The sequence below is a fragment of the Pelophylax lessonae genome, assembly GCF_965119305.1.
Source record: "Pelophylax lessonae genome assembly, chromosome: 10".
NCBI classification, from domain to species: Eukaryota; Metazoa; Chordata; class Amphibia; order Anura; family Ranidae; genus Pelophylax; species Pelophylax lessonae.
This window is the reverse complement of record NC_138777.1, coordinates 81,323,592-81,395,680: the sequence shown is the minus strand read 5'-3', so window position 1 is coordinate 81,395,680 and position 72,089 is coordinate 81,323,592.

The window sequence follows — 72,089 nt, the reverse complement described above, 5'->3', positions numbered from 1 at the left end:
AAGAGACTTTAGTAAGAGACATTAATTTGTTTCCCAACTCCTGACTGGACACTTTCACCTCAGATAAAAGACTGCGCCCAGAATTGAACAACTTTCTCCACACCTGTGATGTATACAATGTTTGGAGATGTCAACATGACAATGAAAGGGACTACTCCTTTTTTTTCTTCTAGACATTTGTCATATTCTAGAATTTATTTTTTTCTAGTAGATAAATGGACCTTACAGCAGACTTACTCCTGCTTAATATCTGATATTGCATGGTCAGACCATGCTGCCATATCCATTGTTATTGAGGAAAAGAAGAATCCTGCCCTAGAGTATCTGTATGACTTTGTAACAATTCGATCATCCAGAACCCCAGTTAACCAACAACATCTCTCTAAACATTTGGAAGAATTCTTCCATCTCAATGCCTCTTCTGTTTCAAACATTTTCTCACTATGAAATGCCCATAAGGCTTATATACAGGAGCTTATTATTCAATCATAAGCTCAAGCTAAAAAAAAAAAATCAAAGCTGATTTAGCTGAACTACTTGACTCCATTCACGTACTCGAGTCCCAAAACAAACTTTCTCCCTCTGACCGCGTTTCGGCCAACCTGATAAACCTACGATATAAACACAGTTTCCTACGATGCACCCAACATGACCAATACATGAGATGTCTTAAACTTCATTACTATGCCCCGATAATAAAGCTGGCAAACTATTAGCTAATAGACTTAAATTTAACAGCACCAAAACTAGAGTATCGTTTATCTTCCATCCTTTCACTAAGTAAAAGATCACCAACCCACAGGAAATAGCCAATGCCTTCTCTGATTATCTCATTACTGAACTCTGATGTAAAAATACATGCTAAACTACTTACTACACATCTTCACGATATTCTCCCGTCCTTGATCCGGCCAGACCAACACGGGTTTATCAAGGGCAGACAAGCATCTGATGCCACCGGGTGTACTTTAAATATTGTCCAGTTCGCAGAAAAATCACCAACGCCTTCTCTGTTCCTATTTATTGATGTAGAGAAGGCATTTGACCGAGTTCATTGGGGTTACATGAACCAAGTTCAGTTAAAATTTGGATTCTTTTGCCCAATACTATCGGCTTTTTTTTTTTTTTTGCTCTTTATTCAACCCCCTCAGGGAGAGTATTCTCTTCCAGCCTCCTTTCCAAGCCATTCACAATACCTAATTGGACAAGACAGGGATGCCCACTCTCCCCTTCCATATTTAACTTAGCCATCGAGCCCCTAGCTGAGGCAATTAAATCCCACCCATATATATCTGGCTTCTGCTTTCACTCTCGTCTACCTGATGTCATTCTAATTATATCAAATCCATCTACGTCCTTACTACATGCCCACCAAGTATTATCCTCGTTTAGTGATATCTCTTATTGCAAAGTAACCGTATATAAATTATTGATACTAGATCTAGGGCTTCCTATGAACACCAAACAAAAACTATCTAACAATTTCCCCTACTCCTGGTCAGATAAAGGTCTCTCTTACCTCTATAATTGTGCAACGCTCAATGAAGCCAATTACAAACTTTTCCTCAATAAACTGACCAGAGAGATCCAAAAATTTTCTTGATGCGAAACCTCATGGATGGGCAGAATAGCTGTTTTCAAAATTTTGCTTTTACCACAGTTTTTCAGTACTCTACGCACCCCTGTACATTCACAATATCTTAGTTCTTCAACATCCAAAATTAAGCAATTAATCCAGCAAAACAAATGAGCCCTCTGTCCGTACACCCCCCTTATTAAACACCAAAAGGTAGGAGGGGTTGACTTTGTGGACATCCAAGACTTCTGGACAGCCACACAGCTCACCCAATTAAAGCAGTGGTTCACCCTTTTGCCTGATAACCTTTGGGCTGATATTGACTCTTTCCTCCTAAACACCATAGACCTTAGAGCCACACAATTAGCTGATAACTGGATGCAGATTGACATTTCCCTCCTCCCTGATACATTTAAAGCAACATTCATAGTGTGGAGATCTCTAGTTCACTCAGTAGTTTTAACTCCCCTTTCCTCCCTGGAATCTCTCATTCCCCATCTTTCAGTGAAGCACTGGCAAGCTACAGGCATTAAATGGATAGAGGATTTGTATGTCCACTCTCAATCTAAACCATTGCAAGATTTACAGATCTCCTATGGAATACCTCCAAATGATTTTTTCACTTACAAGTGTATAGCGACATTTCTGAAACACCATCCAAAACCCTCTGTGCATTTCCATCCCACGGCTTGGCAGTATCTTACAAACTCCAAACCCACCCCCAAGGGTATCTCAGTATTTTATTCTGTCCTCCGTAACAAAAAATCTTTGACTGATGTTCATTGACGGACACAGCTCCTGATCTTCTTAACCATTGGGTTATGCTGCCCCCTACAGGAGTAGGACACTAGGCAGAAAAAAAGTCTGCCTACGCCTATGGGCAGTCCCAGGGGGTATATTCCCTCTCTCTGCTATAGGTACTCAGTTTTGTTACAAGCTGTGTCAGAAGAATTACAACTCCACAGAGGGGTGGGTGCTGTGTCCATTAATAAACATCAGAGAAATGGATTTTACGGTAAGTCAAAAATACAATTTTTCCCTTTGGTTTATTAATGGACACAGCTCCTGATCTTCTTAACAATTGGGATGTCCCAAAGCAGTATTAAACATGAGGGGTGGGAACAGCGAAAAATAAATTCCCAAGTCTAACTATAGCCAACAAGGTAAACAGGAGCTCAACCAAAACAACTGGTTCTAACCTAAAAAAAACAATACATCCTCAAAGAGGACCAGGTCCTCTAAATAGCAGCCTGCAAAACCTTGCGGCCAAAGAAAGCATCCGCATATGCCAACACATCCACTTTAGAGAACTTTGTGAAAGTGTGCACCCATGGCCAGATGGCCGCCTTGCAAACCTGAGTCACTGACGCCTGATGACGGAAGGCCCAGGAGGCACTGAGCGCCTGAGTAGAGTGCACCTTGACAGGGAAAGGAGAACCCAGACCCTTGATGGATTGTGGCTGAATCACCGTCTGTCTGATCCATCTGGAAATTGTCACAGAGGAAGGGGACAACCCTTTCCGAGGCCCAATCATAAGCACAAATAGTGAGTCTGATTTCCTAAAAGACTCCATAGCTGCCAGGTACACCCTAATTGCCCGGACCACATCCAAGGCATGCAAAGCAATTTCCTTTGGATGTTTTGGCCTGGGACACAGGGAAGGCAACACAATGTCTTCATTTAAATAAAAATGAGAGATAACCTGAGAAAGGAACGACAGACAGGGTGAAGAACCACCTTATCACTGTGAACCACCAAGTAAGGTGAACGACAGGGTAACGCCACCAATTCTGACACCCTGCAAGCAGAGGTGATAGCCCCCAAAATTGCCACCTTCTGGGACAATGTAAGCGGAGGAATCTCCTGAATATTCTCAAAAGGAGCCTTCTGAAGGACTGAGAGCATCAAATTGAGGTCCCAAAGTGGCAACAGAGACCGCACTGGAGGGGTTTAGGTGCCTCACTCCCTGAAGAAAATTACGCACCAAGGAGTTTGTGGCCAAGGGCCATTGAAATAAGGCCGCTAAGGCCGACACCTGACCCTTGATAGTACTCAAGACCAGTTTCTGCTCAACCCTCACATTGGAGGGAGGTCAGGATCTAAGCTACCGAAAATAGAGCAAGGATGAACCCCAAGAGACTCACACCACGCAATGTACCTCTTACACGTACGATGGTAGAGCTTCCTAGAAGTAAATTTCCTAGCTTTTAACAGTGTTGGAATCACTGACTCAGACAAACCTCTAGCCATCTGCTCCTGGCGTTCAACAGCCAAGCCGTCAAAGCCAGCGACTGTAAAGCAGGATGGAAGATTGGTAATTGAGACAGCAGATTCTCCCTGAGAGGACGCTTCCAAGGAACGTCGGCAACCAGCTGCACCAGATCGGTGTACCAAGCCCGGCGAGGCCAGTCCGGGGTCACTTCTGCCTCGATACTGCGTAGAAGTTTTGGCAGAAACTTGAGAGGAGGGAAGGCGTAAAGCAGATGATACTGACCCCGCGTGGCCACCAGCGCATCCGTGGCATCCGCCAGAGGATCCCGTGACCGAGCCACAAACCTCTGCACCTTTCTGTTGAGCCTGGATGCCAACAGATCCACCTTGGGGATGCCCCAGCAGAGACACAACTGATGAAACACCTTCGGATGAAGTGTTGGTCCAACACTTTCCAACTGAGGTAATCCGCCAGCCAGTTTTCCACCCCGGGAAAGTGTACGGTGGAGATGGCTGTAACGAACCATTCTGCCCACTTTAGAATGCTGGCTGCCTCCAGAGCGGCCAGGACACTTTTTGTGCCCCCCTGGTGATTGACATAAGCCACGGCTGTGGCATTGTCTGACTGAATGCGCACTGGACATCCCTGAAGATGATCTGTCCAATGTTCCAGGCACAGTCTGATCGCTCGAAGTTCCAAGACATTGACCAGTAGTCTGGACACTTCCAGGGTCCAGATCCCCTGAGCGGAATTTTTGCTGAGGACGCCTCCCCAGCCGGACCGGCTGGCATCCATGGTGACCACTATCCAATACAGGGGGAGGAAGGGACTCTTTAACCGGAATCATGGTTGCCTTATTTAATCTGGAAACCAGAGGGTCTACCACCGGTGGAACAGTCCACTCCTTAAGAAGGAACTTCTCATAGGGGTATCACCTAGCAAAATCCCTTAGGGACCCCAAGGGGACGCTTTGGTCGTCCCCACTATTTAGTGACAATTCTGCTAAAATAGGAGGGGATAGGGAACACTTTTACCACTCTGGATCGCTTGTGAATGCCAAAGGAAACCTGCGCCTCTGCCACAGCTTCAGCTGCGTCCTCCATCTTTAAGGTCTCACGCACAGCTACAAACAGTGTGTCCACCAGTGCCTTTTCATACACGGTTGCAGAAGTGCTGGAATCCTCCTTACTATCTGTGGATTCAGGGAGTGTGGTCACAGACCCAGCAGGGTGACCCACGTCCGCTGGGGCCAAATCAGATTCAGGATCTGATAAAACAGATGAGGCAGGGGAAGGAGAGGGGTGCTTTTTGCCAGCCCATTGCCCAAAAGCCACCTCCAAGGACTCCAGGACCACCATCAGTGCATCAATAGATAGATGGGACCCGGAGGGTCCTGCAGCCTCAGAGAGGGGTTTAGGTGTAGAGATGTGCTCCAAAGACTCCATGAGTCACCAGGGGGACCCCACAAAAAAGTGTAAAACACTGCTAAGGGACAACCCCCACCGCTCTGGCAGCCCACAGGTTGCCAGCCACAAAGCACCAATCGATTCTCAGTAGAGAGGGAGAGGACCCCACCAGACTCACCACCCCGCAGAAACCAGGCACCGCAGCTACCAGGAGAATCTGCACTGCACAAATGGCAATCAGGAAATGAAAAGATCCAGGAGTCAGCACCAGGATATGAGGAGAGGATCCCACTGCTGAAATCGCTGCCCAGTGGGCTTGACTATCATGGCTGCTGCTATTTTTAACTGCAAAAATGGCCGCCAGACTACACAAACATGGCCACCATGCTTTAAACACACAGGCTACAAGAAAATGGAGGCACCATGAGGCTCCCAGGGACCCAGGAAGGAAACCCTATGCCTCAGAAAATGGCACAAGCAGGAAGGGGGGCCCTGGCAGAAACCCCCCAGCACCCCCCGCCCCTATTGCCAGCACAGCACCTTGCCCCCACCCTAGGCAGTGGACCAAGCCACCCCACAGCCCCAGTGTCAGTGGAGGGGGGCGGATGGGGGGGCGAGATGGCCCACAGGGACCACCAAACTGATGAGGGGGTGCCTAACAGGAAGGAGGGGAACCCAGGGGTCCAAAGGTACCATGGAGGGGTCCACGTCCACTCCAAAACCCTCCAGGGGGAGAGGGGGGACAGTTACTTACCATACCAGGAACCAGGCGGGCACCGCTCCAGACACAACCTCCTCTCCATCAAAATGGGGGGCTGTCGTCCTCGCGGGTCGTTTAACTCACAGGCCAGCCCCCATCCAGTGGGGCTATGTCGTGGTCAACCTAGCGTGGATCCCAGCAAGGAACTAGGTCCTTACACCTGAATAGGCAGAAAAAAACTGAGTACCTATAGCAGAGAGAGGGAGTATACCCCCTGGGACTGCCCATAGGCATAGCCAGACTTTTTTCCTGCCTAGTGTCCTACTCCTGTAAAGGGCAGTATAACCCAATGGTAAAGATCGGGAGCTGTGTTCGTCAATGAACGAAAGAGAAAATACCTTTTCTAAAACTACTCCTATGTTGGAATGGGAATCAGATCTGCAAAAAAACTATTCTGATGCCCAATGGCAAACAGCCATAAAACTCTCCTATAAGGTCACACATTGTTTTAACCACTGGGAACTCATCCAAAAAGTAACTTCTCGCTAGTACTTAACTCCAACCCACCTAGCCAAATTCTCACCTACCTACTCTTCTATATGTTGGAGAGAATGTTGTAACACTAGATCCCTCCTTCATATACTATGGTTGTGTAAGAGCTTAACGAGTTGTTGGAACAAAGTCTCAACTCATATCACAACTTTCTGGAATTCTCTCATGACATGATACAGTATGTAACATAATCTAACTTCCTAAAGTTTGTTTGACTGTCTATTCTGTACCTATGATGATGTGCACATCCCTTTATGATTGTTTACCAACTATTATACCTTTGTCCCATATGGTCTTATTAATACTGTTCGTTTTGTATAATTTCAAAACCAATAAAGAACTAATGTATAATTTAGCAGTGTATTGGGGGTTAGTGCAGGTAGTACTTTCCTTCTTTTTTGCATCAAAAGAAGGACCTCTGTACCCACAAATTTTGGAGCTTTGGTGGTATCTAGGGTTCTTGTATTGTGCGGGCACCCATTAAATCCCAACCTAATGTAGGTTTTGCCACGGCCATAAACTCTTACAAACCCCAAGATTCAATAGGTTTGTTGCCTATCCTTGTAAATCCCATGATGAGGGACACAACCTTATCAAAAGCATTCCACCTTCATGTCTTGTCTATTGGAAGGAGTCTTTGAAACAAATAGAGGGTGCATGGATTGTGCATTATATTATTTGCATGTTTGAGTGTTCTAAGCATTGCTGGTGATGACAATACATTGCTATCCTCAGTCACCTACTGATCCCATCTTATGTACAATTGTAAGCACTGATTTATTTGACCTGTTTTTTTTCAGACTAAAGCTGTATGTAGTTCATTGTTCACTTCTTAAAATGGTTTTGCTCTCTAGTTTCTGTTTGCTTACTCACTTGGTCAAATATATCTTTAATGTGTAAATTGCTACCTTCATTGTTGCTTTGTTTCTATTTTTTTCTCTTATCCACAGTCAACAAAATACTTATTTTGCACCAGTGTTACCAAAGATAAATATATTAAGTAGACTCTATTGTGGACTTTAAAACGTAAACCTGGACTTTGCTTGCCAATGTGTTTTTTCAAACTAGCTTGGTGATGTTTCATGGTAAATGTTAGTTATGTTAGTGTGTATACTGATACAGAAGCAACTAAATAAATATCAACATGCTTTATTGAAACATTGACACCTACCATATGTACCATAATGATACTTTGTGGGCTACAGGAGTAAATACTTTTAGAAATGCTTTTTTTGTGCACAGTTTGCAAAGCTGTTGATTAGCCACAACTAATACTTTCTTTTCTATATGTAGAAGATTAAAAGGCAACAATTGTTATGGTTACCACTTCACTACCTCTGCACATTTAAAACGGCAGTGTAATAGACGTATACAATAAAAATCAGAGCTGCACTAACATATATTGAATGCATCCATGAACCATGCATTAAATGAAAAAAAAAGTATTCTAAAAATAAAATCCATCCAGGTGAATTACACCAGTGCAAAAATAGTGAAAATGAACAAAAAAGTTTTTGGATAAGTTCAAATGTGATAAATCAGGCTGCCAGCCAGTGCTTTGATCCATCCACCAAATGATAGGCAAATCCCACCAAGCACGGGAAGCACTAATGTAGAATCGGCAAGAAGCATACAATCACAGATGCAGACCTCCTCTGAACTCAAACTCAGCTCAGGATGTCCCACTCATTTTCGTTCCTGTGTAAGTTAAGTGATAATTCCCCTGCATTTTGTAAAAAGGCTGTGTGATCCTGTATGAACAGATCCTTCCCCTCCTGCACGTTCACATTTGACAAGTCCAGATAAGCAACAGTAAGTGCAGTTCAGCTGCACATACTCAGAGTAGTAGACGTGTACTTCTGGAGTGCCATTTATAAACAGTACACACATGGGAGGTCATCATATGGCTCAGATCACAGATATAATGTACAGGGCCATTTTGATTGGCACAATAGCATGTAACTATTTACAGCAATCCCAAATGTATAGTAAATGCTCTAGACATTTCAATATTTAGGACATTTCTGCAAAACGTTTTCTTAGTTTTTACCAAGCACTGTTTTTGAAATGAATATGTGTGTTATAAAATAACATCAACTTTAAAAATGGCAAATGTAGAAATTGCCCCAAATTTGGGAAAAAGTTACATACTTTAATGTTGCACATAAATATGAAATGTACATTATGAAAGTACTGTTTTCTATATATATATATATATATATATATATATATATATATATATATATATATAAACTAAACTGAGCTGCAGCATGGTGGCACCCTGTGGTGGGTGGCTGGCTGGCTGGCACCCTGTGGTGGGTGGCTGGCTGGCACCCTGTGGTGGGTGGGTGGCTGGCACAGGGGCTGTAGGTGGCTGGCTGGTACAGTGCCTGTGGTTGGCTGGTACAGGGCCTATGGGTCGCTGGCTGTCTGGCACCCTGTCTGTGGGTAACTGGCTGTCTGGCACCCTGTGGTGGGTGGCTAGCTGGCTGGCACCCTGTGGTGGGTGGCTGGCTGGCACCCTGTGGTGGGTGGGTGGCTGGCTGGCACAGGGGGTGTGGGTGGCTGCCTGGTACAGGGCCCGTGGGTGGCTTGTTTGCTAGGACAGTGCCTCTTTGGCTGGTAAAGTGCCTGTAGCTGGCAGGTACAGGGCCTGTGGGTAGCTGGCTGGCTGGTACAGGGCCTGTGGGTGGGTGGCTGGCTCGCTGGTACAGTGCCTGTGGCTGGCTGACTGGTAAAGGGCCTGTGGATGTGGGTGGCTGGCTGGCATCGGGCTGCTGTGGGTGGGTGTATGGCTGTGATACACTCCCGCGAGACTATTCCCAACTCCAGACGAGGCTGTCAAAGGCGAGGGAGGCGGCCTAAGAAGGCAGAATGATGTCACAAAAATATCGGCAATATAATAATCACAACTCCTGATGTAGGAATAGAGGAAGCAACCAATCAGTCATCAAAATCTAAAAAAGTAAGTTTTTTTTTTTTCTCTTTTCTTTTTCCTATGTGGGGATGGGGATGGAAGGGTGTGGCCTTGTCTCCTGAATAGATTATTTTGAAGATAAGCTTGTTTATATTATTAGATGTGTAAAGGATCATCTGGAAGAGATTTAGGCTACATTCACACCTGAGCGTAGTGTTTTTGAGCGTTTTTTACCGCGATTTTACAGCGATTTGCAGGCGTTTTTTGTGCAGGCGTTTTTTGATTGAATAGATACCAATGGAAAACGCCTGTAATCTGCCCAAAAAGAAGCTCATGTACTTTTTTGAGCATTGGGCGTTTTGCTTACAGCGTCAAAACGCTCAGATGTGAACAGGGGCCATTGAAATGAATAGGATTTGTCTTGTTGGGCGTTTTGAGAGCTGATCCTAGAGCAGAAAAACTCCCCAAAAACGCCCCAAAACGCCTAGATGTGAACAGAGCCTTATGTTTGTCTATGTATGACATGTAATGTTGTTAAAAATAATAAAAATATTTTAATTAAAAAAAAAAAAAAGTAAGTTTAATGTAAAATGTGAGAGTGACATGAAAAAACGTTTAGAAAGAAAAAAATACCCTTAAGCCCCCGTTCACACTAAGGCGACCTGGTCGTCTCACAGGTCGCCTTCCATAGGGAAGCTGCGGACCCGTTCTAATAGGAGCGACACAAGTCGCTCCGACTTAGAAAAAGGGTCCGGAGCTTCTTTGGGGCGACCCGGAGGCGACCGCCATAGACTTCAATGTTATGAAGTCTGTGGCGGCCGCTCCGAGGTTGCGGCGCGCTGCTCGCACCGCGACCTCGGAGGTCGCCACCCGAAGTCGGATCGCCCCTATGTGAATGGGGCCTTAGGCATTCACCTAAAGGCACGATTGCCTTTTAAGATTGTAGCAGAAGAAATCTGTTCCAAAATGAAATCACGATAAATAAAGTAAAAGTAAGCATTTATATATTTTTACAATTGGCATAGTTTATGCATACAAGTAACTTACAGTTTCTGTACAGGAAGGTGGAGGATTATCAATGTCCACGTTGTGATCACAGACTTCTCCTGGAGCTCCTGCTGTGTTTGCCTCAAGATAGTCAAGTAGGCTTTGTGGGTCTCCTGTTACATAGATCATTACAGGTTTATGAACATTGTAACATTTCAGCTTTGTATTGCTAGAACACAATACCCCTATCAAGTAGTATAGCATGCACTTAGAATACTGTAAGTTTAAATATATGCTTATAACCTTATCGAGGTTTCCTAGCTTAAAGTGGAATTTCACTCTCTCAATCAACATTGACTTTTTTTTGACTTTTTTTTAACCCTTATGCTGCGAGCATTAGTAAATAAATAGGAAAGTATATCATATTTACCTGTTTTAACCACTTTAGCCCCAGCCCTATTTCGGACACTTTTTGTTCACAAGTTAAAACCAGTATTTTTTCCTAGAAAACTACTTAGAACCCCCAAACATTATATATATTTTTTTAGCAAAGACTCTGGAGAATAAAATGTCGGTCATTGCAAAATTTTTTGTCACGCGGTATTTGCGCAGCGGTCTTTAAAACGCCATTTTTTTGGAAAAAATTTGAAAAATCACATTTCACTGCATTTAAAAAATACTAAACAGTAAATTTAGCCCATTTTTTTTGTATATTGTGAAAGATGATGTCACGCCGAGTAAATAGATACCAAACATGTTACGGTTTAAAATTGCGCCCCCCCGTGGGATGGCGACAAACTACGGTCAATAGAGATCTCAATCTGCGACGCTTTAAATTTATTTAACGGTTACCAGTTTAGAGTTAGAGTGTAGCTCTTTTTTTTTAATTATTGCCCACGCTCTGGCGATCGCGGCGATACCTCACATGTGTGGTTTGAACAGCGATTTCATTTGCGGCTCGACTTGCGTATACGTTTTTTTTTGTGCGCGAGCTAACGGTGACGGGGACGGCTAAATTTTTTTTTTTTTTTTTTTCCTATTTATTTTTTCTTTTTTTTTAAACTTTATTACAGGTTTTTAAAAAAAAAAAAATCTGATCACTTTTATTGCTGTCACAAGCAATGTAAACATCCCTGGTGACAGCAATATGTCGTGACAGGTACTCTTTATGGAGGGATCGAGGGTCTAAAAGACCCTAGACCCCTCCACTACACTTCCCTGTATGCAAAACGCCGAAAACGGCATTTTTGCATACAGCCGTTTTTCAAATCTGCCGCCTTTTGCAGCACAGTAACCCGGACGTGACGTCATGGACGCCGCCTCCGGGTTACGTCATCGGAGACCCGATCGATGCCGTTTCCGGCATTCATCGGGACTCCATCCAGCCGGCGGACATGCCGGCTGGGTGCTCGGGGCTCCCGGTGGGACGGTAGCCCCGAGCAAAGCCGCGGAAGGCGGCGGGAGGGGGGGGACGTCCCCTCCCGCCCCCCCGGGTAACGATCGAGCGGCTCCCGAGCCGCATCGATCGTTACCGACGGAAAGCCGACCGTCGGCTTCAAACAACGGTACTGGGATGATGCCTCTAGCTAGAGGCATCATCCCGGTATAACCCCGCAAAGTCTGATGACGTAGAGGTTACGTGACTGGTAGTAAAGTGGTTAAACTTTTTTTTTTTCTTCGGTTACTTCCTGGTTTCCATGCCTAGGCAAATGATATCATACATGCTAGAAGTTTTCAGGCGAGGATGTGGGGAGGAGGGATTTTCTCAGCTAAGCACATCATCTTGCCTGTATGCCTGAGCCAAGGGCAGAGGGATTCCAGGAAGTAAATGCTACATGAATCATCTGTCCTTACTCAAGATGGCCACAGCCAGAAATGCCAGGGGTGTTTTTTAAAGTGATTTCTCAGCAAAATAAAGCATAAAGACTTAGGTGTATGAGGAAGTTTGCTTTGAATATTAAAAATGAATTAAACTGCATTTGTTGGTGCTCAGATGCAGTGTAGTTCCACTTTAAAGGGGTTATGCTTGTCCAAATTCATTTTATTTTACCTAGAAAAGGGTGTGAGCCAATAAAACAAGAGAACCAAACTAGTCCAAAATTGAAGTTCCTGCCAATAGCAACAAAATAGAATTTTTGCTTAACCACTTTAGCTCTGGAAGGTTTTACCCCCTTCCTGACCAGGCCATTTTTTTGCGATATGGCACTGCGTTGCTTTAACTGACAATTGTGCGGTCATGCAACACTGTACCCAAATAAAATTGATGTATTTGTTCCCCACAAATAGAGCTTTCTTTTGGTGGTATTTGATCACCTCTGCGGTTTTTATTTTTGTGCTATAAACACACAAATAATCCCAATTTTGAAAAAAAAAAAACAATTTTTTTACTTTCTGCTATAAAACATACCCAATAAAATGTTTTTAAAAATCTGATTTCTTCATCAATTTAGGCCAATATGTATTCTGCTACATATTTTTGGTAAAAAAAAACCCTAATACATGTATATTGAATGGTTTTCGCAAAAGTTATCCCGTCTAGACTTATTGACTTTTTATTTTTTATTGTTTTTACTAATGGCGATTAGCGATTTTTAGTAGTATTGCAACATTGCTGCAGACAAATCTGACACTAAAGCCCCGTACACACGCACCGATTGTCGGCCGAAAATGTTCGGTCGCCGAACGATCGACCGATTTTCGGCTTGTTAGTATGATGCTTCCGACAGCCGACAGCGCACTTTCGTCCGAAAAGAATCTGTCATGCAAGCATTAAAATTTTTGTTGGCCAACACCAGAACGGCCGATTGTTCGCCAGTCAGTACAGAATTCGGCCGACAGACAGCAGATTTGCAAGACTGGGCATGTTCAGAAAAGAAAAAACACACGGAAAGTTAACCATCACATGACATCACTTCTGCAGTTGGCTGTTGTTGGCCGACAAAATTCGTGTGCAGTCTTTTGCAGTTTTCAACAGACAAGACAGCCCTGGACAAAAGACGGCCGATCGTTCGGCCGACGATCGGTACGTGTGTACGGGGCTTAAGGGGTTGATTTACTAAAGCTGGAGAGTGCAAAGTCTGGTGCAACTATGCATAGAAACCAATCAGCTTCCAGGGTTTATTGTCAAAGCTTAATTGAACAAGCTCAAGTTAGAAGCTGATTGGCTACTATGCACAGCTGCACCAGATTTTGCACTATCCAGTTTTAGTAAATCACTCCCTAAGTGTCACTTTTTGGGGACAAGTGACCGCATTGTCATACCTCCCAACCGTCCCGGATTGGGCGGGACTGTCCCGCATTCAGACCTGTGTCCCGCTGTACAGGCTGTTGTCCCGCATTAATCCTGATTCTTGTTGATTATAACTTTTACCTCAGGCTCATAGGACCTGCAGGCAGCACTGTAAACGGTCAGCATAGGGTGGGATTGACAGACAAGCCAGCGAGGTGTGCCCTGTGCAGCCAGATAACAGACTTCAGCTGTCAAAACTAAGCTGTGATGTTGGGTATGGGCTGGACTGCTACCCAGACCCGCCCCCTTTTTCAGGCATGCAGTGTACAAGAAGAGAGCGCTGGGACAAAGCTGCAAAAGGTCAGAATCAGTTCTCTATTTCCCTCCTCAGTGTTTTTTTCAGCTCAGTTAGCTTTGCACTTCACTAGCAGAAAGTGAAAGTAAAATCTCTGTCACGGCTCTTTCATCGTCTTCCCTGCTCTGCACTAGTCGGGACAAGTGCTGGACTCAGGGGCGTAACTACAGGGGTTGCAGGGGTTGCGATTGCTACCGGGCCCCATGCTCCAGGGGGCCCAGTAGCAAACCAGTGGGTGAACTTCCAGGATTGCAAAAGTCACACTTGCGACCGGGCCCTGGCATTGCACCACCGTGGGGAGGCCCCAAGATTGCAGGAAGGGAGCCCACTGCAGAACTTGTGAAAGGATCCTGCTGCGGGACCGTAATAAAAGGCCATGCAACGAGAATAAAGAGCCCCAGGATTAGTGGGAAGAGCCCTGGGCTTGAAGGGAAGGGCCCCGGCCAGGGATCTGGGGGGGCCCTTCATGGTTTCTTGCATCGGGGCCCTGAAGGCTCTAGTTACGCCTCTGGCTGGACTGGTTGACTGCAGCATGTTCAAGGGGAGGAGGGGGGGTGAGCTGCAGCCTAATCCTTATCTCCTACCTGCTGGAGGAATTCAGGAGCCAAAAATTAGTGTGTACTTAGTGCACTGAAAGGATAAAGGAAGCTGTGACTGCAGTGGATACAAGAGTCAGTTTCAGAAAAGTGATGAGGGCAGAGGAGAGAGAGGTGTGTGTGTGTGTGTGTGTCACGCTGTGGTCAGTCTGCATTGAAGGGGGCACGCTCAGCGCTGTGGTCAGTCTGCATTGAAGGGGGCACGCTGTTGTCAGTCTGCATTGAAAGGGGGCACGCTGTGGTTAGTCTGCATTGAAAGGGGGCACACTGTGGTCGCTCTACATTGAAAGGGGGCACGCTGTGGTTGCTCTGCATTGAAAGGGGGCACGATGTGGTCGCTCTGCATTGAAAGGGGGCACGATGTGGTCGCTCTGCATTGAAAGGGGGCACGATGTGGTCGCTCTGCATTGAAAGGGGGCACACTGTGGTCAGTCTGCATTGAAAGGGGGCACAATGTGGTCGCTCTACATTGAAAGGGGGCACGCTGTGGTCGCTCTGCATTGAAAGGGGGCACACTGTGGTCAGTCTGCATTGAAGGGGGCACACTCAGCGCTGTGGTCAGTCTGCATTGAAAGGGGGTACGCTGTGGTCAGTCTGCATTGAAGGGGGCACGCTCAGCGCTGTGGTCAGTCTGCATTGAAAGGGGGCACGCTGTGGTCAGTCTGCATTGAAGGGGGCACGCTGTGGTCAGTCTGCATTGAAAGGAAGCATGCTGTGGTCAGTCTGCATTGAAAGGGGGGAAGGTTTGGGTCGCTCTGCATTGAAAGGGGGCACGCTGTGGTTAGTCTGCATTGAAAGGGGGCACACTGTGGTCGCTCTTCATTGAAAGGGGGCACGCTGTGGTCGCTCTGCATTGAAAGGGGGCACGATGTGGTCGCTCTGCATTGAAAGGGGGCACGCTGTGGTTAGTCTGCATTGAAAGGGGACACGCTGTGGTCAGTCTGCATTGAAAGGGGGCACGATGTGGTCGCTCTACATTGAAAGGGGGCACGCTGTGATCGCTCTGCATTGAAAGGGGGCACACTGTGGTCAGTCTGCATTGAAGGGGGCACGCTCAGCGCTGTGGTCAGTCTGCATTGAAAGGGGGTACGCTGTGGTCAATCTGCATTGAAGGGGGCACGCTCAGCGCTGTGGTCAGTCTGCATTGAAAGGGGGCACGCTGTGGTCAGTCTGCATTGAAGGGGGCACGCTGTGGTCAGTCTGCATTGAAAGGGGGCACGCTGTGGTCAGTCTGCATTGAAAGGGGGCACGCTATGGTTAGTCTGCATTGAAAGGGGGCACGCTGTGGTCGCTCTTCATTGAAAGGGGGCACACTGTGGTCGCTCTTCATTGAAAGGGGGCACGCTGTGGTCGCTCTGCATTGAAAGGGGGACCGATGTGGTCGCTCTGCATTGAAAGGGGGCACGCTGTGGTCGCTCTGCATTGAAAGGGGGCACGCTGTGATCAGTCTGCATTGAAAGGGGGCACGATGTGGTCGCTCTACATTGAAAGGGGGCACGCTGTGGTCGCTCTGCATTGAAAGGGGGCACACTGTGGTCAGTCTGCATTGAAGGGGGCACGCTCAGCGCTGTGGTCAGTCTGCATTGAAAGGGGGTACGCTGTGGTCACTCTGCATTGAAGGGGGCACGCTCAGCCCTATGGTCAGTCTGCATTGAAAGGGGGCACGCTGTGGTCGCTCTGCATTGAAAGGGGGCACGCTGTGGTCAGTCTGCATTGAAAGGGGGCACGCTGTGGTCAGTCTGCATTGAAAGGGGTCACGCTGTGGTCATTCTGCATTGAAAGGGGTCATGCTGTGGTCAGTCTGCATTGAAAGGGGGCACGATGTGGTCACTCTGCATTGAAAGGGGGCACGCTGTGGTCGCTCTGCATTGAAAGGGGGCACGCTGTGGTCGCTCTGCATTGAAAGGGGGCACGCTGTGGTCGCTCTGCATTGAAAGGGGGCACGATGTGGTCGCTCTGCATTGAAAGGGGGCACTCTGTGGTCTCTCTGCATTGAAAGGGGACACGCTGTGGTTAGTCTGCATTGAAAGGGGGCACGCTGTGGTTAGTCTGCATTGAAAGGGGGCACGCTGTGGTTAGTCTGCATTGAAAGGGGCACGCTGGTCTGTCTGCATTGAAGGGGGCACGCTGGTCTCTCTACATTGAAAGGGGGCACGCTGGTCTCTCTGCATTGAAAAGGGGCACACTGGTCTCTCTGCATCGAAAGGGGGCACGCTGGTCTCTCTGTATTGAAAGGGGGCACGCTGGTCACTCTGCATTGAAGGGGGCACACTCTACTTTGATTACTGAAAACCCCTTTCACACTTTTTGACCTCAAAGTCACGCAATTTTTTACAGCGTTTTTTGCCGCAAAGCAATGCCTATTAGATTTTTCTGCTTGCGCCCCCCAAAAGGGGGCATTTGAGCGGCTCTGTTCTTTCCTATTATTCCTTTATCTCTATTAGTGCAATTAAGTAGGAGAGTGACTGCTATACTGTTACTGTAACTTCTATCTCTAATTGTGTATACTTATGATATGAAGTACTTACCCTGAATGATATGTTCATTGAAATAGGAGAATCCATTTGAGTCACCACAAAGGCCACATGTATTATTTTTATACTTGTTAGGTATCTTCACCTAGATTTAAGAAAAAAATCAAATACATTGAATAGAAATGTAAACTGGCAAATTTTTCTATATAACTTGGAAAAGGCACAGTTTTTTTTAGATGCAAACAGTGTGCCTGAATTTGACTATTATCCTGTTGCAGCCCCCGTACAGTAGAGCTCAGATTGCAGATAGGAGGAGAGAGCAGTACAAAAGAAAGGCTTACAACTTTCCAGATAGTTGTTTTCTCTGAAGACCTGTGCCCTAAATGAAGTTTGGTGTTTGGAAAGCTCCTGGAGTATTGTATCTATGATTCTCTTTATTATTTTCAGAGTAAGTTTTGTGTAGAGGATGCACAAAGTATAATAAAGAGAGCTCCTGTGACAAAAAAAAAACTGTGTTGGGTTGCCCACATAGAGTAGGTGGAGCAAAATTGGCAATAGACCTTCCTGTTCACTTACAAAACCTTAGTGTCCGAAGTTCTCATCAATGTGTGTATGGGACCTGCAAGCAACGAGTAACTATCTGAAGTAAGACCTTGGAGGTTGCTGCACAGATGACCTGCTGTACAGAGAAATTATGTGTTTTTGGTTATCCTATTCCCTAATCCTCTCTCTTGTATGTGCTCAGCGATAAAACGAGAAAAATTTACTAAAATTACCACTGACATTCTGTTTTATCCCACAGGAGGCCAAGGATCCAGCCTTGCTAAGTGAATGTGCTTGGGAGCCCAGAAAGGAACCCTTCTTTTGTTTTCAATCCCCACTTAGCTGTTATGCAACATTGTCCTCAATGTATAGAACTGCCCATCGGATTCAGCATCACCCTGCTGCAGTCTGGTCATCAGATGCAGAAGCCCAGGTCCTGCGTCACTATCTTGGTCTTCCCTAGTCATCGGAAGCTGACTGCCTCTTCTGTGCTACCTTCAATGATGCATGCCAGCTCCAGCCATCAGCCACTGTAAGTCTCCACTCCAACAACCTCCTGGGATATGTGATGTGGTATCCCACAAGGTTAAGGGAGCAGGGATACATCACTTTCACCCAGACAAAAATAGAATGGGGTTTGGCGCCAGGCAAAAAAAAAAAAAGAGACATCAACCATATTTCTCTTATGAATATCTGATTCATGGTTTATTTTTTAACACAATCTTGATGCATCTCCACAACTTTATTTCAGGCTTCAATAACTCTTTGGTCTTCATTATGCTGCTATTTGGATGTACTTTATCTACACAACTTCTGGGGGAATCTAGTAGTCCTAAAGTTTATTTTTGGAAATCACAGCAAATGGGGGTAAATACATACAAAATTTAGATGTTTCAGCATTTTCTTTATAAATAATCAGGACAACTATATAGATGTTTCTACTTTGTGTAGATCAGTGGCAAACATTTTTAGTTACACTGATTTCATTTTAGTTACAAGGGAATAAGGCCCCGTTCACATAGCAGCGACGCTACTTCCAGGGGCGACCTCTGAGGTCGCGGCGCGCTGCTCGCCCCGCGACCTCGGAGCGGCCGGCACGGACTTCATAACATTGAAGTCTATGACGGTCGCCTCCAGGTCGCCCCAAAGAAGCTCCGGACCCTTTTTCTAAGTCGGAGCGACTTGTGTCGCTCCTATTAGAACAGGTCCGCAGCTTCCCTATGGAAGGCGACCTACGGCGACCTGTGAGGCGACCAGGTCGCCTCACAGGTCGCCCCAGTGTGAACGGGGACTAACTATATGATTTTTAAAGAATAATTTGGAATATTATGTTCCAGTGGATTAAATTGAAAGGAAAGCCTAACACTAGGGATGGGCAAACAGTTTGGGCTGAGCATGAGTTTGGACCAAACATTTGGCTGTTCGGCCCTTCACTTTGCCCAATCAGGGTGCATTATAAGCTGGCTGTAAGGAGAGGAGCCGGGAAGCCGGATGCAGCATTCTTAACAATAGATTAGTCGTAAGCTGTCAATGGGTTTACCCGCTGACAGCTGAACAAAAAACAAAAAAGTGCTGGTTAAAAACAGCACAGCAAAAATGACATTTATAAAAAAAAAAAAATTGGAGTCAAATCACATTTAAAACGACTCGATATGGAAAAAAACAACAACTCGCGTTTAAAAAATTTAGGAAAAGAAGGATGCCAAAATAAAAAAAACCCATGTGGTGTCCCCCCAAAATCCATACCAGACCCTTATCCGGGCATGCAACCTGGCTGGTCAGAAAAGGGGAGGGGAGGGGACGAGCGAGCGCCCCCCTCCTGAATCATACAAGGCCATATGCCCTCAACATAGGGGGGTGTTCTGCCCCAGAGCACCTTATCTCCATGTTGATGGGGACATGGGCCTCTTCCCGACAACCCTGGGCTGTGGTTGTTAGGGTTTGTGGGCAGGGGGCTTATCAGACTCTGGAAGCCTCCTTTAACATGGGGGCCCACAGATCCCACCCCTCCTCCCCTGTGAATGGGTATCGGGTACATCGTACCCCTACCTATTCAACAAAAAAGTGTACAAAAAAAAACACACAGTTTTTGACAAGTCCCCTTATTCAAAAATAAAAATAAAAAATAGTGCCCCCTGATGTAAATACGTCGTCAATCATGCCGCCCGCCACACCGGCCAACCCAAAAAAAAGAAAAAAATTGATTTGCTCTCGTTGAGTGCTTCCCATGGTCTACTTAATCGCGGTATGACAGTTCTTTTTTAGGAAATGGGTGGGGCCACACCGGTGACCAGCATGCACCAGATGTGACTACACAAGAGGCGAGGGATCACCCAGTGACATCACCAGTGTGGCCTCGCCCATTCCCTATATAAGCACTGTCCAACCGCGAACAGATGCGCCACTTTACAGGCACATTAAGAGGACCCCCAGGCACTATACCTAAAGGAATTTTTCATTTTTATTGTTGCACTTTAGGTATAATTAAAATCAGTGCTCCTGAAAAAACATTTTTACAATTTTTTTATGTGTTTATTGATCTATGTCCCCCAGGGCAGTACCCAGACCCCCGTACCTCTTTTATGGCCAATTACTTGCATATAAGCCTTCAAAATGGGAACTTTTGATTTTTCCTGTTCGGCTCCTATAGACTTCAATGGGGTTTGCCGTTTTCGGCACTCCCTCCGCTCATTGACAGAGGGGAGCCAGATTGGGAGGATCACATGACCACACCGAAGCAGATGGAAAATAGGTAAGTACACAGATCTTTTTTAGACAGGGTATCCATGATAGATAGGAGGAGAGAACATTTTAAAGAATTGTTAAGACTTTCTTTCACTTTAATCTTATTGCCTTTGTCAGGTTAAGAAGGTTTTATTTTCCTACTCAATTTCAGAGTTGGCAAGAGCTGTAAATATAATAAATACACAGGTAAAATACATATAAGGGGGCTATTTAAAACGCCAAAGGAGTTTAAAGCGGAGCTCCAGCATTCTGTGTTTTACAAAAAGTGCTGCCTTTTAATAAACACACACTCACCTGTCCCACGATCCAGCGATCCAGCGATCCAGCGATGCGGCCGCCCGAAGCCTCGGTACTCTCCCTCGGCTCCCCCGGCACCGGTATCACTAGTGTGGGCACCCAGCTGTGACAGTTTTCGGCTTCACAGCCGGGTGCACACTGCGCATGCAGGAGTCGCGCTGTGCATGCTGCACAACCTAATGGCTGGTCAATCTTCTGGGACCTGTGATGTGTCCCAGAAGATTTCTGGGAGGGACGGGGAGAGGCGAACCTCCACTTGAGCGGCCTAGGTGGCCCGAGCAGAAGTGGGAGCGATTACCTGTCAAAACTAGGTACCCGCTGCTCCCCCAAAATAATGACATGCCAAATGTGGCATGTCAGGGGGTCAGGAGTCCTTGAAGCTGAAGTTCTACTTTTGGGTGGAATTCCACTTTAAGTGCTAGAAATATTCAGTAGGATGTTTTTTCCTAGTGCTTAGCCTGTCTAGTCAGTCTACCAGCTTCGGGGGCACACAATTTGTTCTTGCATAGAAACATACTTTTTCCCTTGCAGTGTTGCAATTCACTGCATTTCTGTTCTTTTTCTGTCTTTTAGCAAAAAGTAATAAAGGAACAATGGGACAAAAAAGATTTCTAAGCACAAGTTTAAAAGAACACGTGATTGTTAGTTACCTGTACACGGTCAGCTCCATTCCATGTTATCCTTATTCCACTGATTGAGAACACTAAATCTATGCCTTCATAGTCAATATGCAGGTTTGAACTTTTATACGGGATGCTGGTTCTGTTGGAAATGGACAAAGAAGCAAAAAAAAAAAAAAATGTAAAAAAAATAAAATCCAGTGGCTATATAAGGATTTTTAATTACGCTTCCACTGACCCTGCCGAGCAATCAACAAAATTACAATTTATTTACTTAATTATGCAATTTCTGTTTGGGGAGGGGGCTTCCCCTTTTGGTCCCCTTGTCCTAGTTAAGGCACTTCTGTCTGTCTCATTATTGTCACCATTCTATGATGAAGAAGCTAGTGTTCAGGCTCTGTGATGTTGCTTTTATATGACAAACAAAAGGCTGTGATTGAGCATACAACATGCTGGTTATATCTACAAATTATTGTGATTGAATGCTTTCATGACAGCACTAACTGTTACAAATAATGGCAGCAACTGCTCTTTGGAAGGCTTAGTCAGTTTGGAGTGCACCATATCTTCCTCCGTATAAATCAAATGTAAAAAAATCAGTCTGTCAGCCCATTTGATACATCTTCACTGTGTAGCAGAGCTCCACACTTATGGATAAATGGAATAGCATGTCCCTCACTGGCCACTGTACTCCTTCTCACTGACCCCTACACCAGTTTTGTGCTCTGCAGTGACTAGGAGTCAGTAGCATGAACCACACTGGCTAATGGGGAGAAATGCTATTCAACCAACCAGAGAATTCTAATAGAAGCTGAGAGCTCTGCTAGAGAGTAGTGATGGGCTGAACACCCCCCAGTGCGGTTCGCACCAGAACATCTCAAACAGGGGAAAAGTTCTAGTGAACATTCAAACTCTATTAAAATCTATGGTACACAAACATGAAAAATCAAAAGTCCTCATTTTAAAGGTGTAAATGCAAGGTATTGCCATAAGAAAGTGTATGGGGACCTGGGTACCGCAAAAAAATGTTTTTAAAACGATCCTTATAACATGAGCAGGGATTTTAATGCTACTTAAAATGAAACAATTAAAATAAAAGATTCCTTTAAATATTATGCTTGGGGGGGGGGGGGGGGTCCCCTTAGTCTTGCAGAAAAACTACTAGCTGCAGAAATACTGACATTTCTAAAGGAAAAAAATGTAATTTAAACTTGCTCGCGGCTGTAATGTATTGTCGGCTCCTAGCAATACAGATAAATAAAAATGTAAAAATGGTGTAGGGTCCCCCCCCCCCCCAGTCCATACCAGGCCCTTTGGGTCTGGTATAGATTTTAAGAGGAACATCACGCCACAATTTTAAAAAAAGGGTCCCCCAAGCTGTTTTTATCCTAAATTTTTTTAAAATACATTTTCTTTTTACAAATATTTTTTTAAATTCAGCTCTCAGCAGGGAAACCTTAACAACCTATTGACTGTGTGCTCGGCAGGCTAACATCCTGCTAAGTGCTAGAAAGTTCAGGTGTTAGGCGAATACCTAAATGGACCATGTTTATGTCAAACTTATGCCAAACTTATGTTTGGCCCAAACCGTTCACCCATTCCTAGTGGTGCCTGAATACTGTAACCCCTCACATTTACTCTTTCTGGGTGCAGGAACAGGCCCTGCTGTTAAAAATTAGAAACAAAAACTGAAATTACATGTACTTGTCATACAGGTGCAGAAAAAATTGGGCCTTGAGTGTTGGTGGTGCCTGAACACTGTAACCTCCCACAGTCACTCTATCTGGGTGCAGGAATGGGCCCTACTGTTAAAAGGTAGAAACAAAAAATTCAATTACATGCACTTGTCATACAGGTGCAGAAAAATTAGGCCTTGGGTGTTGGTGGTGCCTGAATACTCTAACCCCTCACAGTTACTCTTGCTGGGTGCAGGAACGGGCCCTGCTGTTAAAAATTAGAAACAAAAATTTAAGTTACATGCACCTGTGATACAGGTGCAAAAAAATTGGGCCTTGGGTGTTGACGGTGCCGTAAACCAAAAACATTGTTGGAAGCTAGGATAATCAAGATTCAGAAATAGGATAGGCAGCAAAGGCAGTCTTCAAGGGATCCCATATCTCTAGAAAATTTAATGAGATACATCAGCATCAGGGGCTTGATAGCTGCTGTTTATCCAGGACTGATTCATTTTGATAAATGTCAGCCGGTCAATGGAGTCTGTGGACAGACACGCTCTTTTATCTGTCAAAACCTTCAACAGCACTGAATGTCCAATCAGAAAGCACGCTGGAAGCAGGACAGACCAGTAGCTCAATTGCATATTGAGCAAGTTCTGGCCAGTGGTCCATCCTCAAGACCCAGTAACCCAGTGGTAGCTCAGTTGAAAGGGTCTCTAAGTCTGCTCTTGCCCCTAGATAATCTTGTACCATATGCTGCAGACGCTGCCGATGGTTGCTTAAACCTAACAGCCCTGGGCGCTGAGGACTAAAGAATTGTTTAAAGGCATTCTTCACCGCTCCTCCTTTGACCGAACAAAGGATCAGAAACACGTTGTCCAGGAAATGGTAACCTTCCAGTGTCTGGAAAGGTGTTACACAAATTTTTCTTCAAGGCATCCTCAAGATGTTTCATCCTCTTCTCCCTCTGCGAAGGCAGGATGAGCTGTGCAACTTTACCCTTGTAACCTGGACCAAGAAGGGTTGGCAAGCAGCAATGATTCCTCTCCTTGATACCACGAATATTTGGGTCCATTCGCAGGCTTTGCAGCATCAGGGAGCCCATGCAGAGTAAGTTTGAGGAGGCATGAGAGTCTGAGTCCTCTGGGTCACTAAGGATGAAATTGTCAGGAGCAACCTCTCCCCAGCCATGTACAACTCCCGGAGATTCTGGGGAACGAATACCATCCCTTGAAGACTACTGTATGTTATCCTCTACATCCATGCTGTCACAATCCTCCTCCTTCTCCTCTTCCTTCTGTGTGTTTTGTGGCCCCACAGGAATGTTATCTGCATAAAGGTGGCCTTGTGAAGAAAGGAAATCCTCCTCTTACTCTCGCTGTTCTGCCTAAAATTACCTGTCCATGATTCCATGAAGCATGTGCTTCAGCAGGAAGACTAGAGGGACAGTGTCACTGATGCATGCATCATTGCGGCTCACCATCCCTGTGGCCTTCTCAAATGGTGACAGGACAGTGCATGCATCCTTTATCCACAGTCACTGGTGTGGTGAAAAAAAGGCAAGCTCCCCTGAGCCTGTTGTTGTGCCATACAGGTGCACACAGGTACTCATTGATGGCCCTCTGCTGTGTGTGCAGCCGCTGCAGCATTGCCAATGTTGAGTTCCACCTGGTGGGCATGTTACCAATGAGGCGGTTGTTGTGCAGTTTGAATTCCCATTGATTGTCAGCCAGCCGAGCACTGGCATTGTACGACTGCTGTAAATGGCCTGCCTCAGAAGATCTTGGAAGCCCGGGTACCTGACAGAATCTCTGCCCCAGTGTGGCTCCTGTCCCCTAGACAGACCAGTTGAAGCACTGCATGACATCTTTTAGCCCTGCGTAGCCCCTTGAAAGCTTAGGGAGCACTGCTGGTTCAGAGGACAATTCAGCAGAAGAGCCCATAGGGGAAGAAAAAGAGGAGGGGGTGGAGCAGACAGATGTGGCAGAATCACTACCAATGTTTTGGAGGTGGGATGGCGGAACAAGCTCCAGCACTGAACCCTGACCTGCATCCTTCCGAACTGCCACCAGAGTTACCCAGTGTGCCGTAAAAGGAAATATAACGTCCCTGACCCTGCCTGCTGTGGCCTGAGTCAGCAGTAATGTAAACCTTCCTGCTGATCACTCTGTCCAACAAGGCCACAACATTGCCTTCCACATGATGGTACAGAGCTGGAATGGCCTTATGTAAAAATACATTTATTTTTGGAACCTTCCACTGGGGTACAGCACATTCCACAAATTCATGAAAGGGGGCAGAGTATACCAGATGAAAAGGCAGCAGTTGTAGTGCTAGCAATTTGGTCATGTGGATGGCTGGGACAGTATTTTTTTTTTTACGGTTCAGCAACTGGGGTAGCGAAATTTTCCTGCTGGTCAAATTAACAGGTGCTGTACTGCTTGCAGATTGGATGGAAGTACCTGTGGCACCCATTGCTATACCATCATCCCTCTCAGTGCAGGTTTTTGAGAGGACTTCAGGTATAGTAGAGGTAGAGGTCCCAAATGAGGAGCAAGGAGAAGTCTGCATTTTATTATGATATGGGTCTCTCAGGTGCTGTTGCCAACGGACTGCATGGCAGGTCATTGTATGTCTTGTCAAGCATGTGGTGCCCAAGTGGCTGGTGTTCTGGCCAAGCTTGATCCGCTTCAGACAGAGATTGCAAAGAGCAATACTGCGGTCTGCTGCACATGTGTTGAAAAAAGCCCACACCAATGAACTTTTGGAATTTCTGCACCTGTGGAGCTCTGTGGTGTGATGCAATAGGGTGGCTGCCCTTAAGCCAGCCCCTGGAGGACATCCTGCATCATTGGAGTTGTGCCACCTCCTCCTCACTTTCCTACTCTATTCTCTCAGGCACCCAAGTACAGTCAGTGACCTCATCATCCCCTCCCTCCTCATCACTGGAGCAAACTTGGCAGTATGCTGCAGCTGGGAGAACATGGCTGCTAGTTTCTTGTCCGTCATTGTCACCCCCTCTCTCTAGGATCAGGTTATTCCCTTCCTCAACCTGGGAACCAGCATCGGAGCATTAAAATTCCTGTGCATCCTCCAGCATCATGTAACTGACACTATGATTGAATAATTCAGGTGAATCCTCTGTGCATGATGGTGAGGCTATGGAAGGAGTATCTGTGGACAAGGAGCCTGTGGAATAGGCCGCTTTGGCAGCTGCGGTAGAAGGCAAACTAGTATGAGCCTGGGTAACAGAGGATGAGGAGGATGAGGATGGCTTAGTTATCCACTCCACCAACTCTTCTGCATGTTAAGGCTCAATAACACGACCAGCACTGAAAAAAAAAAGACAAGTGTGCTCCGCCTGTAGAAGATGCACCATGTCGATGACCACAACTTTTTACTGTGGACACAGAGGCTGTTTGTCCTCTTTTAGTGGCCTGTGAGCGTCTGCCTTTCCTTGTTTGGCTTTCGGACATGATCAGTGGCGGCTGGTGCTCAAAATTTTCATTTTCGGGGGGGGGGGGGGGCGCAAACAGAAAAATGTAATAGGCATTGCTTTGTGGCAAACAACGCTGTAAGAAATTGCGTGACTTTGAGGTCGCAAAAGTGTGAAAGGGGCCTTCAGTAAATAAGGTATAGTGTGCCCCCTTTCAATGCAGAGAGACCAGCGTGCCCCCTTTCAATGCAGAGTGATCAGTGTGCCCCCTTTCAGTGCAGAGAGACCAGCGTGCCCCCTTTCAGTGCAGAGAGACCAGCGTACATGCCCCCTTTCAATGCAGTGACCAGCATACATGCCCCCTTTCAATGCAGTGACCAGCGTACATGCCCTCTTCAATGCAGTGACCAGCATACATGTCCCCTTCAATGCAGTGACCAGCATACATGCCCCCTTTCAATGCAGTGACCAGCGTACATGCCCCCTTTCAATGCAGTGACCAGCGTATATGCCCCCTTTCAATGCAGTGACCCGCGTACATGCCCCCTTTTCAATGCAGTGACCCGCGTACATGCCCCCTTTCAATGCAGTGACCAGCGTACATGCCCCCTTTTAATGCAGTGACCAGCGTACATGCCCCCTTTCAATACAGTGACCAGCATACATGCCCCCTTTCAATGCAGTGACCAGCGTACATGCCCCCTTTCAATGCAGTGACCAGCGTACATGCCCCCAATGCAGTGACCAGCGTACATGCCCCCTTCAATGCAGTGACCAGCGTACATGCCCCAATGCAGTGACCAGCATGCATGCCCCCAATGCAGAGATCAGCGTGCGTGCCCCCTTCAATGCAGTGACCAGCATACATGCCCCCAATGCAGAGATCAGCGTGCATGCCCCCAATGCAGTGACCAGCATACATGCCCCCAATGCAGAGATCAGCATGCGTGTCCCCAATGCAGTGACCAGCATACATGCCCCCAATGCAGAGATCAGCGTGCGTGCTCCCAATGCAGTGACCAGCATACATTCCCCCAATGCAGAGATCAGCGTGCGTGCCCCCAATGCAGTGACCAGCGTACATTCCCCCAATGCAGAGATCAGCGTGCGTGCCCCCTTACTTACCTGGAGCAGCAGCGGCGGCGGGCGGCTTCTCATCAGTGTCCCGGCGTCGGCTTCTCATCAGTCCCGGCGGCGCGTCTCTCCCGCCTCCTCCTCGGCCAACGGCATGGGGTTTGCCTTGCGGCCAATCAGGAAGTGCTTTTAATTCGCTTTTGTCACATAATGGGTAGGCTCGGTGCGCACTGCTCTGTCCCCCGGCTCCACCCTTTGCATCACCCTATTTGAGCCTCTGGCTCTAATCAGATGATTTAAAAAAAAAAAAAACATTAAGCTCCATGCGTCCGGCGCCCCTGCATGCAGATTAGGGGGCTGGACGCATGGATAGGGGGGGTGGCGCCCCTGCGCCCTCAATAGACCGGCCGCCACTGACTGCTAGTAATGTCTCACTGCACTGTCTGAAAAACTGCAAAACACTGCCTGAAAAACACAATCCTCTCCCTCCCAATACTCACACTGCTAGCAATATCTGACAAACTGCAAAAAAATGATTCTCTCCCTGCTTCAAACATGTTTCTCTCTCTGTCTCCTTGCCCGCACAATCACACTACACGCTGTGGCTGTGCGAGCAGCCTTTATATAGTGTGGGGTGTGTACTTAGCCCCTAAGCCATGATTGGCTAAAGGCAGCCTGCCTTTTGTCCAATCATGGCATAGATGATTTCATTGGCCAAAGCATGGAGGTCAGGGTGCTTGCTTTGGCCAATCACATAATACACTGCAGGCTCTGCGCTTGCACGAAGAAGCACATTTGTTCGTCATTTGACGAACGATCAAACGGCCGATGTTCGAGTCGAACTTAGCTTCGACTCGAACTCGAAGCTCATCCCTACTATCAGGTAATAAGGCACAGGGTGAATACTGTGTGTCAGAAAAATAGGCACAGAAACAATGCTTAGCAAGTTGTATTTTGCCTAGGCTTAACATCCAAAGTCTCATGCAGAGACTCAACCTTCAAGGTTTTCTGTATGTGTAAATATTTTAAATTAGACTCACTTAGAGTCAGAAATCCAATCTTCACCCATCACGGTGAGCTTTGTCTTAGCGACCTTCAAGGACTGGGTCCCCTTGTTTTAGATGGGCCACAGCCTTGGACCTGTAGTGCACCCTGCACGGAGAGCCATTGGGGTTTGGTATTCCAAGGGTCCGGATCCCAGGGTCCAGCGCCTAAAAAGGACAGCATTACAGGCAAAACCTTGTATCTGCTTCCAGAGGCTCAGGTACCATCTTTTTAGTCAATTGACTGTTTAGGATGGATCTAATAGCTAACCCCTTAGATTCAGTGATCTTTGATTGGGGTATGTAGCATATCTTTTTTTTTCATGATGAGAAAATGTGGAGAGACTCTCCACAGTGACCATCACCTTTAGACCCTGGAGAAAAAACGGAGGTACTTCATGTATGGGAGGGGTTATATAGGGGGGGGGCAAATCTGATTGGTTGCCATTGTCCTTCACCTAAAGGTGGCTATATAACCCATATGTTATGATTTATGGCTCTGTGTCCTGTGATGTACGAAAAGAAAGAAATATTAAGGGCTCCAAACTGTATGTGAATGCATCACCAGATATACAGTACTTGTTTATCTTTTGTGGACTGGTTTTTGCTTTTTCCTACCAGCTAAATAACCACCAAATAGGTGCCTTCGAATGGGAAAACCCTATGGAGTCTCAGTAAAGACATTTACTTCCACTGTCCCCCCAACGTAAGAATCATTTGTTTTACTAGTATGCTTGCTATCCATGTAGTAAATCTTTGTTTTCTTTACAAGCTGGATGCTCAGTATAATGGTTTCCTTAAGTCTTTCCTTTGTAAACATTAAGGTTTTGTTAATAAAGGAGATGCAATCCCAACTGAAATCTCTGTTACTGTAGTTTCAAAAAAGTTTTAAATGTTTTAAAATCTGCAGCTTTCATTAAAATAACACATGGTATTCTTGCCATGAAGGTTTTTTTTTTTTTTCAGGTCAGTGATTGATGATTTACATCGAGGGACACTATTTTTTTCAGGTCAGTAATTGATGATTTACATCGAGAAACACTATTTTTTTTTTAATTTTTAAAAAAAGGAATTGTCAAAAACGTGTCTCTTGTTTTTATTACTTTTGATGAATAGGTAGGGGTAAAGGCAGACCCCCCTGCCTCAAAGCACCCCCCCATGTTGAGGGTATGTGACCTTGCATCATTTAGGAGGAGGGGGGTGCTCACTCCCCCCCCCTTTCCAGCATGCCCGGATAAGGGCCTGGTATGAACTGGAGGAGGGTGGACCCCATGCCGTTTTTTTTCTTTATTATTTCAATAGGCAGATGCCGGCAATTGTAACCGCAAAGTCATTTTAAATAGGATTTTACTTGTCTTTTTTAGAAATGTCATTTTAGCTGCAGCTTGTTTTATGCGTGCTATAGATGCGCCACAGGGACATTAAGGGGACCCCCCCCAGGCACTATATTTAAAGGAATTTTTTATTTTTATTGTTGCACTTTAAGCATAATTTAAATCACTTTAACTTTAACTAATTTAATTTTTTTTTTTATTGAAACATGTCCCCCGGGGCAGTACCTAGACCCCCATACCCCTTTTATGGCCAATTACTTGCATATAAGCCTTCAAAATGGGCACATTTGATTTCTCCTGTTCAGCTCTCATAGACTTCAATGAGGTTGGCTGTTAGGGTTAGAACATCTCCCCTGTTCGGGAGTTCTGCTGCGAACCGAAGAGGGGGATGCCCCATGTTTAGTGACCATACTCCCTTTCCGTGGCCCTCACGTGTGCTCTGTGTTGTCACCCTGTCACAGGAACTTCCAGTAGAGACTACAAGTGGCCTTCTCAAAGCACATTATGCAGTGCACATTATGGTTCACTGTTATCACCATCAGAAAACCCACCCTCAGTAATACCATGAAGCCACCACTGGACTGCATGAATGTAGTAAAATAAAATAAGCATTTTATTACAAAATAATACCAATAATACCAATAATACCAATAATTAATAGGAACAAAATGCTATTAAGTTAGGATGTACATCAACTTTCTTTCCCTGACATTTTGCCAAATACAGAATGACTTGTTAAAAAGTGCCTGTAGCCTGCATTGATTTTTCATTCTGTACCTCTGTAAATTGTAGACATAGTGACATCTTAATGTCTAGCTGAATATTGTTTTTGTTTGTTTTGACAAGAGTTAAAGGTAAGGTTAGAAACTCTAATGGGTTATTTTTTGCTATCTGTGTTCTGCTGGGGATAGTTTTTCTTCACTTTCTGCCCTGAATACGAAAGAGGAAATGATAAGATGGCTCACTAAATTAACTTAGAAAGTTGTCACTTGAAGATTTAACCAAAAAGAAGATTCCTCTCACCTTTTGCTATGGTGAAAGTTCAAAAAAATTGAATTCCCCTTCACTTTCTGTCTTGGCGACAATGGCAACCAAGACAATAAGAGGGACAAATTTACCAACCATGGGCACAGACAGCAAAAAAAAACCTAATCAAATGAATCCATTCCTCATTGGTCATAAAACCCAAATAAAACTGTCACAAAGAAAAGTCAGCAGACCAGGTTCCAGTTTGCTTCTTACTAGAGGTTCATTACACCGGTATAACCTTTCAGAGACACGATACTACCCTTTGTGAAGGATTCCATTCTGAGTGTCTGGTACCCTGACAAAGAGTTCCATTATGTCCCTGAAACTTTATCTTGGTCCACACCAGCCACTGGTCCAGGAGGCTGGAAAAGCAATGCAAGGGAACCTTTAGGCTGGCAATACATTGTACAATTTTTTTGTTCAATTTCCTTTAGATTTACCTTCAACTATGTAGTATAAGGGTCTGCCTGATTGCATACAAGTTAAAAGTGTTTAGGTTTGACCTCATATTATATGATTTTGTCAAATCTAAAGGATAATTGTACAAGAGAATTGTAAAATTTATGGCCAACCTTAGTCATGTTTATTGCAGTAAGTAGTAGCCTACTGCTAAAAAACTAGACTTGTGCAATTCATTTCGGTCCGAATATAAATTTGGAGGAATTATTGGGTATTGGGAGATTCGGATGTATCCAAATATCGGAATGAAATAGCAATGAATTTAGTTGAAATGTGTTTAATTTCATTAATAATCGTTTTGTATATTTTGTTTTCTAACAAATTCCAACGTTTTGGAACATTTCAAATTTCGATCAGTCGAAAAATGATCGACCTATTTGAATTATGTGTGAAGAATAGCTGGTTGTTAAGGAGCGGGTCGGGAAGCTGGCTGCCACTTCCTAAATAACCAATGACTTATCAGCTTTCAGCAGGATTCCCCGCTGACCGCTGAATGTAAAAAAAAAAAAAAAAAAAAGGCCCTTTGGTTCTGGTATGAGTTTTAAAATACAGCGTGTGGTCCCCCAAAAATCCATACCAGACCCTTATCTGAGCATGCAGCCTGGCAGCCCAAGAAAGGGGGGTGCAATCAAATGCCCCCCTCCTGAACCATACCAGTCCACATGCCCTCAACATGGGGGGGGGTACTTTGAGGCAGAGGGGCTCTACCTCCCTCACCCCAAAGTACCTTGTCCCCATGTAAATGGGGACAAGGGCCTCTTCCCCACAACACTGGCCAGTGGTTCTGGGGGTCTGTGGATAGGGGACTCTATAAGTCCCTTTTAACAGGGGGGTTCCAGATCCTGCCCCCTGCTATGTGAATGAGTAGAGGTACATAGTCACTAAATAAGTTTAAAATGTAAATAAAAACACAACACAAGTTTTTGACATATCCTTTATTAAAAAAAAAAAAGTCTCCCGGTGTAGGTCAATCCGTTTTTCATGACTGACAATCTACACCGGGGGGGGGGGGACTTTTTTAAAATTCCTATAAAAGGAATTGTCAAAAACTGTCTTTGTGTTTTTATTTAACTTTTTACACATTTTTGGTGAATGAGTAGGGATACTATGTACCCCATACTCATTCACATGGGGGGCGGGGCAGGATGTGGGGGCCCCTTTTTTAAAGGGTGCTTCTAGATTCCAATAAGTCACCTCCACAACCACTGACCAGGATTGTGGGGAATAGGCCCTTGTCCCTATTAACAAGGGATAAGGTGCAGCACCCTCCCCCCCCCCCCGTGCTGAGGACATATGGCCCTCACTCACCCCCCCCCCTCCCATTTCCCGGTGCATGCCTGGATAAGGGTCTGTTTTTTTTACATATTGATTTTCCAATTAAAATCCATACCAGACCAAAAGGGTCTGGTATGGATTGGGGGGGGGGCACAGTGTTTTTTTTTTCTTTATTGTTCATTGCCGGCATTCTGTTGTTTACATTTCAGCTGTCAGTGGCTAAGCCACCTAACAGCTGATGTGTCATCGGTTGTGAAGGACGTGACGGCCGGCTTCCCAGCTCGCTCCTTAACCGCTTCTAGTTGTGGCAGTGCGGACATCCTGCGCGAACCGACGTCAGTCGCGTGCAGGCAGCTAGGGGGTCCCCATCCCCCACTCGGCAGCGGGGAAGCCGATGCACGGGGCAGGCGGCTCCGATTGCCGCCTGACACCCGTGATCGCCCCCCGCTGAGAGAGAAGAACTGTCAGCTGTTGTAAACACAGCTGACCATTCTTCTCCCTGGAATGATCACAGAGCCCCTGCGATCCTTCTATATAGGATCACAGGTCTCTATGATCATTTCACAAGCCACGCCCCCCCCACAGTTAGAACCACTTCCCTAGGCTCACATTTAACCCCTTGATCACCCACAATGTTAACCCCTTCCCTGCCAGTGTCATTATTACAGTAACAGTGCATATTTTTAGCACTGATTACTGTAGTAATGTCACTGGTCCCCCCAAAAGTGTCAAAAATGGGGTTAGGGGTCTGATCTGTCCGCCGCAATGTCAAAGTCCTGCTAAAAATTGCAAATCGCCGCCATTACTAGTAAAAAAAACAATAAAAATAACATAACTCTTTCCCGTAGTTAGAAGACGCGATAACTTTTGCAAACCAAATTGGCCTAAAATGTTAAATCTTTTTGAATTTTAAATATTTTTTTTGAGAATGTTGTATAGCAGAAAGTGAAAATATAGTTGTTTTTTTTTTGTCACTCTTTTTTTGTTTATAGCGCAAAAAATAAAAATCGCACGGGTGATCAAATACCACCAAAAGAAGGTTCTATTTGTGGAAAAAAAAGGACATCAATTTTATTTGGGTACACAGTCACAGAACCGCAAAATTGTCCATTAAAATAACACAGTGCCGAATCGCAAAATATGTGATAAAGAAAGGGATTATTGCGCTCAGCAGTAAACTCACAATAAAGTGCTAATGCATAAACAGTGTTATGTCTCACATAAATCACATTAATAAATAAACCGATGTGAATTCATAGGTAAAGGAATATATCAAATAAATAAATAAAGTCCTTAAAGTGCTCGGTGCAAACTACTTGTTTCAGCAGCAGACTTGATATAAAGTGCCTTCACCATTCACCATGCACCCAGTGCTCGGGTAAAATACTTCTTACCAGAAGAAGTTGACCCCTTAGTTATAGGGGGTCATGACCAGCATGTGTCTCCACAAGAGCTCCAGGTTATCCTGATACTGTCTTCACATCTAGTGTGTAATATGCCAGTAGTATAAAGGTAGCTCCGGGACTACAGGCCACTCCAATCAGCTGTATGAGGGACACTGTGAAATCTTCATTACTCTGTTGCACAAGGTTGGAGATTGTTAAGCCAAGCACACAAAGAAGGGAGATGATGGCTAAGCAGAAATATGTTTTTATTGGCCATGGTAGTTCTGTCCAGGGTTTCATCTGTGATCGTCCATGGTGCGGCCAGATCCGGGGATCAGCGATCAGCTGTGCACGGCCCCCTGGGCTAACGATCTATTCCCGGATCGTATCTGTGCACGGTGTTGTAAAATTTTGTCGGACCCGTGAAAAAATCGGAGGTTTCATATATATATGTGTGTATATATGTATGTATATATATATATATATATATATATATATATATATATATATATATATATATATATATATACTATACTATATATACTATACATATACTATACATATATATATATACACACATATATATATATATATATATATATATATATATATATATATATACACATATATATATATATATATATATATATATATATATATATATATATATATATATATAATATAACGCATGAATTATAATCTAATCAATAATATAATTTTATTATATATATTATATATTATATAATAAAATCATATTATTGATTAGATTATAATTTGTGCGTTTGTGTTTCAAATTTATCACATCTGGGATGTCTACTAGAGTCTTGTTTTGGTCAGGTTTAAGTCAGTAATTATTAAGAATTGTAGGCCTATAATACATAACGCCAAATTTCCATGAAAAAAATTGTACCGCTTTTGGTACATAATTCCTGACATAATCATACCGCCAGGGAGGTTAACAACCACCTATTCTTCACACAGTTTGAATCGGTCAATCATTTTTCGACTGATCCAATTTTGTATCGTTATGAGAATTTGGAATTTATTTGAAAATTAATAAACAAAACTAAATTAAACAAAACTAAATGAATCCGAAGCAAATCACCAAAACAAAATTAGTAACATAACGAATCTATGCGAAATTAAATAAAACAAATTATTCAGTTCTGCACATGATATGATCTATGATATACTAACTAGTTTCCAATCAAATCAAAAGATTTCAGTGCTGGGATTTTGATATATATACATTTATATAAAGTAGTGAGAGGGCAAACACATTTGAAGAGCCCACTGACTCAGGTTAGGCTGCTCATGACAGACAAGGCTACCCTCCAGTGGGTACCCCAGCAGGTTACCAGGAAAAAACGTGCATACATGGAAGGAGCACCAGACCAAAAGATAAAAGATTCCAATTTATTTTACTGGTATTGTGCTAAAATTTAGCCAACACATTTCAGATGTCATGGGAACTCCCCCTTCATCAGGGCTGCAACAAAATATAATATATTGTAAATACAATTTTAACTAGTAACATCATGAGCCGAACAATAATAAAACATCATAGGTCACATAGATATAAACATAAGTACACATAGCAGATAGCAGGTGATAGTACCTATTATCTACTATTGCTTTATTTCATTTATTTGCATGTGAAATGTAGGTGTAGATGTGGGTATATTTGGATGCATGTATGTGTACACATGTATATATGTATGTTATCCATGATGTTTTATGATTGTTATGCTCATGATTTTACCATTTACAGTTGTTTATATTTACATTATAATATGTTTTGTTGTAGCTCTGACGCCATAACTCCATAATGCATTGGTTGTCTTTTAGCACAATACTAAAAAAAGAAATTGGACTCTTCTATGTTTTTTTCTGGCACTCCTTCCATGTATGCACATTTTTTTTCTGATATACTGACTAGTTTAACAGACCAAATGAGAATGAATAAGAAAAGATCATTGTTAGGACTTAATACACTTTATAATAAACACAAACACCATTTAGACTTTTAGTCTTTGGAACAAATACTTACTTGTTATGGTTGACATAGATACCTGTTTGGTTTGCCTCAACCCATTGATAAAACAACTGCATGTCAATATAATCGACATGAGATTCACTACCTATCGTTGTACGGTGGATGAGGATTCTAAAGTCTTCATTAAATAAACTGCAATCTCGAGCAAAAATATATGTACAGTTGCCAGTAGTGGAAAAATGTTGTCCATCAAATGTGTTATAGTGTCCATTTCCCCAAGTGCTGCAGATATTTTCATTATTGGATGTCACTGGAAGAGAATCAAACGTATCAATTAGTAACAATGTATTGTAGTGTTGTATAAAGCTCTGTATCCATACCTACCCTCTTTCGAGTGGCTGTGTGTCAGATGCTAGCTTAATTTATCGCAGTTTGATTTACACACATTGGATATAGTGCATTTCGGGAGTATATTCCAGATGTGCTTGAAACATATGCATGTGGAGTAAGAAGAGTGCTCAGAGGGCTGATCAGCATTAGAGTAGGTCTAAGTGTGAAAGGCAACAGCTAAACTCTTAAAGAGGAAGTAAACCCTCCTCTGCAAGTTGTACCTATAGGTAAGCCTATGATAAGGCTTACCTATAGGTACTGTAAATATCTCCTAAACATGTACCGTTTAGGAGATATTTACCTTACATGCAGCCAGTGACATCACTGGCGCATGCGCTATGAAGGAACGGCCGCTGGTGCCGTTCCTTCAGAGTCCCGTGCCGTTCCTTCAGAGCCCCGTGCGTGCGCGGGAGTGACGTCACCGCGACTCTGGCCAATCAGATGACCGGATGCCGCGATCCCGGAAGACGGGCGACTGAACATGTCGCCCGTCATAGAGGTAAGCGGGTGGCAAGGCAGGGGCTCGTTCTAAGGTAAGTATTTCATAATGAGCTAGTATGCGATGCATACTAGCTCATTATGTGTTTCTCTTTCATGTTGAAAAGAAAAAAAATGGGTTTACAACCTCTTTAATGATAAGAATAACAAATCGGAAAGTAATGTAAATTTGTCACAAATATTGGACTAATAAAAAGAGATGATAAACAATGTCAGGTTTTCGAAAGTTGATTTAACAAGTCTGTGGAAATGCTAATTATGATATTTTAAGTGCAGTAGTCCATTACCCACCCAAAATAAAAGTCAAATTAGTTGATCTGACATCAGTTATTGCCCACCTCTGGGAAACATAAAAGTTATCCATTGCAGTGAAGTTGTGCCTGCACTGCAAGTGTAAACTGCTTGTTTAGTCTAGGGAGAATTTTAGAGGGTGCGCTTTAACTTACCCGATTCTCCTTTAACTTGGCAGATGGCCCTCCCCTATGCTCCAGTGATGGATTGTCCCTCAGTGTCATCATGGACCCTGCATTGGTCTTGATGATGTCAGGATGTTAGACTCTTAGAAGAGAGAAGAAACTGCGGGCACTGGTCTAGCAGCACAGAGAAGAGGAGGACTGGGTTTTCAGACCTAATCGAATAATTAACCCTTGCGGTATGGCCACATTTCCACCGCAAGGGGTCATGTTTAATTTCCCCGAGTTGGGTTTTAAAATAACTCTGTTTGATTCACTTTGTACATCTTTAATGCCTTATTTATTGCAAAACAAAACAGGCCTAAAGGCCCTTTCACGTGGCCATCCTTATCAAATCTGTTTGGCAATTTTTCAGGCAGACCTGAACAGTAGCAATCATAGTCTATGAACAGGTGAATGAAAAAAGATGTGTGTCTGTTTATATACGATTACCGTAGAATATGTCTAAAAAATGAAAAAGGTTTGCATCCTTTTTTTTGGACCTATATGTGACAGATTGGTGGTAAAAGATTGTATTCGGAAGCACATCCATATACATTGGCCTGGTCATAGAGCTTACGTGGTTCTGTTAAGCTCCATGTTCAAGAAGAAGGGAAAAACTAAGTGGACATAAAAGTGACATTCATTTTGTTCTGATTGGATTCAGCAGGGGGTCTGCTCACAAATCCAATGTTGATTGGCATAGACACCACCCATGTGAAAGGTAGCTAAGTCAGCAACCTCATATGCACAATGAAGCAATACAGACCTTAAAGCCCAAATAAACTTACTGCAATAGATATGCAGTGGGACAGACTTTTTAAAAACACCTAGTCTTACCTCCCCATTCCTGTAACAGTAGTTGCTGGAACAGAGCGCGGTATACTGTATGTAGCTGAGACGATGAAAGCCGCTGCAGGTGTTTATATAGGAAAAAACTAGTTTGAACCAGCTTGGTCCAAATGAAGGTTGAACATGACTGCTCGTTTCAATAGACCCAGTGCAGTCTGTAATATAACAGTTCTGGTCAGACACACACCATCCCCTTCTCTGAAACACAGACTGTGCACGGAAGCTTGTGCTAAGGGTTGTTGCTGTTACTCAGTTCTTACAAATTTCCCAGGACATAAACCGTAAGGCGGAGTCTTAGGCCGTGACGTCATCACGCTAGGTGAGAGTGCCCCACCAAGGGAAAAACGAGTGCTGGATTCTGATCTGTGTTACTGTGAAACTGATGTTTCTCTTATGATGTTATGCAAAGAAAAGCAGTCACAGCTTTTTTATATGCAAGATGGTTTTATTCTAGGTATTTTAATACATTTTATATTGAGCCTGTAGGGGAACGATGGTTGCAAGGTGGAGCAGTGGTTTACCTCCTAAGGGGAACTTGCTGGCATGACTTTCTGTAGCTTAAATAATATGTACACCCAACATTTCATATTCCTAATATGCGCCTACTGTACTACGTACTTGTAAGAAAAAGTGTCCCATTCTCTTTGTATATCTATATTTGTGTGAAATCCCTGGTGTTTCTACCAGTTCATGTGCTTTCCTAATAAAAACTGACCACACTAGGCATGAGAGCACCGCATGGCTGTACTGGGAACTCAGTCTGCTCTCCTCCAATGATCAAACGTGTCCTGAAATGCCCCAGCCATTCACTGGGAAGTCCAGTGTACTGCATTTTCGCCCCCAGCTCTGTAAGCTCCTTATGCAACTGAGAACAGAGGTTAAAGGATCACTTCTAAAACAAGGGAAAATAGAGATTTTTAATGTTTTTTATATGTATACAAAAATATTTTGACTTAAATATACCTTAAGAGGGCCAATGAGGCAAAAGTGGTGAGAGTATCATACTATCACAGTGCGGATTGGCACAGTAATGCGTTGGATTTATTGTTTGAAGATTTGCACTGAAGATTGTAAAATATATTAAAGGGGATTTCGCACTATACTTTTTAATTGACGTTATCACTATGGATCATGCTATTTAATGAGGGAATTTGTATTGCATATAATTTTATGTGTATGTATATATTAACACATTAAATGCCTATTAGGGGGTTATTTATATTTCTGAGAACACAGTTTATTACTGCAATAGTAACGGATGTATGAACTGCATTGAAGTGTAGTTGAGCGTATTTTTTTTTTCTTTTCACCAACATTTAATGGAGTGCTGCACGATTATACTCTATATTTGGATATTTTATTTTGATGTGTGAATCATTTTTTTGTATTAGCAAATTCCAGGTTGGGGGAAGGGGAGTACATACAGCTGCATAGGGATATCTGCTTTGAAATTTTGGTTACTCACTTCTATCGGGACAGAACACTGCACATAAATACAAATTGAGTAAAGGGTATTTTAGGATATTTATTTACAAAAGTAGGCACAAATCATGCAGTGGTTAAGAAATAAATGAAAAAGAAGTTATAGGGCTTCAAAAGGATGGGGCTTTAAATTGATGTGAGGAGGCAACTAAGAGCATGGCTGCTTATCTCTGAACTTGGATACAATTGTTGGCTTTATAAAGGACACTTACCTTAAATCAAGGACGTTGTCAGACTACAGACACGATTGTGGTAACATTGGAGCAAAGACGACATAAGGAGTACAGCCTATATGTTATCTTGAGGGCAGGGCCGGTGCTTCCACTAGGCAAACTAGGCAGCCGCCTAGGACGCATTGCCACCTAGGGGCGCAGCCACCAGTCAGCACTCACGCTCCATCGTGAATGATCCTTGTGAGCTGAGGAAAGGGGCGGCAGTGGGGGAGGAAGAAGGGACAGAGGAAAATGCCAGGTGTCTGGGGCAGTGGCAGAACTACCAGGCCCTGGCTTTCCACCATTGTTGGGGGAGTCCCAAGGGGCAGGAAAGGATCCAACCAGAGTGCTAGCTGCATAATGATCCTCTTCGTCTGGAGCTGAGCGGCCTAATCCTTGGGCGGGAAGTGACTCTCTAATCTGAGCTGGTGGGCAGCCGTTCATTTCCCTGGGTCGGTATTAAGCAGGGAGTGGAGGAGAGCTGAACCTGAGCCAGAGCTCGGCACTGGAGGGCGGCACCTTTACTGGAACAGAAGTGACGAGGCAACGGAATGGTCGGAGGATGTTGGTGATGAAGGAGGTGCGGAGCTCTCTGACTGCTGCTTCTCCCTCTACCAGGAGTCGGTTGGAGCTGGGGTGAGCACTGTGGTCCAGGAGAGGAGCGCCCTGGGAGAAGGAATAAGCAGGATCATGGTGAAGGAGGGCAGAGTGCAGGCCACTCTCTTCATACTGCCCAGTAAGTGTCCCCAGAACAGGGAATCAGGGTCCCTGGGTGTGACATGGAGTATCCCTGGTGTGAAAGAGAATTGCGGTCACCAGGTATGCCATGGGGAATCTGAGTCACCAGGTGTGGCATGGGGGAGAGGGGTCACAAGTGTAACACGGGTTTGGGGTGACCAGGTATGCCATGAGGAATTGGAAACCCTGGGTGTGCCATGGGGGATTGAGGTCCCCAGGTGTGACATGGAGGAACATCAGGGTCCCCAGGTGTGACATGGAGGAACATCAGGGTCCCCGGGTGTGACATGGAAAAACATCAGGGTCTCGGGGTATGACATGGAGGAACATCAGCCTGATGTGACATAGAGGAACATTGGGATCACTGGGTATGACAGCATTACATGGAGGAACCATCAGATCAGGGTCACTGGATATCACATAGAGCAGTTTTTAACCCCTTCCCTTTTTATTTTTTTGGGGCGGCGCAAGTAGCTGATCTTGCCTAGGGCGTAAAACAGTCTAGCACCGGCCCTGCTTGAGGGGGAGCCTTGTGATCACCCTAGTCAGGGTATGTGGCCATATGTGCATCTGACCTCTATTAGAGGGTCCATCGTTTCTCGTAAGTCTACATCCTTATTAAGGAGGTGTGACACTTTGGAAACCTATTGGTGATTGAGCACTACTATTGAATTTTTATGAAGAGGAGACCTTTATGAATTTACCTTATAAGAAGTTACCTTATATGAGCTTTATGCATTTTTTATGTGTGAGCTATGTCACTGGATTAATGGGCTGGTGATTCTTGAGGCTTCTCTATATATATTACATGGGTTCCTTTTTCACCCAAATATTTAAATCACATATGCTGATGGTTTTCTGATTCATGCACTTTAATATTTTTTGAGTTCATTATTGTTCCTAGCATGGCTCTTTTTAAGATTCAGTGGTGATCGAAAGTTTGGGCACCCCAGGTAAAAATTTGTATTAATGTGCATAAAGAAGCCAAGGAAAGATGGAAAAATCTCCAAAAGGCATCAAATTACAGATTAGACATTCTTTTAATATGTCAACAAAAGTTAGGTTTTATTTCCATCATTGACACTTTCAAAATTACAGAAAACAAAAAAATGGTGTCTGCAAAAGTTTGGGCACCCTGCAGAATTTATAGCATGCACTGCCCCCTTTGCAAGGCTGAGACCTGCCAGTGTTATGGATTGTTCTCAATCATCGTCTGGGAAGACCAGGTGATGTCAATATCAAAGGTTTTAAATGCCCAGACTCATCTGACCTTGCCCCAACAATCAGCACCATGGGATCTTCTAAGCATAGTTACATAGTTACATAGTTAGTGAGGTTGAAAAAAGACATCAGTCCATCCAGTTCAACCTATGATGCGTGTGTGTGTTTGCTTTTAACCGTACATTGTATACCCCTGTATGTTGTGGTCTTTAAGGTGTCCATCTAATAGTTTTTTGAAACTATCAATGCTCCCTGCTGATATGACTGCTTGTGGAAGAGAATTCCACATCCTTACCGTTCTTACAGTGAAGAACCCCTTACGCACTTTAAGGTTAAACCGCCTTTCCTCTAGTTTTAGTGAGTGGCCACGTGTCTTATTGTATCTCCTTTCTCTGAATAGTTTGTTCCTTATGCTCGGGTCACCAGTACAGTATTTGTACATTGATATCATATCCCCCCTCAATCGTCTTTTCTCCAGAGAGAAAAGGTTCAGGGCTTGTAGTCTTTCCTCATAGCTGATGTCCTCCATTCCCCTAATTATTTTTGTTGCCCTTCTCTGGACTTTCTCCAGTTCCAGCACATCCTTCCTGAGGACCGGTGCCCAGAACTGGACAGCATACTCCAGATGTGGCCGGACCAGAGTCTTGTAGAGTGGGAGAATAATCTCTTTATTTCTGGAGTGAATCCCCTTTTTTATACATCCCAGTATTCTGTTGGCTTTGCTTGCGGCGGCTTGGCATTGCATGCCACTGCCAAGCTTGTTGTCTACCAGTACCCCCAAGTCCTTTTCCATCCTAGACTCACCCAGAGGTTCCCCCCCTAGTGAGTAGCTTGCTTTCTGGTTTCTGGCCCCCAAGTGCATTACTTTACATTTATCAACATTAAACCTCATCTGCCATGTAGTTGCCCACCCCGTTATTTTGTTCAGGTCTGCTTGCAAGGTTTCCACATCCTGCATAGAAGATATTGGCATGCCTAGTTTAGTATCATCTGCAAATACTGAGATTGTGCTAGATATCCCCTCCTCTAGATCATTTATGAACAAATTAAACAGGATTGGTCCCAGGACAGAACCCTGGGGGACCCCACTTTCCACACCCGCCCAATCCGAGTACTCCCCATTAATCACCACCCTCTGTACTCTCCCCTGGAGCCAGTTCTCTATCCAGTTACTCACCTTCTGATCCATACCTACCTTCCTTAGTTTGTACAGTAATCGTTTGTGGGGAACGGTGTCAAAGGCCTTTGCAAAGTCCAGATACACCACATCCACAGGCTTACCTTTATCTAGGTGGCTGCTCACTTCATCGTAGAAGGTTAATAGATTGGTTTGGCACGAACGATTTTTCATGAATCCATGCTGATTACTACTTATAATACCGTTTTCATTACTAAAGTCTTGTATGTGGTCCCTTAACATCCCCTCCAAAATTTTGCAGACTACAGATGTTAGGCTGACCGGCCTATAGTTACCCGGGATATATCTCGGCCCCTTCTTAAATATTGGTACCACGTTGGCTTTTTTCCAATCAGCTGGCACCATACCCGTCTGTAAACTATCCTTAAAGATCAAGAATAATGGTCTGGCGATCACCTGGCTGAGCTCATTAAGAACCCTCGGGTGCAAGCCATCCGGTCCCGGGGATTTATTTATGTTAAGTTTCTCTAGTTTGGCTCTAAGTCTGTCTTCTGTTAGCCATGGTGGCACTTCCTGAGGTGTATTATTTAGTTCGGCCTTACAAGCTGGGTTTGTGTAGCCCCCCGATTCTTTTGTGAAGACTGAAGAGAAGAAATGATTTAACACTTCCGCCTTTTCTCTGTCCTCAGTGGCCATATTTCCTTTATCATCTTTTATGGGGCCAATGTGTTCTGGTCTCGCTTTCTTACTGTTTATATACTTAAAAAACTTCTTGGGGTTCTTTTTGCTCTCCTCCGCTATACGTCTCTCGTGTTCTATTTTAGCCGCCCTGATTTCGTCTTTACATTTCTTATTACACTCTTTGTAGTGCTTAAATGCTGCCAATGAGCCCTCAGTCTTGTATTTTTTGAAGGCCTTTTCCTTAGCACTAATATGCATTTTTATGTTGGAGTTTAGCCATCCAGGGTTTATTTTTGCTCTTTTAAATTTATTTCCCTTTGGAATGCACTGGTCAATCCCCCTGTTTAGTATACTCTTGAAGCACTCCCATTTTTCCTCCGTGTTCTTTGTTCCCAGGGTTCTATCCCAATTGATATTTTCTAGCAGTGAGCGCAGTTTAGGGAAATTGGCTCTTTTGAAATTCAGTGTCCTTATATTACCCCTCTGCTTCCTATTACTGTAATTAATACTGAAACTTATTGACCTATGGTCACTGTTTCCCAAGTTGTCCCGTATTTCTATATCCGTGATCAGGTCTGTATCGTTGGTAATCAGTAGGTCAAGTACCGCATTGTTTCTTGTCGGTGCATTCACCATCTGACCCATGAAATTGTCCTGCAAAACATTTAGGAACTGCCTAGCCTTGGCTGAGTGCGCGGTTCCTTCTGCCCAGTCTATATCTGGATAATTAAAGTCCCCCATTATAATGACATTTCCCATCCTTGCTGCCAATCCTATCTGTAAAAGGAGGTCCGCCTCACCCTCCTCCCTCTGGTTGGGGGGCCTATAGCATACGCCCAATATTACCTTCCCCACTGTGCCTACCCTTTGAAGCTCTACCCATAGGGATTCTGCCTCGTCCTTAGCTCCATTATTAATATCATCCCTCATATTTACCTGTATGCTGTTCTTAATATACAGACATACCCCTCCCCCTTTTTTACCTTCTCTATCTCTGCGATAAAGGGAATACCCCTGAATGGTCGCCATCCAGTCATGAGAGCTGTCAAACCAAGTCTCAGTTATCCCCACAAAATCTAAGTCCTCCTCAAACATCAGCAGCTCCAGCTCTCCCATCTTGTTGGCCAGGCTTCTGGCATTGGTATACAAACCTCTTAATTTTGATCGGTTACAAATATCCTCATTTGATGTTTTTAGGCTGCTCTCTTGAATTTTCCCCATACCCACACTGGGTATAGGAGCTCCGAACACCCTACCGCTAATGCCCCCATTTCTGCCCTCTGAAACTTGCTTTCCACTGGCTAATTCTACATCTGTACCCTCCCCCCCATTCCCTAGTTTAAAAGCCCCTCTAACTTTTTGGCCATCCTCTCACCCAGTACGGCTGCACCCACCCCATTTAGGTGCAATCCGTCCCTACCAAAGAGGAGTTGTCTAGAAATCTGAAACTGAAACTAGTTGACGCTCACAAAGCTGGAGAAGGCTATAAGAAGATAGCAAAGCATTTTCAGATGTCAATATCCTCTGTTCGGAATGTAATTAAGAAATGGCAGTCATCAGGAACAGTGGAAGTTTAAGCAAGCTCTGGAAGACCTAGAAAAAATATCAGACAGAACAGCTCGCAGGATTGTGAGAAAAACAATTCAAAACCCACGTTTGACTGCACGATCCCTCCAGAAAGACCTGGCAGACACTGGATTTGTGGTACACTATTCCACTATAAAGAGATACTTGTACAAATATGGTCTTCATGGAAGAGTCATCAGAAGAAAACCTCTTCTATGTCCTCACCACAAAAATCAGCGTTTGAACTTTGCAAATGAACATATAGTTCATGTGCTGGGTGTTCAGTCTGACCCTGTGCCTTTATGGAGGGGTGGGCTCCCTCTAGTCACCTGTCCTCCATCTATCCCATTAAATGAATGTGCTCTCATTGTAGAGACTCTTTAAATTGTAAAATTAGGGACTGCAGATCACAGGGTGCCTTGTCGGGGCCTGCAGCTTACGCATGTATTTGCAAATGTGTGCAACCAAACCCCTGTTTTTAACGCATACTGTTAGACAGGTCAAGTCGGTTGGTTACTGGCTGGTTGGTAAGTTGTGACTTTAAATCTCTTCGTTTTTTTGATCTGTGTCCACCCTTCCAGTGCTCCTTACCACTAAGACCGGTTATAGGTGGAGGCGGTGACCACTTTTTGCATAATTGATAACTTATATTGAGCCAGGCAACGTACTGACACCTTTGCCGCCATTGTGCGATGTGCTGGGTGTTCAGTGTGACCCTGTGCCTTTAAGGAGGGGTGGGCTCCCTCTAGTCATCTGTCCTCCATCTATCCCATTAAATGCATGTGCTCTCATTGTAGAGACTCTTTAAATTGTAGAGTTAGGGACTGAAGATCACAGGGTGCCTTGTCGGGGCCTGCAGCTTACGCATGTATTTGCAAATGTGTGCAACCAAACCCCTGTTTTTAACTCATACTGTTAGACAGGTCAATTCGGTTGGTCGCTGGCTGGTTGGTAAGTTGTGACTGGAAATTTCTTCATTTTTTTGTTCTGCGTCCGCCCTTCCAGTGCTCCTTACCACTAAGACCAGTTATAAGTGGAGGCGGTGACCACTTTTTGCATCATGAACATATAGACAAGCCTGAGGTTAAAATTGAACTCTTTGGCCGGAATGAGCAAAGGTACGTTTGGAGAAGAGGGGGCACAGAATTTAATGAAAAGAACCTCTGTCCAACTGTTAAGCATGGGGGTGGATCAATCATGCTTTGGGGTTGTATTGCAGCCAGTGGCACAGGGAACATCTCACGAGTAGAAGGAAAAATGGATTCAATAAAATTTCATCAAATTTTGGATGGTAACTTGATGCCTCTGTGAAAAAGCTGAAGTTAAAGAGAAGATGGCTTCTATAAATGGATAATGATCCTAAACACACCTCGAAATCCACACCAAGAGGCGTAAACTAAAGGTTTTGCCATGGCCTTGACAATCTCCTGACCTCAACATAATTGAAAATCTATGGATAGACCTTAAAAGAGCAGTGCGTGACAGACAGCCCAGAAATCTCAAAGAACTGGAAGACTTTTGTAAAGAAGAATGGGCGAAGATACCTCAAACAACAATTGAAAGACTCTTGGATGGCTACAAAAAGTGTTTACAAGCTGTGATACTTGCCAAAGGGGGCAGTACAAGATATTAACTCTGCAGGGTGCCTAAACTTTTGCAGACGCCATTTTTTTGTTTTCTGTTATTTTGAAAGTGTAAATGATGGAAATAAAATCTAACTTTTGTTGACATATTATAAGAATGTCTAATCTGTAATTTGATGCCTTTTGGGGATTTTTCCATCTTTCCTTGGCTTCTTTATGCACATTAATACACATTTTTACCTGCGGTGGCCAAACTTTCGATCACCACTGTATATTGAATCTGGTCTGTGACAAATATCCCGCAGCAGAGCTCTTTTTAATTATTCACTGTTTATATATGATTCACTTTTTAAGCTAGGTTTTCTTTGAAATAGACAATCTTGAAATGTAAAAACATACTTTATGAAGAATCCCACACATTTACTTGATTTATGTAACACATATTCACTATACCATGTGACTGTGCACTGCTGTGTCACCCATTTTACAGAGCCTGCTATCTAAACTACAGAGGTGCTCAACACCGCTTGCAGGGAGCAAGATACCCTGGGATATGTAGCTCTTAGAAATCAAAGGTAATTCAAAGGAATGAGCAGAGGAAAAGCAGCAAAGCATGCAGGGAAGTCATAAATAAGGATGATCGAACTTTTGAAAAGTTCGGTTCGGCCAGAACATCCGAACTTTCCGAAAGTTCGGCCCGGATTTCAGAACCCCATTGAAATCAATGGGACCCAAACTTCGGTAATCAAAAAACACAATTTTTAAGCCCTAAAACCCAATAAACGCCCCTAAAAAGTGCCCAGGGTTCTGGGTCATGCCCCATTAACTATTAATTACACAAAAAAAGTTCTTAAAAATTGTCATTTTTGATAAAAAAGCCAATTATTGGAAGAAAAAAAAAAGAGATTTTTTGATTTTTACTTTGGATTTCGTATCTGGGGGGTCTAAAATGTGTGCATGTGAAGTTTCAGCTCTGTAGCATGTCCAGAACCAGAAAAAAAAGATTGTTTGTATTAGAACACTTTCTTTCAGGACAGGTAGTTAGCTTCTCTCCCGGTTTAATAGCAGGCATTTTTTGGGGTTCTTTGCAGTCAGGAAAAACATCTGAACTTGTGTATAGTGGTACTGTGCAAAAGTTCTGATGTTTTGCCTGCCTCCAAAAACCCCCAAAAAATGGCAGCAAAAACACACCTGGGCATTTTTTTTTGGACGCTAGCGTTTTTTTTGGCATTTTTTTGGGTTCTTTGCAGTCAGGAAAAACATCTGAACTTGTGTATAGTGGTACTGTGCACAAGTTCTGATGTTTTGCCTGCCTCCAAAAACCCCCAAAAAATGGCAGCAAAAACACACCTGGGCATTTTTTTTGGACGCTAGCGTTTTTTTGGCATTTTTTTGGGTTCTTTTGAGGCAGGCAAAACATCTGAACTCGTCTATAGTGGTATATATACACACATACTTACATGTTTATACACACCTAGACATATATAGGTGTGATAGTAGCAGAAATATATTAGTGTAAATGATTTCATTAGCGCAAGCATATATTTCTGCTACTATCACACCTATATATGTCTAGGTGTGTATATAAATATATGTATGTGTGTATATACACCACTATACACAAGTTCTGATGTTTTGCCTGCCTCAAAAGAACCCAAAAAAATGCCAAAACAAACGCTAGCGTCAAAAAAAAAAATGCCCAGGTGTGTTTTTGCTGGCATTTTTTGGGAGTTTTTGGAGGCAGGCAAAACATCAGAACTTGTGCACAGTACCACTATACACAAGTTCAGATGTTTTTCCTGACTGCAAAGAACCCCAAAAAATGGCTGCTATTAAACCGGGAGAGAAGCTAACTACCTGTCCTGAAAGAAAGTGTTCTAATACAAACAATCTTTTTTTTTTCTGGTTCTGGACATGCTACAGAGCTGAAACTTCACATGCACACCTTTTAGACCCCCCCAGATACGAAATCCAAAGTAAAAATCAAAAAAAATCTCTTTTTTTTTTTTCAATAATTGGCTTTTTTATCAAAAATGACAATTTTTAAGAACTTTTTTTGTGTGATTTTGTGTCTGGGGGGTCTAAAAGGTGTACCTGTGAAGTTTCAGCTCTGTAGCATGTCCAGAACCAGAAAAAAAAAGGATTGTTTGTATTAGAACACTTTAAACACAGGTAGTTGGCTTCTCTAAATTCTCTAATTTCTTCAGAAACTAAATTTTTGAAGCTAACTTAAGTGTAAAGGAGCACTCTAACTACACTAGATATCCCTTTCCTCACACTAAAAATAGCTAAATGACACTTTTAAAGTAAAATTAACAGAACTGCTTCCACTCTCTTCCATGTCCAGTATAACAATGCTAGGAATATGGCGGGGGCGATCTTATATACTGGGGGGCGTATTCACTAATGATTGGTCTAGGGACCCCCTAGTCACTCCAATCACATTCCTAGCTTTCTCCTGCCCCCTCAATTGGCTTTTGCTAATGGTTCTGGTCCAATCACGGGCTTTTAAAGCCCATTTCCTGAAGCATTGCATTTTGGGCGGTTCTGGTTGCCGAATTCCGAACTTTTTGGGCAAAAAGTTCTAAATTCGCCCGAACCTCGAACACCCAATGTTCGGGCCGAACCGATGGTCGACCCGAACCATTCGATCATCCCTAGTCATAAAGTTGATGAAAGAGATGGCCAACAGACAGACAGCAGTTATGACATGAAAGAAGTTTTTTAAGTAAGATTTTTTTTTGGATTGCCAACAATAACTGTCATTTATATTGTTATTACAATGCTGATGTTATAAAAGTTGTGTATGTTGTGACTTTATATCTCCTTTAAGTAAGATAATACCATTTTTTTTAAATAAACCCTTTCATCTCTTTGAAACTCTGCATCCGGTTTTTCTTTGTATATTGGGGTTGAAAGGTCAAATATAAGGCCAAAAACAGGGAATGGTGGCTGATAGATGGCTGCCACCCTTATCAAAAATGTATCTCCTCACTACCAAAAGACATATGCACTTCCATATTTTGGACCTATCCTCAGATGACATTTTCTATGATGAAACGTGTAGGGCGGGGTCTATGACGGTGATGACCTTACGCAATCCATACTCGATTGGTTGGTTCTTTTGTTTGAGCATGAAGGGAAGCCTGCAGTAACGCCGAATATACCTGTAAACTATATGCCAAATTTTATTTTGGAGTCTGTAAGTGCATTTATTTATATACTAATAAAAGTGGTGTTCATTACTGTACTGTGGAAGCGCTGTGTTTTCTTTATTTTTTGGGAACCAGTATTACCATCTGAGTGTTCTCAGCCTATATGATCCAGAAGAGGTCCATTTCAAGACCATGTCCCTTTTTCAGGTTTAAGCTCCCTGGCAATCCCTGCTGCTGGTAGCCTTATTGTGCCATTAAACAGTAATCTGAAAAGTAATGGTACTGGTTGCATTCTTTCTTTGGTGGAAGTCCTCCCTTGGGCTGGATCTTGTGACTAGAGTCAAGGAAGAGCAGAAAAGAGCCCCACAATAGACAGAATACAACAAAAAAAATGACCTCCCTCCTGATTCCACAACCCTCCCAGTACAGCTACCTCTCTCCCACATCTCCACCCCTATAGTACATATTATTCCCCAGTACAGCCCCCCCCCCCCCCCCAGTACAGTCCTCCCTAAGTACAGCTCTCCCCACCTGAAACCCACTTAGATATTATGGCAGTTGGGGGTGAGGGAAGGTCCTCTCTAAAACAAAAATTATATCCAGCGCAAAGAGCACCCTAAAAGAGCCACTAAAGTCGTTAAGTATAGTAATAAAGTAATAGAAGTAAACATGGAAGTCAACATTGGATAAATCAACAGTTAATAGTGTCCCAGGGGGGCACCATGCACTCCTGACCCTTGCAGTCTATGAGTATTGCACTTGTGATCACTGTGCTGTTTATGCCTTGCACTCTGCATTTTGCAGTAACAGCATAAACTTTCATTCTATAGCATCAGCATTGTAATAGCAATAAAAAAAATTGTTATTTTTACAATCCAACATAAGCTTCTTTAACAAATCCCCTTTCATGTTGCATGCATTGCCTATCTGCCAGCCATCTCTTTTAACAACCACCTGCTTCTCTGCTCATTTATTTGGTTTACTTTTAGTGCCGGTTCACATTTGTGCGATGCGGGAACGCTGCAAATATACAGCGTGTTTCCATATGCGATACGCAGGGGGTGTCAATTAAAAGTTAAAGACACCCCCAGTTGAGATCGCATATCGCAGTGCGATCTGCAAGTTCGCACAGAATCGGATTGCACTAGTGTGAACCACCATGCGATCCGATTCTGCTGCGGATTAAAAAAAGGGTCATGTGCGTGTTTTAGTGCGATTGCAGTGCGAATTCAGCCATATAAACTGTATGGCTGAAATTTGCACTGCACAGAGATCGCGTGTAATTTTAGAAGCAGTGCGCTCCAAATTACATGCGATCTCTGTGATTGCACAAATTTGAACCGGCACTTACTTTCTAAGGACTGCAAATCCCATTGTACCTTGCTGCCTGCAAGCAGTGATGATGTGGTGTGTTTCCTGTACTGATCCTGCCTTCTGAAATTCCTCCTCTGGATAATTCAGACAGTGGAGTCTGTGAATCCTATGGCACAGCAGTAAGTAATCACAGGGAATAGTGTACATGTGTCACTGCATTAAGGAAAGTACATTTATGGGAGTCCTAGAAATATATATTTTTATTTTATCTAAAGATTGCTCAAATTATTAGGAGTAGGCAACAAATAATTTAAACTCAATGTGGAATTGAATATATGATTTTAAATTTTGACAGTAGATTCACTTTAATGAAGTTCCTCTTCAAGGTAGGTTGTGTGTAAAAAAACATGTTCAATGGAAAAGCTCATTTTTTTACAAACATTTGTATTGAGGTTTGTATGTGTCACGCACTATCCAGTAAATCAGCCCCAAATATTTTACTGTGCAGGCAGCTGTCAGTTTAAGATCTAGGAAGTGATATGGGATGGAGCACTGGTGAGTCGGTGTGCTCTGGTCTGTTGCAGAAAAAAAGCATACGCATTTCCGCACCACACTGCTCAGTACTATTTGCTTTCTGTGTGCCCTTGCAGTGACTGGTATTGATGGGGAGGTGCGGCGTGGTGTGGCGACATTAAACACCCAAAGTCCAGATGCAGAAAACAGAACTGTATTGAAATAAAGTTCAATTAGGCACAGCTAGCCCGGCAGGAAGACAACCGGACCAGGCAGGCTCACAGAATGTACAGCAATAAGTAGAGTAGTAGCAGTAGGTCTCAGGTGTTTTAACAGCATCTGTCTCAAGGGGAAAAATGCAGCCTGGCCAGTCTATACCCAAGTGGGGAGGCTTCTAGGAAGGATGGCGTGTCCCTACACTTTCCTTACTCGCCTGGAACCTCTTCCTAATGCTAAGCACTGTTTCTGACAGGCAAGTGACCTGTCCCTACTCTATTCACACATGAAATGCATGCCAAATCTGGGAGCCAGGGTCTTAAAAAGACTCTGCCTGACCCAAGATGGCCGCCAAGGTCATATTGGATGCCAGCATCCACTCGGATGCTGCCTCTCTGTGACCAAGGAGATCATAGAGGAACAAAGCTCCTCGCTACTTCCTCCTCCATCTGCATTGCCACGACGGATGTACCCCACCTGCAGTGGAGAAAATAGTCTGCACTTGCCTACATGTTGATCTCATGGAGGAAAACACCAGTCACCACACCTAGTGTGAACAAGCCCTAAATGAAGTCCAAGATCATTTTGTTCCTTGAGTGAAACATTTTTTGAAAATGTTATTATTAAAGTCAGGAATGACTATTGCTAACAATCTGTATTATCACTTTAAAGAAAATCTTTAATCTACCCCAGTAGCACTTATTTATCTTTCCTATGCTACCCCGCTGTTCTATTCTGCCTAGGGAGGAGGAGACTGTGTGACCATTCGAAGAGAGCAGAATGTGTCCCTCAGTGGGAAGCTGGCTATGAAGCTGCAGGGAGTCAAGGGATCACAGCTTCCCGCAGTCATGACAGTGTCAGGGACCCAAAGACTGGTGACGAACCAGCCGAGGTGAGAACAACGCTGGATCCCTGGATAGGTAAGTGTCTCTTTATTAAATGTCAACAGCTACAGTATTTGTAGTTTCTTGCTTTTAATTTAAATATATAATAACTAAAGAACCTAGGTTCTAAATTGATACAATTATATGAAAAAACAAAACAAACTGACAGTACCTTGCATGTCTTCTCCAATTCTGAAATAATGTTTGCCATCACTGCTGGGACGGAAACAGTGATCCCCAAGAACTGTAAAAAGAAAGTTCAAAATTGTCAGTGTTCCAAGCTCACTTAATGATTTTTCCAGAACTACAGGCAGTGCACAAATTACATACATCCTACTTACATACAAAACTTACAAATAGAGGGAGACAAGAGGAAGTGAGAGGAAATCTACCCCTAGGAAGGGAAATTCACTATTATAGGAGTTATCATGGGAAAAAGGTATCTCCACTGAAGCTTTATCACCAATCCTTGTTTCCATGACAACCCAAAATTTTCAAAATCCATTTGTTACAGGGAAAGAAAGTGAGGTGAAATCTTCCAAACAGGGACACAAACAAAGCAAAACAAATATTAATCCTTCCCTATGCTATCCAAAAAACTTAATTTAAAAAATTAAAAATTATTTTTTGGCTGGAGTTACTCTTAAAAATGTACATGTTCCAACTTACATACAAATTCAACTTAAGAACAAATCTACAAAACCTATCTTGTTTGTAACCAGGGGACTGCCTGTACAACTTTCTTGTTACTTACACTATAAGTATAGTAATTAGAGAAATCTAAGTAATAGAGAACAAAGTGTATTATTAAAATCACCATTGCAGGAAATATTCTGACTATTTATAAAAGGACAACAAAAGTAACTTGTAAAGATGAGCAGAAGGAAAAAAAACTGGTCCCAGAGTAGCAGAGTAGGAGCATTCTAACTGTTAGTCAAAGTTAACCACTTTACCAGCGGAGGATTTTGCTGTCTTACGTCTGAGCCACTTTTTGCGATTCGGCACTGTGCAAATTTAACTAACAATTGCGCGGTCATGCAACGCTGTACCTAAACAAAATTTATGTCCTTTTTTCCCCACAAACAGAGCTTTCTTTTGGTGGTATTTGATCACCTGTGCGATTTTTACTTTTTGCGCTATAAACAAAAAAGAGCAACAATTTTGAAAAAATAACAATATTTTTCATATTTTTTATATGAAATTCCCCCCCAAAAAAATGTAAAAATCAAAATTTTTTATCATTTTAGGCCAATTTGTTTTCTGCTACACATTTTTGGTAAAAAAAATCGCAATAAGCGTATTTTGATTGGTTTGCGCAAAAGTTATTGCGTTTACTAACTAAGGGAAAGATTTCTGTAGTTTTTGGTGTTTTTTTTTAATGAGTAATGGCGGCGATCTGTGATTTTTTTTTGCGGGACTGCGACATTGCGGCGGACATATCGGACCCTTGACTGATATTTTTGACACTTTTGGGGTTACCAGTGACATTACTACAGTAATCAGTGCTATAAATATGCACTGTTACTGTAAAAATGACACTGGCAGGGAAGGGGTTAATTTTATTGAAGAGGGAGGGGTTAATGTATGCCTGGTGCTTACTGACATGTGTGGGGGGAGGTGACTGAGTGACACAGGGACAGATCGCAGGTTCAGCTATGCTGAACCCTGCAATCTGACCCTGCCTGTCACTTAGGAGATCCACCCGCTTTGTTTACACAAGCGGGCGGATCTCCAGACTCGATTCCCAGACGATCGGGGAAGAGCAGCAGCGATTGCCGCTGCTCCTCCCCTGGCCCGACTCCCGCTGTGACTGAATACAGTGGGAGTGAGCCTCCGGCGGCGCGTGCGCGCCGCCGAGAAGGGGGAGTGTCTGGCGACGTAGGCCTACGTCGCCAGACGATAACGAACCACTTTGCAGCAGTAGAGCTCTAGTGAGCAGTGGTAAAGTGGTTAAAGCAGAACTTCACCCAAAAGGGGAAGGTACGCTTTACCGCCTCCACCCTCCCTCATCTACCCTTTTTGGATCATTTTTTGGGGGGAGCGGGTACTTTTGACAGGTACCCACTCCCACTTCCTCCCAGATAGGAGATCCGAGTTTAAGTTCGGTTCCCCCTCCCTCTTTGCCCACAACCTTCTGGGACATATAACAGGTGCCAGAAGGATGTGGGACCTTTCACAGAGTGCAGTGTGGATGAAGCCACAAGGAATCACAGCCGGCTTCCCTTTGTAAACATACCAGTGCCAGGGACCCGAAGAGCAGTGAAGAACCAACCCAGGTGAAGATAGTACTGGATCTCTGGACAGGTAAGTGTCCTTTTAATAAAAGTCAGAAACTACAGTATTTGTAGCTGCTGTCTTTTGTTTTTGTTTTTTTTAGGGGGGGAGACCGAAGCTTCCCTTTAAAGCGATAGTAAACCACTGTTTTGTTTTGTTTTTTTAAACCTGCAAGGCAAAGTTATAATGTGCTAGTTTGCATCGCAGCACACAGTGGCACTGATATGCAGCACTGATGAGCACTAATAGGTGGCACTGATGTACACCGATAGGTGGTACTTATGGGAAATGATAGGTGGCACTGATGGGCACTAAAGAGCAGGCACTGAAAGGCAGCACACTGAAAGGCAGCACTGACTTGCATCACTGATGGGCACAGATTGGCCTCAACAATGGGCACAGATTAAAATCACAGATGGGCACAGACTGGCATTACTGCTGGGCACTGTTGGGGCTAAACTGATAATCAGTTCCCTGATTATCTGTACAGATCTCCCCTGTGAGGAGATGCTGCTGATCAGCTCTCCTCTCCTCACACTCTGTCAGGGTAAGGAGAGGAGAGCCAATAAATTACATTCCCTTGTTTACATGTGATCAGCTGTGATTGTACACAGCTGTTCACATGGGTAAAGAGGCACTCTTTACCTAGATTGGGGTCTTGCCATGTCCCCGTTTGTCTGCTTCCTTGTAAAATTCTCTGTGAATTCCTGAACCTTTCCTTTCCCCTCTCACTTCCCTTTGTTTGGAGCAAGTAGTGCACATTAGTTGCCATCATGTGCCATCATGTGCACTGCTCTATGCACACTACAGATCACAATCCTTCATCCATAGTCTATCTTTGGAGCAAACAAGATAGGGTCTCTACTACTACACCTCTTATGTGCAGCGAGAATATGGAGAACAAATGTTGCCTCCCTCTAACAGGAAATCAGATCACTGCAGATTTGGAGGAGGCGGAGAACAATGGAAACTATTTTTTAGAGGTAGGACAACATACTTGACTAGAATTATTTTGGTAAACCAGAGTTTAGTGACACTTTAACTTGTAGATGCAAGATTTCCCCAGCCTATTTGTGGTTTTGGTGGGGAGTGGGGGGAATCTAAGGAGGTGGGAGAGGAGTCTAAAGACCAGTACACACGATCATAATATCGAACAAAAAATACAGCTTTCTAAGCGATCATACAATATTCTGATCGTTAGTACACAGCTTTCATCTGAAAAAAAAAAAAAAAGGGAAAAGGACATCCTTTTCAATTTTTCCAGACTAAAAGTGACAGATTAGAGGTAGCTTGATGAAAATGGACACAAGTCCGCTGACATCAGGCTACCCATAGAGCCACCACAAGTCCTGGTGTATGCAGACACAAACTGAATGGGCACAGATGTCAAACACTGACATCTCTCTCATTCACCTCCAGTTATGATTGGGGGGGGGCACTGTAAAGCCTCCTGTTGGCAAAGCTAAGGTGGGTTCAGACTATGGTCTGAACATGACTGAGCTCATGCTTGCTAATAAGTTGTTGTCAAACAAAGTTCTAAAATAAGACATCTCTGCTGCTTTATAATAGTGTAAAAAGTTTAGCGTAATAATGGTTACTAAAGGTTCACCTTTTGGAACATGTTACATGTTCCAGCTCCTGAAAAAAATGTTTTAAATTCCGCGCTATGATATATGTCACAGGCTGAAGGCTACCTCACATATTACCCCAAGAAAGGGGTATATAGTAGTGATCGACCGATATTGTTTTTTTTTTTTTTGCCAATACCGTTACCGATATTTTGGTTTTCGGTAATGGCCGATATTGGGCGATATTTTCGTACAATAAAATGTATTCATTTATTAATTTTTTTGACAGGTACTCTTGTGGAGGGATCTAGGGGTCTAAAAGACCCCAAACCCCTCCTCTGCACTTAAAAGCATTCAAAATGCCAAGTTTGGCTATTTTGAATGCTGTAATTGTTTTGAATTTGGCGCAGAGTACCCAGAAGTGATTTCATGACATCACTTCCGGGTTTTTACATGGCGACCCGATCAAAGCCGAATGCCAAACATCGGCTATAGACGCTCATCCTAGGGTGATGCCTCTAGCTGCAGGCATCACTCTGGTACAAGCACTTTCCCGAAATATCAGCAATATCAGTAACCTCAGGGGCCGATTCCGATATATCGGGGAAAGTGCAAATCGGCCCCAGATATATTAGCTTTGCCGATAATCGATAAAAAAGAGATATGTGGCGCTGCCTGGGGCAAGAAGGATGTAAACCCAATAAAAGAAAAATTGTGGCTGGTTTTATTTATATTTTTTTATTTCCAATTTCATTTTAATTTCAACTTTATATATGCATTTATATATAATATGGCCATTATTAGCCATTTTTTAAAAAGTGGTTCGTGAGGTAGTCAGTAGGTTTTAAGGGGCACTATATGTAGACGTTAATATTCCAACACAGGGTATTCCAAAATACTTATGATCGTATTACCCTTTTCACATCACAATGATTGTAAACAATACATATAAATAAATAAATATAATATATATTGGAAAGTGCAAATAGTGCAGTAAAAGTGTTAAATCCTGATGTGGCCAATAAATTATTAATTGATAAATATAATATAGTGCCAATTAATATGAATATAAATATAAATATGAAGGAATGTAAGGGGCTTAGTGAAAGGTGACAGATGTATAAATAAATATTAGTATCCCAAATATCTCAGGAAGTGATCAGTGGATGTGGATAAGTCTAAAGCTGGTAATATTGAACAAATGACTAGCGTGATCAATAAATATATGGTAAAGTGATATAGTGATAGTTAATTTTATATAAATTATATGTAAGAGACAAATATATGAAGAACCACAGATTTGGTAAATATAAAGGGACTTGGTGCAGCCTGCCCAACTGTATTTGCTCTGCAGGGTGATCAATAAATTGAACAGGAGTGACTCAAGTTTAACCACTTGCCGACTGCCTAACGACCGTTTTACGTCGGCAGTCAGCCCCTCACAGGCAAAGCGACGTAGGTCTACGTCGCTAGCCTGTCAAGCTCTAGGGAGCGAGCACGCGCCGCCGGAGGCACACTCCCGCTCATTCATGGACCCCCCCATGTCCGCTGGGCACTCGGGATTGTCCGTTACAGCGGGAGAAAGGCAGGCGGCTAATGTAAACACAGCCGCCTGTCATTCTCCCCTGTGTAAGAATTGAGATCATACGGTTCTGCTATGCAGGACCATTGATCTCTGTTCTTACACCTCAAGCCACATCCAATCACAGTTAGAAGCACGCCCCTAGGGACACACTTAACCCCTCCCTCTCAAATAAAGTTAACCCCTTCCCTGCCAGTGTCATTTTTACAGTAACAGTGCATATGTATAGCACTGATTACTGTAGTTATGTCACTGGTAACCCCAAAAGTGTCAAAACTGTCAGTTAAGGGTCCGATCTGTCCACCGCAATGTCGCAGTCCCGCAAAAAAATCGCAGATCGCCGCCATTACTCGTTAAAAAAAAACAACAAAAATGACAAAAATCTTTCCCTTAGTTAGTAAACGCAATAACTTTTGCGCAAACCAATCAAAATACGCTTTTTGCAATTTTTTTTTTTACCAAACAAATGTAACATAAAACAAATTGGCCTAAAATGTTAAAAAATTTTGATTTTTAAATTTTTTGGGGGGGAATTTCATATAAAAAAATGTGAAAAATATTGTTATTTTTGCAAAATTGACGCTCTTTTTTTTTTTATAGCGCATGATCAAAAAATCGCACAGGTGATCAAATACCACCAAATGAAAGCTCTATTTGTGGGAAAAAAAGGATGTCAAATTTGTTTAGGTACAGCGTTGCACGACCGGGCAATTGTCAGTTAAAGTCACGCAGTGCCGAATCGCAAAATAGGCCCTGGTCAGGAAGGGGGTAAAATCTACCGGGGCTTAAGTGGTTAATTAAATAAAATTCAGCAATCTTGGTCCATCAAAGTGATTAATTGGTGAAATAAATTTCAGAGGGAATTGATAGGTAAATCTCGGGGTAATCCAGGTGGAACGTGCCAGATGAGGAATCTAGTGCTCCCCTCTCAATTCTGCCCGCACTCACCGGAGCTAAATACCCCTACAGGGGTAACCGGCGTGATGTTACAAAGGGTTCCCTTCTACCAGACAGGGCCCAGGTACTAGTGGCTTCCTTGGCTCCACTGGATCATCTCTCCCATATGTTTAGTATATTCAATATAATCAATACAACCTCAGCATCCCATCAAATGTTTGTGGCAATTTTCCTGGGGAAAATTTCCTTAAATGTAGCACCCTCCTAGGTAGGTGCTAGGAAAACCCATAAGGGGCACCCTGCCTGCTTATCAGGGGGGTCTGACTGTTCAGCTAGGCTGGCATGTGCTCCCAGGTGTGTCTGTTGAGCTTGGGGTGTCTCCCCACTGTGTCCAACGAGGGCTCTTATTGGGCAGCAGAGGAAACCTGACCAATAGCACACCAGGGCTTGTATCTATCCCAGGGGGCAGAATCTGCCGCAATGTATCCTGGGATGGGGTATAAGTCTGAGGGGAGCACATGACAGGATGTGTTTGGTGGGAAGCAGAGTCCCAGGAGGAGGGTGATGGCTGTCTCTCCTCCTGTCAGCACTAGAGATGGTGTCCTTGGCAGTTGGCCTGAAGGACAGAAGGTTGAGCTGAGCTGCAGAGAGGGATCCAGTGTGCTGAGGACCGAGTGGAGCTGCTGGGGCAGAAGTTTCCAGGAAAGCAGTGTTATGAGTACTGTAAACTGCCCAGGGGTCTGCCTAGGACAGGGGACCACTCCAGAAGGTTGGAGGGATCCAGGAGCCAGCTAACCAGTAGAGAGGGCTTGGAAAGGGGGTGCCTGTGATTAAGCCCTGAAGATAAGTGTGTGTGTGTGAAAGAGGGTGCCGGTGCGGGCCCTGAAGTGTTAAGCAATGCAGCAGTCTTACAAGTGGCTACCTCAGTGAAGAGGGGTCAAGGAAGCTTTAATTAGGACTTTGTGCCACATGAAAGTGTTAGAAGTCAGTTCAGCGTTAACGGACAGCAAGTCAGTGTTAACCAGCATCAACTGGCATTGACCGGCATTTAGCCAGCATCAAGTCAGCACCAACGGGCATTTTTCAGTTGTCCCACTCGAATTGTGTATAGTTGAGCCAGAGGAGTATCCCACTTATCCCTTCTCCCATCCAATTTCAAAATAAATACAAAAACCCAAAGATACTGGTCTGTTCCTTGTCTCAGTGCTCACACTTGGAGAACATGCTTAAATGTGCTGTTGATACTAGCGGTAGCCCAGGCGGACCCTCATCCAGCGAAATGGCTGGGAATCCTATTACATAAATAAACTACTTATGTTTAATGGATTTATGCTATGAGTTATTTCCATCTCTGCACACTTGTGGTCACTGGGAATGGATTTCTAAGTGAATTGGTGTTCGTGGTCCATATATCTAAGGTCTTTAATACAGGGCATTTACAGGAGAAGCCATATTCAACCTGTGATTGATGTGCATTACCCCTGTAAGGGTTCTTTTCTCTGGTGAGTGCGGTCCTGGGAGAGAGGGGGAGCACGTGTGTACTCACAGTCACGATTCACCACTGAAGAATGATATATCATCGGAAATGTATTAATTATCAACTTTTCATATGAACTTATTTTTATATATTTTTTTCCCCTTTTTTGATGGATTTTATTTAATTTTGGACTTTTTTTCTTTATTAAGAGTTCCTTATGCACATTCATATACTTTTTGCACTGATGTCACATTTTGCACTTTGTCATCTTGTTGATTTTTGCCATTTTTATTTATTTACATTTTTTTAGCACTAGGACTTTAATTTGTTGCATTTGTGTACTGCTTTTCCCTGGTCAGGGGCAGAGCCAGAGGTGGGGTTGTGGGCGGGGTCAAGGGGGGCCCCGTCATGTAGGCTGTATGGGGCCCCATGATTTCTAACAGAGCTCCTGACCATAGACAACACGTTGGTGATCCCTGTCTCAGATTTACGCTGATTATTGGTGGTGTACAGTTCTAATCAGCAGTGTGAATGAGACCCTAAGACTGTCAGGCTACAGGTGATGCCGCTGTGTAAAATATATGCTTTGCCCCAATGCTCTTATATTTTACCCAAAAACCCTTTGCACAAGAACAGCTATTTTAGAAACTGGACAGAAAAATTATGATGCACATACTGTAGATGTGGAGGAGAAGATGATGCAATTTGTGAGGACACCTCCATTGTACAGATATCTTCCCCACTTTATATACTGTGACAGGTGGAGACTCTGTCATGGTGAAAAGGGTCATGTAAAGGACACAGAGTGTGCATATTTGCTCTGTGCAGGACTACAGAGCGTAGTTATGCAGTGGAGAAAACTGCTGTTGCAGCTTTCTCCAGGTTTTGGTTTACCTGAAAGGGGCTCTGTAGTTTGGAGATTTCAAAGTGTCTTGGGAGGGATGGAATCTCCAACTCTGTGTCCAGGTTTTGCTGATTACAAGCAGGGTGTGTGCTCAGGTACACACAGCCCTTATAATCAAGGTTTAGGAAGACATCAGGGCTCCCAGTTGGAGACTGTTCCAGCCAGCAGACAGGAGGTCTGTTCGTGGGGAGTCAGGAGGACTCCGATACTCTCCAGGAGTCAGTGGCTGCAGGTGGCAGCCGGAGCACAGGTGTGTGCGTGAGTGAGACAGGAGATGGCCTGAGGACCAAGGCCACAGTGAAGCGGTTAGCTTTGAGGAGTTCATGGTCTGGGGACCAGCATAAAGTGCTGAGGAAGACTGCACGAGAGCGAGAGAGCCAGGTGGGCTAGTATTTTGTTTTGTACTTACTGGCGAAGAACCCCTGCGTGGGAAACTGTTATGGACTTTCCTTATTGTTTACGTTTGCCTTTTAATAAAAGTGGGCTGCCATGCCCTTAAAAATGTATACCTGACTGCAGTGAATCACTGAAGAAATGCATCTACTGCTGAGCTGATTGTCCCCCATGTTACAATTGGTGCTCGGATGCGGGCAAGCTGATGGTGGAATCCAGGTCTGCGCTCCACAGTGATTTCAGGTCAGGAACGGTTGGCTGTGTGCAGAAGTGCAGCCAGGCAAAAGGCATTGCGTGTTGCAGGTGGTGTACCTGTGAAAGGAAAGTAAAAAAAAAAATTTTTTTTTTCTCCTCTTTCCTGCTGTGAACTGTTGCATGACTACAAGTATGGAGAGTCCGCCAATGTTTGAGTCTGCGGTGGACTGGTGCAAGCGGCACCTGGCAACACTGGACCATGCCAGAGGAGAAAGCAAGCCAACCTTCAGTAAGAGAGAGCTGCTGGGTATCCATACCTGGGAGAGGGGTGTTGTTGCCCCTGGCAACGCTGCTGCAGTTAAACCAATAGCTGTGGTGGGAAAAGTGAATGTGTCACAGCTTGAGACTGGGTTCAGCAGAGGAAAGCCTGTGATATGCACCAGGAAAGTGGTTGTCCCTGGCAACAGTAATCCTGGCAGACAACAGCATGTGGAAAGGAGGAGTATGGTTGTCCCTGGCAACAGGAATCCAGGTGGACAACAGCGTGTGGAAAGGAGGAATATGGTCATCCGTGGCAGCAACGTCCAGCCCAGCAGGGATGTCTGGGATCCAAGGAGTCCGTCTGCTGATGATCGTGACCAGTGGTATCCTGCAAAAATGAGGGAGCATCAGTCATCAAGGAGATGCCAAGGAGTTAAAATTCAGCATCCAGTACCATGCTTGGAGTGTGGTCAAGTAGGCCATGGGATGTTTACTTGCCCTAGGTTCTGGAACACCGCTGGAGAGTCTGAAAGGGCTGCAGTGCTGCATTATGGCCACAAAGAGGCAGTAGCTTGTGAGGATGCAGCTGAGCGACCACGCACTCAAATGAAGCCAAAGTTACCTGCTACAGGATATGGTAAGACTGTTGCAGTTTGTGGGACTGATCCCAGTGAAGTGGGAGTCCGTCCAGCGGGGAGATTCGCACAAGGTGTGAAAATGGACTTGCTGCAGTGTCATACCCAGAGCAGTGGGGAGACACAGGTTGAAGCTCAACCTGCAGCAAGGTTAAAGACTCAAAAAGACTTGAGGACTCTGTATGTGCCTGGTGTAATCCAGCAGAGTGCTGGGAGAAATGTTAGCCTAGGGATGACCAAAACCATCTGTGTGCCAGGTTCCCTAGTGACAGGTGCTGCAGAGATGCCCCGGGAAACCTCCCATGAGCCCGCAGGTGTGAGGTATGTGGTTTCCCAGGACAACTGTGGAGCCGCCCTGGTGGGCTTAAGTACCTCTTGGGAGAGGAAGGGTGGTGTGCTGAGTAGCAAACAGGTTGCAGTTGCTCATGAAAAAAGAGAGCCTGCTAAAGCTCTTAACACTGTGTGTATAAATGCTGATAACGGTATTACTGTAGATAAACATACTTATGTTGGTGATGTGTTCACTAGCAGTGAGAAAAGGGGGATGCCTCCCTTAGCAACTAGAGTGAGAGCCTCTGGGTTGTCCATGGAAGTCTCTGGGGGTCTCCGTGTGTTGGAGTCAGAGATTGTCCATGACAGTACTAATACTACTCTGGTGGGGCAGAGTGTAACTGGACCTTCTAGTGGGAATGTGTTAGTGCAAGCAGAATCCCATGTGCCTCCTAGAGCAGGTGATGCAGTGCTGCAGAGCACCTATGATGGAAGCACAATGGATTGGGATAGCTGGGGAAAAAATTTGATAGCCATGTTAGACAAGGCTCTGGCAGGTGAAAAGGGTGTGGAAACAACAACTGCTATGCCAGAAGGAGGGATCGCAGAGCAGCCGGTGGCTGAGGGAGCATTGGTGCCTGCGATAGTCGTTCCCTCCCAGTCAGAAGGACCGATTAAGGGCGCATGCATGGCAGATGTGGTATCCACCGCCCAACCTCTTAATGCCAAGTGTCAAGGTGACCATGTGACTGGTGTTGACGTGCAGAGGCTCATTGTTGAGTTGGAGGGGATGAGTGGGAGATATACACCTGACAGTGTTCCAGGGGAGCACCAGGTTGTAATGATGGCTACCTCTGGTGAGGGGGAGGCCCCTTTAAATGTCTCAACCTCTCAGGCTGCAGTGGATGAGACCTTCCATGTCAATGGTGAGGGAAAATTCCCTAAAAATGTGTTGCATATTGATGCAGAATGCATTGAAGTGACAAGTGTGTTGCTGGAACTACTTGAACTGGTGAAAGCACATTCCTTGCATACCTGGGTGCCTCCATTCCAGTCGGGTATATTTGTATCGGGGTGTACCCATGGGTGGAGCCAGGTAGTACAAGCTGTGCTGGCTAACCTAAATCAGAAGTTGAACAAGTTGGTACGGTGCTTTTTAATAGTGTGGCAAGTGATCTCACAGTTCCCTGTGAGGGTGCTTCCAGATACGGTTTGGTATGGAAGGTGCTCTGGAGAGCTGATGGAGACCTTGGAAGTCTCTCCGCCTGATGCGGTGACAGAGAATACTTCTGCTAGTGCGGTCCGAGGTGTGGCTGAGCAGGTGTTAGTAAATGACGCGGATACTGTCTCACCCACTAGACCTCATGTGATGGAAGGGCTGAGCGTGGACCAGCAAACAGCAGAAATCCTGTCTCTAGTTCGGGTAGAAATAGATAAAGGAAAACTGGGTATCCAGAAGTGTAGGACCCCATTGCGATTCAGGATAGGGCGTGCCTGGAAACGCACCCGGAAAAAAGATTGGGCCCACGCAGCTGGTAGCTGGCACAGAGGTGTCCCGATCAGGAATTCGGGCTGGTGTGTTCCGCCCCCTACTGGGTCGAAACAAGGGGGGGGGATATGTGACAGGTGGAGACTCTGTCATGGTGAAAAGGGTCATGTAAAGGACACAGAGTGTGCATATTTGCTCTGTGCAGGACTACAGAGCGTAGTTATGCAGTGGAGAAAACTGCTGTTGCAGCTTTCTCCAGGTTTTGGTTTACCTGAAAGGGGCTCTGTAGTTTGGAGATTTCAAAGTGTCTTGGGAGGGATGGAATCTCCAACTCTGTGTCCAGGTTTTGCTGATTACAAGCAGGGTGTGTGCTCAGGTACACACAGCCCTTATAATCAAGGTTTAGGAAGACATCAGGGCTCCCAGTTGGAGACTGTTCCAGCCAGCAGACAGGAGGTCTGTTCGTGGGGAGTCAGGAGGACTCCGATACTCTCCAGGAGTCAGTGGCTGCAGGTGGCAGCCGGAGCACAGGTGTGTGCGTGAGTGAGACAGGAGATGGCCTGAGGACCAAGGCCACAGTGAAGCGGTTAGCTTTGAGGAGTTCATGGTCTGGGGACCAGCATAAAGTGCTGAGGAAGACTGCACGAGAGCGAGAGAGCCAGGTGGGCTAGTATTTTGTTTTGTACTTACTGGCGAAGAACCCCTGCGTGGGAAACTGTTATGGACTTTCCTTATTGTTTACGTTTGCCTTTTAATAAAAGTGGGCTGCCATGCCCTTAAAAATGTATACCTGACTGCAGTGAATCACTGAAGAAATGCATCTACTGCTGAGCTGATTGTCCCCCATGTTACAATACCCTGTCTAACAGTGCATTCAACCCCTTCATCTTTTAAATTGGCTACCACTTAAGAGGTGACCAAACTTTTCTCAGATGCTCGGCTAACCTATTGTCCCCCAGATCCTGTTCTCTCACAACCATTACGGACACTCTCTTCTTCTATCCTATTCACTCACATCTTCAAACTCTTCCTATCTACTGGCACCTTCCCCTCCCCTCCACAACATGTACAGATCACCCCATACTTAAAAAGCCTTCACTGGACCCCACCAACCTGAACAACTTAAGCTCCTTGCTCCTATTTACCTGTAAACTTTTAGAACGCTTAGTCTTCAACCATTCCCTGCCTTAGTGAAAACCTTCTTGACCCCTTACAGTCTGGTTTTCACTCGCAACATACCACAGAAACTGCCCTACTAAAACTCAATGATTTCCTTACTGCTAAATCCAATGGCCACTGCTCTATACTCTTATTACTAGACCTCAATGCAGCCTTTGATACTGTTGACCACCCTCTCTTCATCAATAAACTCCGCTCCTTTGGCCTCCAAGATTCAACTTTTTCCTGGTTCTCCTCTCATCTACAACATCACTTCCACACCTATACCTATAACTCTGTCTCCTCTGTCCACTTCCTCTCTCTGTAGGGGGTCCCCTTCAGTCTCCTCCCGCATTGCTAGCTTTCTAACTGGTATTTCAACATGGATGTCACACCACTTCCTTAAACAAAGGGATTGATTTACTAAAGGCAAATGGACTGTGTACTTCGCAAAGTGCAGTTGCTCCAGAGCTTAGTAAATAAGGTAAAACTTCACTTTGAAGAATACCTAATCAAGGACATATTAAAAAGATAGCATTTTAGCTTGCACATGTTTAGATGATGGAAGTTAGCAGAGTGCAGCACCATTTTGTGTACATTTCTTTGTTTGTACACTGTTTATGAGAGAGTGCATAGGTGTGAGCGATCCATCAGACACATAGAACTTTTTGAGTTTATGCACTCTCATAATAGTGTATTTGGGTACTGCAGAATTTTTTTTTCCTATTTTGCTGCGTTACCTCTGCAACACACAGTGACAAACGTTACTGGACAAGAAGTATTATAACTGGTGTGATAGACCAGTGGCCTCCCAAAACGACAGATTGAAGCAGGGTGTTACATATACTTTCATAATTGTGTATTTGGGTACTGCAGAAATTTTGTATATGTGGAGAAAATTCCCGCGCTAATTAGTTACAAACTAGAAAATGAAAATATGTGAAAGCAGCACACATAGGACTCATAGAAAAAATCCCAAAGTTAATCATAAAAAAATATGTGTAGTGCTATCAAAAATGATTAAATATTACTAACAAGAATGAATACATAACAGTGTCATAATTGTGTACTCATATGTCAATATAAATAAAACCACTGTGAAATTAATCAGAATGTTGTATCAATAAATTGTGCACACATATGTGAACCAAAATAATAGTCCATGCAGCGAAAAAACTGAATAACAGGAGAATTCAATCAATCAGTGTCCAAGAAGATGCATAAAACAATATATATAGTGTTGAAAGGATTTAAAGGAACCCCTAGTCCCAGCAGGTAGGTCCAAATTCCACAGAACCAAGGATAAGAAAAAGGAAAAACACCCGTGAAGGATCACCAAAGAAGCAATCTAGCAGCTTACCAAAACGAATAGGTCACCCAAACTAATGGATAGACCACTGTAGGCTTGATGGTAAAATTAGGAAAAGCCACCAGGTGTCACTCCACTATTAATAGACAACTCAGGTCCGGTATTCATTGGCATAAAAAAGATGATGATAGGGACATAGTGTGACTCCGTAAAAATACATTTATTTAAAAACACAAAGTATAAAACTCACATTTGGGAAGACATCATACAGCATGTAGATATAGGTACAAGGATCCAAATGTTGCGGCGTCTCCATACACACCAACAACTAGAAGCCGGCTAGTAGGGGCGTGGTCACGTCAATTTGGACCTACCTGCTGGGACTAGCGGTTCCTTGAAATCCTTTCAACACTTTATATACTGCAGAAATTTTGCCTCTTTCGCTGCATTACCTCTGCTACACACAGTGACAAACGCTACTGGGAAAAAAAGTATAATAACTGGTGTGATATACCAGTGGCCCCCGAAAACGACAGATTGAAGCGGGGTGTTATATACCTTCTTCCACATATACTGCGCTTCTCTAGAGACTTTTGTCACAGGGTCATTTAAAAAATGACAGGCAGAGGAAGAGGCAGGTCCTTCCGCAGGGGTGGTAGGGGGTAGGGCAGGAGCACCAGGCCAGAGCAAAAGTGGGAAGTTGCAGAAGGTGCATTCGATTGCGTCAAAGGACGCACCAGACTTGGTTGAGTGGCTCACTCAGCCTTCCTCTTCTGCACCCTCCTCATCCTCTATTTATGCACCCTCTTCACTCTCTGCTGTGTGCACCCACAAAGACACCACCACCAACACCAACACCAACACCACCATATACCTTCCGCTTAAGTCACAGGAATTATTTTCCAAGCCATTCTTGTCATTGGATTAGGAAGAGAAGGTAGCAACAGCCGCCACGCAGCAGTCTGACGACAGTACCCAGATCAGCCCAAGGAGGTTGGTCCACCGCTGTTGCTGCCTACTCCGAGATCTCAAATGTTAGTGGTGGAGAAGGTGACGTTGATGATGACGTGTCTATGGATGTCGCATGGCTGCCCCTTAAGAGAGGAAGAGGAGGGGAGTTCAGAGGGAGAGATGGACCAGCAGATAGGAAGGGGAAGCCGGCCGAACTTACATTGCACAGGAGGGACAAACCAGACTGATAATGTATCAGGAGCGAGCCATCAACCATGTACGGTCACATCTGGCGCTCCCAGGACGCCAGCACATGGCTCCGCAGTGTGGGCTTTTTTTTAACGTGTCCACTGCTGACAATAGTGTTGCCATCTGCAGCCTTTACAGTTAACGCATAAGTCGCGGTAAGCCCAACACTCACCTAGGGACGACCGCCTTAAGAAGGCACCTGGACTCCCATCACTGAGCCCAGTGGGAGCAACGCCATCAGAACCCACAAAGCCACACTCCAGGCTCTCACCATCCAGCCTCTTCTCCTTCTCCTTCTCCTCTCTCCTCACAATTGTCCTCCACTCCACCTTCCATCATGCCGTCCTCATGTTGTTTTGGAAAAAGGCAGGCTTCCATCGCCCAAATGTTCGAGCGTAAAAAAATGATGATGCACGATAACCCTCTTGCCCAACGTTTGACCGCTGGCTTATCAGAACTGATAGCTCGCCAACTACTGCCATATAAACTGGTGGACTCGGAGGCCTTTTGAAAATTTGTGGCCAATGGAACACCACAATGGAAGGTCCCAGGAAGGAAAAATTTCTCGCAGAAGGGCATCCCAGAGCTATATGGCCATGTTCAGTGGCAAGTGAAAGTATCTCTGCCACACAATGTCGGTGCCAAGATACATCTGACCACAGACACGTGGTCTAGCTAACACGGGCAGGGAAGGTATATAACTTTTACTGCCAACTGGGTGAACCTTCTGAGGACCGTCGAGCATGTAACCCGTGGCACCCGTGTAGATTTGGTTTTGCTGCATGCAGGCCTGCCTCTTCTTCTCCTCCTCCGACTCCATCTTCCCTCTCCTCTTCGGCTGACTTCTCCTTTTCTGCTGTTACCGTCTCTTCCGCTGCGCCACCCAAGGTCCCCAGAACCTATTCCACATGCCAGGTGAGACGTTGTCATGCTGTGCTGCATCTGTTGTGCCTGGAAACCAAGAGCCACACTGGTCCTGCACTCCTTTCAGCTTTGTGTTCACAGGCAGATCAGTGGCTGACACCGCACAATTTGACAGTTGGTAAAGTGGTGTGCGACAACGGTGCCAATCTGCTGAGCGTGCTGAAACAGGGCAAAATAACACACGTGCCATGCATGGCACACGTCCTGAACTTGGTGGTGCAGTGATTCGTTGCCAAATACCCTGGGGTCCAGGACATCTTGTGGCAGGCCAGGAAAATCTCAGGCCATTTCAGAAGATTTTACACAGCCATGGCTCGCCTTGCTGACATTCAGCGGCGACACAACCTGCCCATCAGGCATCTTATTTATGACTGCCTAACGCAATGGAACTCAACGTTGTATATGCTTGATAGGCTGCTCCAGCAGAAACATGCAGTTAAGGACTACCTGTACGAGCTCTGTGGCAGGACAGGTTCTGGGGAGCTTGGGTTTTTTTCACCTCGCCAGTGGCTGCTCATGCGCGACGCATGCAGACTTCTGTGGCCATTTGATGAGATCACCAAACTGGTTAGTCATGGCCAGGGTGCCATCAGTGACATCGTACCTTATGCCTTCTTTCTGGAGCGCGCATTGCATCGTGTCATTGATCAAGCCATCAAGGAGCAGGAGCAGGAAGATGAGGAAGTCGCAATGTTGGATGAATTCCCAGGGGTGCTACTCCATCTGAGGCAAGTCAACAACAGGAATCTGAAGAGGAGTCAGAGGAGGATGGTGACTGGGCAGATGAGGAGGAGCAAGAAGAGCATGCTTTAAACCTGTCTGGGATCCCTGGTGTTGTCTATGGATGGGGGGAGGAGAACGAGGACGAGATTATCCTGGATGATGAGCTGGAGCCAGGCCACTACACCGCGTCCAGTTTAGTGTGAATGGGGGCCTTCATGCTCCAGTGTTTTAAGGGGGAACCCCATAAAAAAAGCATAAAGGGCAAGGTCCAGTACTGGGTGGCAACGTATTTACACCCCCGGTACAAACAAAAAATGGCAGACATGTTACCAGCATCACAGAGGGCGGTCAGAATGCAGCACTTCCAGGCCTTGCTGCGAGAAATGCTGCATTCTGCTTTTGCGTGTGCTGGCAGAGGAATTTCCAGTCACAGAGAGACAGTTGCAGGTAGCAATCCAACAGCGCCTGCAAGAAGAGGGCGGTTTGAAGATGTGTTGGTCACTTCAGATATGAGATCCTTCTTTCAGCCGACCCACTGACAGCTGTACTCCGGATCCAGCATCAGGTAATGCCTAGACCAACAGGTGTCCGACTACATCGGGTTAAAGGCCGATGTGGATTCTCTGAGAAATGATGAACCCCTGGACTACTGGGTGGGCAAGCTTGACCTCTGGCCAGAGCTAGCACAATTTGCAATGGAACTGTTGGCTTGCCCCCCGTCCAGTGTCCTGTCCAAAAAGGACATTTAGTGCAGCAGGGGGGATCGTGACTGATAAGCTCACTCGCCTAGCTCATGACAGTGTAGACTACCTCACATTTATAAAAATGAATGAGGCATGGATCTCTGAGGAATTCAACACATGTGACCAGTAGACCTTGATTCATTTAAATTCCTCATGACAGGCCACAAATATCCACCAGACCGCCATCCATCCACAACAATTCATGGTCCTTGTCTTCGGGAAATACCGCGGCATAAAAGGCATTTCATGTTCATTGAATGCCTAATGTTTGGGGCCTTTTATGGCCAACACTTACTTCTGTATCCTTTGAATGCCTAATGTACCTTCAGCCACAGAATACAACGTTCTTAGCTGTCAGGTAAACCCATGTGGGCTAATTCTTGGGGCCTATACTGGTGGACACTTACTTTTGTATCCTGTGAATGCCTAATGTACCTTCAGCCACAGAATACAACGTTCTTAGCTGTCAGGTAAACCCATGTGGGCTAATTCTTGGGGCCTATACTGGCGGACACTTACTTCTGTATCCTTTGAATGCCTAATGTACCTTCAGCCACAGAATACAACGTTCTTAGCTGTCAGGTAAACTCATGTGGGCTAATTTTTGGGGCCTGAAATGGCCGAAACTTACTTCTTTATCCTGCGAATGCCAAATTTTTTCAGACTGGAATTGAAAATTAATGGGTCTGTAAACGTTCTGCCAAATTGTGGAATGGATGCGGACTAATTTTACAGATGTGTGAATGGACCCTATATGTATTTGACACATATTTACTGGCTGCTGTCAGTTCTGGCTGATTTAGGAAAAAAAAAAGTTTTTTGCTTTAAAAAAAAATAAATACATTTTAGCGCAACTTTTTCAATTGCAATACTTCTGTTATGACATTGTCCATGTGGTGGAACTATTTGTGCACAACTCGTAAGTCTTTTTAAAGTTCGCCTCCCATTAAAGTTAATGGGGCCCACTGCAAAATTGCGGTTCGCGGACATTTGAGAAAATTTGCGGCTAACGTTCGCGAACCACCCTGGCCGATGTTCGTCCATCACTAACAGTGAGTTCTTTACCGTATGGAAATAGACTAAGACCTAAAAGTTTGCACATGTAAATAATAATTGCTTGAATTTGTGAGCACATTCCTGCCTGAATCATGACAATGTTTATGCCTTCCAATTTTCTGTAAAGTTTTGTGCATAACCCCTGCTGGTATTGTTTGTCGATTAATATATTCCCATGCAAACTGGGCTATGTAGAGACAATCAGACATGTTCTAATTT